General features: G+C 34.8%; 1 protein-coding gene, 2 long non-coding RNA genes, 2 other non-coding genes and 2 pseudogenes across 5 annotated transcripts; 1 reads left to right on the forward strand and 6 right to left on the reverse strand.

Moving 5' to 3' along the window:
* Nucleotides 1-351: 351 nt before the first annotated feature.
* LOC146912644 (small nucleolar RNA R71) lies at nt 352-458 on the reverse strand. The gene has a single exon (XR_015017180.1). It is a non-coding gene; the product is annotated as a small nucleolar RNA R71 (small nucleolar RNA).
* A 6,506-nt stretch (nt 459-6,964) lies between these two features.
* On the reverse strand, nt 6,965-7,450 carry LOC146912645 (uncharacterized). Its single transcript, XM_085720760.1, has one exon. It carries the CDS (start codon nt 7,448-7,450, stop codon nt 6,965-6,967), a length of 486 nt encoding a protein of 161 aa, XP_085576886.1.
* Nucleotides 7,451-7,889: 439 nt separating this feature from the next.
* On the reverse strand, nt 7,890-16,633 carry LOC146912646 (UDP-glucose 6-dehydrogenase 1-like; annotated as a pseudogene).
* TRNAS-GCU (transfer RNA serine (anticodon GCU)) lies at nt 15,568-15,649 on the reverse strand. Its single transcript has one exon. It is a non-coding gene; the product is annotated as a tRNA-Ser (tRNA).
* A 15,169-nt stretch (nt 16,634-31,802) lies between the features above and the next one.
* Nucleotides 31,803-32,508, reverse strand: LOC146912648 (UDP-glucose 6-dehydrogenase 1-like; annotated as a pseudogene).
* Nucleotides 32,509-38,833: 6,325 nt separating this feature from the next.
* On the reverse strand, nt 38,834-39,409 carry LOC146912649 (uncharacterized). Its single transcript, XR_015016817.1, has 2 exons — nt 39,285-39,409; nt 38,834-39,090 (listed from the first exon to the last, which is right to left on the reverse strand). It is a non-coding gene; the product is annotated as an uncharacterized LOC146912649 (long non-coding RNA).
* Nucleotides 39,410-68,290: 28,881 nt separating this feature from the next.
* On the forward strand, nt 68,291-70,972 carry LOC146912650 (uncharacterized). Its single transcript, XR_015016796.1, has 3 exons — nt 68,291-68,362; nt 68,512-68,615; nt 70,682-70,972. It is a non-coding gene; the product is annotated as an uncharacterized LOC146912650 (long non-coding RNA).
* Nucleotides 70,973-72,089: the final 1,117 nt, after the last annotated feature.

Here is a 72,089-nt window from a genome sequence, read left to right on the forward strand (position 1 = left end):
GACTACGGGTTAGCCACTCATCGCGGTCAACTGACCCACACTTTTCAACCAGCTAACCCCGTAGCGTTCGACATCAAGACAACTGTCCTCAATGGTTTGAGGGACAAGCAATTCGATGGGACTGAAGCTATGAGTCCTCATGAACACTTGAGCCGTTTTGCTGAAACCTGTGAGTTTTGTGTGCAACCAGCCACCGTGACTGAAGCACAAAAGAAGCTAAGGCTGTTTCCTTTCACCTTGACGGGAAGAGCAAAAGATTGGTTGCTAACAATTCCAAACGGGACTGTCCAAACATGGGAAGAGTTAGAGCTGAAGTTCTTGGAGAAATACTTCCCTATGTCTAAGTATTGGGACAAGAAGATGGAGATCTCTAACTTCAAGCAAGGAGAAGGTGAATCATTGTATGATGCTTGGGAGCGATTCAATTTGCTTCTCAAGAGATGCCCTAATCATGAGTTCACCGAGAAGCAATACCTCCAAATCTTCACTGAGGGGGTAACACCAAACACTCGAATGTTCTTAGATGCTTCCGCGGGAGGTAGTCTCAAAAGTAAAACTGATCATGAAGTTCAAGCTCTAATTGAAAACATGGCTGGCAATGAGTATCGTGATCAAGCTAAAAAGAAAGAAAGAGGAGTGTTTGGGGTGAGTGAACAAACTGCTATCCTTGCTAACCAAGCAGCTATGAACAAACAAATTGAAGCTCTAACTAAGGAGTTTCAAGGCTTCACTTTGGCTCATAAGCAACAACAAGTGGCTGCAATCAAATGTGACTTATGTGGTGAAGAACATCCAAACGGTGAATGTGTTCCGGAAGGATCAAGTGAAGAAGCTAACTTCATGGGAGGATATCAAAGGCAGAATCAATACTACAATTCAGGCATTAATAAGCATCCAAATCTAAGCTACTCAAACAACAATGCTTTGAACTCTCAGATGCTAACTCCTCCTCAACAACAACAAAGGAAGCCATCCGCTCTTGAGGAAACTATGATGAACTTCATGAAGATGACTCAAGGCAACTTTGAAGAGATGAAGAAGAGTCAAGAAGCTGAAAGAAAGAACAATGAAGCTTCTAGGAAGATGCTTGAAACTCAACTGGGGCAATTAGCTAAGCAGTTGGCTGAACAAAACAAAGGCGGATTCTCAGGTAACACTAAAGATAACACTAAGAATGAGTCTTGTAATGCTATTGAACTGAGGAGCAAAAAGGTTTTGACACCTTTAGTTCCAAAAGCTCCAAAGAAGGTTGATGAAGTAGTTGAGGTGGAGGAGAATGATGTAGTTGAAAAGAATGATGATGGTGTAGTTGAAAAAGAAAATGATCATGGAGAAGTTGAAAACGAAAGGAAGAAAAAAATAGAGGGAGAAAAAAGTGAGAGATTAATTGATGAAGATTCAATCTTGAGGAAGTCGAAGAGTCAAATTTTGAAAGATGGAGACAAACCACAGGTTATTCCATCATATGTGAAGCTTCCATACCCTCACCTTTCGAAGAAGAAAGAAAAGGATGAAGGCCAATTCAAGAAGTTCATGCAACTTTTCTCACAACTTCAGGTAAATATTCCTTTCGGTGAAGCTCTTGATCAAATGCCGTTGTATGCTAAGTTCATGAAAGACTTGTTAACCAAAAGAAGGAAGCCTAAGGATGATGAGAACATAGCACTTTCTGAGAATTGTAGTGCTATTCTTCAAAAGAAGCTGCCACCTAAGCTGAAGGATCCTGGTGCTTTTACTATCCCTTGTTCAATTGGACCGGTAGACATTGGAAGAGCTTTATGTGACTTGGGAGCAAGTATAAATCTGATGCCTCTTTCAATGATGAAGAAGCTTAAGTGTGGGGAACCAAAACCAACAAGAATGACCATTACTTTAGCTGATCGGTCAATCTCTTATCCTTTCGGTATACTTGAAGATGTGCTAGTCAAGGTTAATGACTTGGTGTTCCCAGCAGACTTTGTGGTCCTAGACATGGCTGAAGATGAAGACATGCCACTCATTCTAGGAAGACCTTTCCTTGCAACTGGTCGTGCTTTGATTGATGTTGAACGTGGAGAGCTAATGTTGAGGTTCCATAAGGAGCAGGTAGTCTTCAATATCTTTGAGGCAATGAAGCACCAAGATGAGAATCCCAAATGTTACCGGATTGACGTTGTGGAAGAAACAGTCGAAGATAAAACCCTTGAATCTCTACTTATTCAATCTAAGGAGGTGGAAAGTGTGGAATCTATAGACAGACAAGAAGTGATTGAAGATGTTGGAAAGATAGAGGGTGTTAAGCAACTGGAAGTAAGCAAAGAACAGATGCACCAACAATCATCAGGAGACATCCGTGACAACAAGTATGGGGGATTGGCAATTGGTAAAAATGAAATAAAGACTACTACCACTGGTCCAGGTGGTCAATTGGCTTATAGAAGGATTCCCTGTGGGATGCGTAATGGGCCGGCTGCTTTTCGATGGTGTATGCATTCAACTCTCTCTGATACTTTAGAAAGAATTAGGAGGTACTGTGACGAAGGGTTGACAAGAAACAAGCCTGTTGATGAAGCTGTGGACCTAAGGAAGTCTGGTGCACAAGGAACTTTCAAGGGTAAGGAACAAAAGCTGAAACGGTACCGTGAAGGAGGACTCCCAAACAATGAAGAGGGAGCCACATCAACTGATCCTTAGGGATAGTCATCAGTCAAGCTAGTGACGGTAAAGAAGCGCTGAGTGGGAGGCAACCCACTATTTATTTTTCAGGTATGATTTTATTGCTTTCAAAAATAAAAACACAAAAATATTTTTCTTTTTTTTTTAATACAAGGCAGGAAAGTTTAAAAATTTGTTCAAAATATACCTCTTGCCAAGAAAATCATGCAAGGTACTGATGTCTTGCATGATTCTCTCCTCAAAAATTTTCAGAACTTAAAGGAACCCAGGCGTTTTTCAAGAAAACAAAATTTTTGGCCTGAGAAAGCAAAACACACTCCTTGTTTGCTCAAAATCGCGCCGCTCTGTGTAATTAGGCGTGCTGCGATTTTGAGAAACAGAATGGCAGCTTCCCTGATTGAATAAAATCGCGCCGCGCCTATCCTTTGGCCGCAGCGCGATTTTGAGTGATATCTGCCCAGATTTTTTTTAAAAATTTGACCGTTACTCAACCACTACCTCCCAACCGTTGCAAAACTAGCCGTTACTAGCCGTTACAACGCAAAATCGCGCTGCGCCTTGCATTTTGGCGTGCCGCGATTTTGCCCAAACAGACCTATAAATTCTTCACTGTTCATCATCATTTTCATTCCATTCTTCATACCAAAACTTCCCTAAACTTCCCTTCACGAATTCTCTTCATCTTCATCTCAATATTCACTTCCTAACCATCATCAAACCACAAATTCATCATCCATTCATCAACCTAAACCTCCACAATTCACCAATTTTCCAAAACTCCACAAATTTTCCATTCACCATCTTCCTTTCACTCACAAATGGCCTCAAACCAAAGAAACACCCGCTCCAAGAAAGCCACCAACCCCAAGCCATCCACAAGCAAATCCAAACGTCCTCGTGCCGCATCCGAACCACCCGAAAACGCCATCCATTTCATCAATGACCTAGCCCAAGAGTTCCATCAATCTATGAAGAGTTTTGAAGTCATAGGGGAGAGGAAGTTTGATTTCACAAAACTAGTGAAATATCCTTTCTTTGAGTCTGAATTAAGAAGGAGGGGGTGGACGAGATTGAATGAGATGATCGACGAGGCAAACAACAAAACGGTGATCGTCGAATTCTTTGCAAATGCAAGGGTGTCCGATACACCCTTTCAATCTTTTGTTCGAGGAAAGTACATTGATTTCAGCCCGGATGCTCTCAACGCATGGCTGAATATTCAAGCACCGGAGGAGTGTTGGGTAGAAAAATTGAGGAGGGAGAGATTTGCGATTACGGAGGATATCTTTGATGAGATCATCACCACCATGTGTAGGCCTGGGTCGACTTGGAAAAAGTCCCGGATGCTTACTTATGCGGAGATGCTGCCGGTACCCAAGGCGTGGGTATCATATGTGGTCCAGACTCTTGAGAGTGCATCTTGCACTTCTGAAATTCCTCTCAAGAGGGTGCTTGCTGCCTATGCCATCATCAAGGGGCACCCCATAGATATTGGCCGCCTCTTGGCCAATAGTCTTCATGATCTAGCAACCGGGAACACCACACAATTGGGACATGGAAGCTTAATTAATTGGTTGTGTGAGCAACAGTTGGTGCCGGCTTATGATAGTGATCTCAACACAAGCAATATGAAGCCGATCACCGACTCGGTCATGGATGGGTTTGTGAAGAAATATGAAGGCTATATGAAGGAGAGAGAGAGGGAGGCAGCAAGGCAACAACATGGGTCCGATTCGTGGGTCTTATGAGAGGTTTGGAGGCTCCCGTGAGCACATGGAGCAATATTTTACACATCAAGAAGAGTATGGGCTGCGCATGAGGAGGGAAATCACTGATGATTTCAATACCACCGAGCAAGATCAAGGGGATGGCATCTTTGAAGGATTGAGGACACCGGGGGCTGAACACTCGGATGATGATCAAGATATGGGCTGATCTACTGATGGATTAGCATTTCCTGCTTTGTATTTTATTTTTGCTTATTTTTCTTTTGATGTATTTTCTTTATTTTCTTTTTATGTCGAAGTCCATTGAACTTATTTCCCTATTGTAATTGCTCCTGCACTTGTTTAATTAATGAATTTGTTTTGTTTCATGTGACCTATTCCAGTTTAGTAACAGTTGTTTGATGAAACGGTATTCCAAAAGTTCTAAAGGAGGGGTGACTTGATTCAAAGGCGAAGTGTACGGCGTTGCTAGGTAGTCACACACTCCCAGAAATCTCAGCCATAAGGTTCATTGCCAAATCTTGTTTTTCAATTTACTTATATTTAGATTAGTTTTCCATGCAACTACATTTCTAGAACTTGCATTGTTTCTCTATTATTGATTGGTCTTTGTCAATTACACACTGAGGCAAAAGTGCTTGGTCCTGTGAGCCTTTTTGAAGCCTACCCTGATATTGATTGAATTTATCCTTTCTTAACCAATTGTGAGCCGGTAGGATTAGAACTTTTTGTTCGGTGACAAACTACATTACAAGCCTAGAGACTTTTAGGACTTGTCCCTTAATGAATTTCTGAGTTAAGGCATTGTAGAATGTTGCTAAAGATTAAGTTTGGGGTTGCTATTGGAATTTGCAACCAACTAAGTTTGGGGTGGGGGTACTAGAGAATAAGAAAAAAAAAATGAAAGAAATATGAAATTGTCATGCAATATATACACAAAAATGGTGTATCAAAAAAAAAAAAGAAATTGAATGATGAAAAAGGGACAAAACATCTAAAATCCGAGTAACTTCAAACTCGAGTGTCCCTAAATGTTAAAAATGTTCTCTAGTACCTTTGCATTGATTGTATTTCCAAAAGGGTGAATGAATGATGGATTGAAATTTTGTGCTTTAACTTCTGTAGGAATGCCTAACTCAAATTTTGTGTAGCCTACTTATCCAAATATATCCCACCTTTCACCTAAGCCCCGTTATAACCCTAAAGACCTCAAAAGTGTGTAATGATATTGACTTTGATTGATGTTTAGAAACTTTTCAAGCGTATGGTAATATGTAGACTTGCATGTCGACTGGTAGAACCCTGTTTTAATTTGATGCGAGGAGTTGTGAATTGGTGGATGCGAACAAGTCAAACTAGCTCATCTTTAGCTAGAAGGAGAATGAACTTTTGGGTACTATCGTTTTGTCAGGTAACTGTTATTTTACTGTCGTTTGTCACTGTTGCAAGCAAATTCCTTGAGGACAAGGAATGGTTTAAGTTTGGGGTTGTGATGACATTCTGTCATTACGTAATATTAGGGACTTATTGTGACATTTTGATAGAGTTCTCATGCAATTTATACTGTTCTGGAGTGCAAAAAGCTTAAAATTTGAAGTCTGTTCGAAGGAAATCGCGCCACGCCAATTTCAAGCCGTGCTGCGATTTTTGAAGCAAAATTACATCCTCCCTGTTTGAGGGAAATCGCGGCACGCCAATTAACAAGGCGCGGCGCGATTTTGATGGGTCAGGCCCATGACTTCTATAAATACTGCACTCAATCTGAAGAACAGGGGTTACGATTTTGGAGAGCAAAGTGCGATTTTGAGACATCAGAGACGGCTAGAAGGGCGATTTCTTCATCCTTTTACCAATTCATGTATGTTTTAATTATTTCATTGATTATGCTATTTGTAAACTCGATTATGAGTAGCTAAATCTCTCAGAGATTAGGTCAGAGATGAATCTATGTAACCCTAATTGATACATGTTGCTGTGAAACTCTATTACTTATTAATGATATTCTAGTTTTCATTCAATTCAATTGTTCTTAATGCTTTTTATATCCTGATCAAATATAAACATGATTTTGTGAGAACGAATGACTACTGACCATAGCTTTCGACTTAGACCTAATTGAATTGTTCTAATAAACATGGTTAGTCTAGGAATGGATAATCGTTTGTTAGTGATATTAGGTTAACGTGCTTAAACCTTTGATGATTATTAGACCACCTAAGGAATTAGGGGCTGTAGTTTAAAAAGAGGGTCCTAACTCAAGGGATTGATTAGGGCTAATTTGTTAACTATCGTGAAACTAGAGAATCATTAGTAATAATAGGTGCAGTAACCAATTAGGGGAAACATAGAGGATTCAACAGACCTGATCTCATCTCTCTCTCCATATTTTCTTAATCAACTTTATTTCTGTTTTTTTTGATTTAATTAAAATCAAACCAAATCTACTGCCTAGTGGCAAAACAAAATAAATTTTATACATCCTAATTATATAACAAAATTGAATTGTTGAAGTTAAAAACAGTCCTCGTGGGATCGATATTTTTACTACTTCGATAGTATTTGGTGCACTTGCCATAATTCTATCACAGTTCTTCCAAAAGTGCACGCATGTCAGTGAAGTACTCAGAAACCGTTTTGCTTCCTTGTTTGAGGTTGTTAATGGAAGAACGAAGAGTGGAAATTCTGATTCTATCAGCTTTGGAAAATCTTTCTTTCAGATCTTCCCAAACTTCAGATGCATAATCATAGAAAACAATAGTTTGAGCAATAGATTCAGAAACTGAATTGATAATCCATGAGTGTGTGAGATGATTGCAACGATCCCACGCTGCTCTGTTCAAGTCCATAGCATCTGGTTGAGGAAGAACGCCATTGATGAAGGCGAGTTTGTTCTTCGCTCCCAACGCACGCTTCATTGAACGACTCCAAGCCAAGTAATTGGAGCCGTTAAGCTTGGGAATGATTGTAACCGAATTTGGACCTTCGCTTGGATGAACATAGAAAACCGAGTCAACATCTTGTTGATTCGGTGCAGCTTGAATGATAATAGGTGCTTGACGAGGAGGCATAGTGCAATGTGAAGAATCAAGATGAAAACAATGCGTAAAACACAAAAATTGAAGAAATTGAAGAAGAATTCACCAATTGAAGCAAAGAAGAACAAAGAAGCGATAAGAAAAAGCTTCAGTGAGCAACAATGGCGAAAAACAGAGAAGAATCAAAGGTTGAAGATGAAGATTGAAGCGGAAGCAACCGTAACAGAAAACGGTTAGGATCGAAACTTCTCTCTCAAGAGAGAGAAATCTGATACCATATTATGAGAGAGAGAAAAGTGAATGAATCTCTTATTTTTCATTGATTGAATGAGATCAATACAAAGTTATTTATACATGATATGGATTGTATGCTAAGTAATGTAAGCTAGCAACTAGAGTATTACAACTTCAAGTGATAACTTGCTGCGCAAGTTATCTCTGATAGCATGAAGGAATGTGAACTGTAATACTTCTAACAATCTGCATCTTCTATTGCCTCAAAATCATCCCAAACCACACTCACATGAATTCTTCTCATTTGAAAGAATAGTTGGCTGCAATGAATAGGATGGATGCAATCAAATTTAAGCATGTCAATAGCCGGCGTCTCCCTTGTATCACAGGTATCATTCTTGAATGCAAATCCTAAACGAGCTACCTTTTCATTATCAACTGCGATGAACATTGATGCAACAACACAGTTCACAAACAGACTCTTCTAAGAATCATTGATCTTGATAACTTGTTTCAAATATTCAGCAACTTCAGGTAAATCATTACACTCCCAAATGGAAACCAGGTTCAATATATCTTTCTAGAAACAAGAACCGCTGTGGAGAATCTTGATCAAATGCAGATGATGCTGAATCGCGACAACGTTGTAGTTTCAATAACCTCAAAAACCGGTATATCACGGCTATCACGATCACAAACATTTATCTAAAACCCTCCAATAACTTGCTCAACTTCTTCTAAAATCTTAAAACAATTACAACAACAAAAAAACCATAATAACCCAGATATGTAATTTGCTAAAAATAAAAAAAATTGAAACTCAACTGATATATCTTTTAAAAAACCTCATTCCCAAAAATTATTATGATTAGTAGTAGTAAGTAATAATTGTTAACTTCATTCTATGAAGTACTTTACGTTTAAAATAAAAAAAATTTGTTAACCACATGTGGGCTTTGTTAAAGCAATAGCTTAGCTAGTCCCACATCGGAGGTTTTAGAAACTCAGAGAGGCAAACTACCATTATAAATAAAGCCTACAACGTTCACCAAGGTGTTGAAATGTGAAGTGCATTCTCATTCTCATTCATGTAACAAAATATTACTCTGTATGGGATGTCAACTTTATGGAAGAAAAAAAAAAGTTGAGTGTAATTCTTTTTTATAAAGAGAATGGCAATTCAATAAACCTTTTTTGATTCCATGGGTTGCCATTTCATACTGTGTATTTATTTTTAAAAAAGTAAAAAGTAATTGAAATTTTTAATATTTTTTTAAGGGAAACCTTTTAATTTTTAAAAGCTTAAAATAATAAAAATTAGTTTGGGTTTTTACTGAATCATAAAATAAGATATGCACACGTGCTTTGTTTTGCTGGAGCACTCTCGTGATAATCTCCACCTTGTTTTATTTTAGTTATGATTTTGACGAAGTCAAAAATAATTTATGTTGTTTCTGAATAAAATCCTCCTAATGTAATTATAATTGATTAAATTAATTACGTTTGATTTTTTCTTCAGAAAAACAAATTAATTCTAATTTTTTAGACTATTTTGTTATTTGTGATTTTTTTTTTCATACAATAATAGCTACTCTATTTGGAATATTAAATAATCAATGGTTGTAGTTGAAAAGTAAAAAATTTATTTAATCTCTTTTTTAAAATCAATGGTCATTTTAAAATTTGATGGAGTAAAAAATTTATTTAATCTCTTTTTTAAAATCAATGGTCATTTTAAAATTTGATGGAGTACTAAGTAATATTGAATCATTTTTTTTAAAAAAGACTAAATATATGTATCTATGGTGTCTATTTTGGTGTTGGTGGTTATTTTGGTAAGTTTAGAGATTAGACCTTTAACGGACTTTAGAATCTTAATTATGTGTCAAAGTTCATATGTGTTTTTTTCTGTTACATTTTCTTCATATGTGTGTTTCCCAAACATTCACCAATTTGAGATAGAAGCATGTTAATAATTTTTTAGACAAAGTCTCACACATTGTCTGAAACTCATTTAAACTTATGCGTTCTAGATTTGAATTTAAGTAAAGGTGTTCAACCTAGTAATATCGTATTGTCAGTTGAGATATGTAAGCCACTTGAATAAAACATAGCCAAAAAACTTTTGCGTGGTCCTTTTGTCTGGATTGTTCCAGATTTGTGTGTTTTGAACCTAGATCTACATGACCCTGTCCTAGCCTCCGCATTAGCAGTCGCGTGTGGTGTTTTTGGTCGGTTCCATGGTGGTGGTGAGTGGTGTTTCCATGGTGGTGCTGGAGTGGTGGTGAGGATGTGGTTATGTAAGGGGTTTTGAACGGTGATAAGGTGGGGACGTCTGGTTCTATGGTGGTGACAGGGTGGTTTTTCCGTGGTGATGAGCGGTGTTGGTGTGGTGGTGAGGAGGTGGTGACGTACGAGATTTGGGTGCTTGTTGTGAGAGAAAGTGTCGCTCGACAGCATTGCATGAGCGTGAAAGACGACTGTTGGTGGTGGTTTTGGTAGGTAGTATTGGTGCACGGGTGGTGGGTTATTGACGGTGTTTGGTTTGTCGTGGTTGTAGTGGTGAGGTTTGGATGGGTGTCGTGGGGAAATTCTGGACTTGGATCAAGCGTCAAATCTCACGAGGGGACGAGAATTGTTGGCAGGCGTTTGTTTAGGTGGTGTTTATTTTAATGATGTTTTTGTGGGTGGTAGTGTGCTCTTGGAGTGGTGTGGTCTTGTTACAGCTTCAGTTGGGAGCTATTTAGGATCTGAGAAGGGCTGTTAAGATCTGCCGTTTCGCTCCACCATTGGTTCTCGTTTACTCCGGCGTCAAATGTCTTCTCCTTGTCACTAACGGCTGCTCCTTTTCCTGATATGGGTTGTGTTCCTGCTTCAAACCGGCGTCGCTGCCCGTGTTTTGTTGTTGGGTTTTGCCTTCCTCTAGATTTATGTTTGTGTTGCTGCTTGTTTCTTGTTGAAGCTGTTTGGCGGCGTAGTGATGTAGTGGCGGTGGTGGTGGTGATGTGTGGTGGTGATGGAGGTTTTAAGTTGTGGTGGTGGGGGTGTTTGTTGGGGTGATTTCCTTTGGAGGCAGCCTCTGGTACACGGGTCCACGTTCATCGTCACTAGCTCTTGTTGGTGCTTTTGGGTTGTTTAAGATGTTTAGGGAGTTTTTGGAGGGTGCGTGCCCTTTGAGTTGAGCCTCTTCCTTTTGATGTTCGTCGTTTGCACCACCGCTAATCATGTCGTTTGTCTTGCTTATTGTGTGTTGGTTTCCGGTGGGCCGGTTACTTTTGCTTCGAGACCGGGAGTCGGTGACTAACTGCAATCCTATTTGAGTTGATATGGTGTTCTCTGATATATCGGGGGCGAGGGGTGCTCTGCTGTTTTGGGTCTAAAGTCTGGTGGGCCGATCATTTTTGATTCGAGATCGGGAGTCAGCTCTTTGGCTCAAGTTGGTTTTTGGGCTACTGTTTTTGTGCTCTTTCGGTGGATCGGAGGTCGAGAGGTTGTGGAAGCTGCATGTGCATTCGGTTAGGAGCTTTTCGATTGTGGCTCAGCTTGGGTGATGAAGTTTGGTTGTTTTTTAAGGGGTGTTTCTTTGGGGGGTGAGTAGTGACGATGGGTGGTGATGGATGTTGTGTTTTAAGTGTTTGTTTCTGTTAAGGTGTCCGTCTTAGGTGGTGATGTGTTTTGGTGGGTTATTCTCAGGGGCTTGTATGGTGGTTATGGTGTACCGTCTATATGCGGCACCATTTGTATCTTATTTCGTCCATACCTTGCGTCTTGCGGGGATGACGTTTAATAATATTTGCTGATTCAAAAAAAAAAAAGCCACTTGAATAAACAATGACAATCGACGACATTCCTTCCGTAAAAAATAAATGATTACTTTCTCATATTATATCGTAATGAAGATTCTTAAACTCATCCCATTGAGTTAAAATACAAACACCATTTACATTTTTGTTACTCTCACATTCTTCTCATTCAAAGGACTAGTTGGCGACAAACAAGTGAATAAGATGATCCAAACCAAATTTATTCAACCACAACTCCCTTTGTATTTGATCCTAGACCTGAGGATCAAATATATGCAAACACGCTTTATCAGCCAGTAGCCCTCTACAAGCGTCAGTAACTACCGGCGTCTCACTTGTATTATCGGTATCTTTCTTAATTGCAAATCCTAACATAGCTATCGTTTTGGTTACGACTGTGCTAAACATTGACTCAACCACCCGACTGATGCCTATTGCATTGCGTGTCATAACTTTCTCTATAGTCTCAGCTTAGAGAAATAATTTCAACGCGGCTACAATCATGATCAAGAAACTTACTAGTTTAGAGTTTAAAAAAATGATCAAAAACTGTTTGATATTTGCACAATTATATCTCGATACAACAACCATTGAAATGTTGACGGTAAAAATGCGTGAAATTGTGACGAAATAACTTCTGATAACATAAGATCCAATGAATTCCATGGTGTTTCAACACAGAACACACAACAACATTGAACCAAAGATAAAAAAGTGAACAACTTAATACACAAGAAACAGAAAATAGTTGTAGATCTACAAACTTTTACATAAATCAAAATTAAACTCATTAATCAACAAGAACTAACTACACTCAATCAATAACATATTAATGGATGGTTCAATTATTCAAAACCCACAATGATTCAACTGATAGCATGAGTCCATAATGAAAAAGGTTCAAAATTTTATAGAATATTGAATAAAATACATAATGTGAGGAAATGGAGTGTCAGTTAATGTGAGAAAGAAATTAATAAAATACGTAGATTTTACTTTGCAATTAAGTAAAATGTTTGGTGTCACTTTTTTTTATGACTAAAGTTCTTAAAATGTGCTTTCTCAACAATTGCCAGTCCCACATCGGAAGGTTTTGAAGCTTATAGAGGTCAACTATTTTATAAATAAGCGCACACAAATGTTATTAGATAGTAACGATTGGTCAAAGTTGCTGGAGTATTTTCTGGTTTATATTGTCCACCTTAGTTTTATTTTAGTTTTTTTTTTTGACAAAAGTCAAAAATAATTTATGCTTTTTTTGATGAACTTGAAATATATTTTAAATTAATTAATATATCTCGAGTTCATTAAGAATGCTTAAATAAGAATAGTTTAATTCTTTTTTTTGTAAAGAAAATAGTTCAATTCTAACCTTTTAGTTTAGTTTTTTTATTTTTTGACAAAAGTCAAATATAATTTATGTTTTTCTGAATGACTCAGAATGAAATTTAAATTAATTTAAAATATTTTGTGTTCATGAGAAAAACTTGAATACAAATAGTATAATTTTAACTTTTTAGTTTAGTTTTTTTGTTAATTGTGATTTATTCATATTTTATTAGGTATTCTCTCTGGAATAAAAAATAATCAAATGTGGTAATCGATCGAAAAGTCAATATATATGGTAAAAAATTTAGTCCACATATATCATTTTTTCAATTATTTCTTCTTTCTTATAGTAGTATTTTGGAATTCAATTTTGATTCTTATATCTTTTTCCAATGAAATGTTGACTATATGAATGCTTGCTTGAGATTGTGACTGCAAAATCGAACATTCACTCGAGCAACAAAACAAAGGGATGAGATGTTTTATATGTCTAATAATAAAGAGAAGCAAAACAAAGGTTATATCAATTTGATTACCAAAATGGAAAAACTTTCTTTGTGCAAGGGTTGTTTGGTGGAAAGATCTGTTTGTTTGTATTTCAACCTCAAGAGGGAAAAATTAAGGCATGATTGGAAACATGAGTGAATTTACAATTAAGTAAAAGGCGACCCTAACTTGTATCAATAAGATTGGAGATTAGACACTAGACATATGTGAATAAAAACAAAAATAGTGCAGGTCTTTCTTTTTTCATGTAGAAATTTCCCAAACAATCCACCAATCTCTGATTGTAACATGTTAATGTAAAGAAAATAAAAAATAGTAGTAAATCATGATCCTGTAAATTCATAACAGCCAATCAGTATTGAAATAGAAGTAGATCTTCTTAAGGTACTTATTTTGAAATAGAGTTTAGTGTGAGGGAATGTTCTGCAAAATAAGGTTCTTAATTTGACTCTTCATGAACTAACTTCCTCTGCAAATTAACAGTGTTTTTCTTTTAAGTGATCCATTCAAATTTTGGTTTAGATAACAGAAACGAGGCTTCTCTTTTGCACTTGCAGAAAAAAAGTTAAGACTTATTTTCGCCTTTATAATTAGTTAGTATTATAGTGCATGTATGGATTTGCAATAGTGTAACAGAATCGTAGCGAGTCACCGTAATTTTGAAAAGCTTCATTTCGGAACTTCAGAAAAATTATGGTGTTATTGAGGATTTTCTCACATCATTATTCCATACATGCAACTATTTGACAACCTGTGTTATCTAGTTAAATAATTTACATCATTACTTCTTCATATTAGACAAGATGAATTAACCACAAAAATGTTGTATCGAGTATATTGAGGGGAAAGTCTGAAGTATCTGTTGTATATGCCTTCAAATCAAAATCTTTGTCCCTTTTTAGGTCGAAGTTTCTTTGGATTTCAATTTTCATCTATGGAAGAAATACGCCGTGTTTGGGCTTTTGGCGCTATCAATCTCAAACCTGGAGTGTAGAGATTCGGTAGCTGGACAAAAGATTTCAATCCCAACAACCAAGAGCTAACTCCTGCTCAGATTTGGATTAGGTTCCTTAATTTCCCTCAAAAGTATTTGAGATCAAAAAAACCTTGTTTAAGATAGCTTCTAGCATAGGAATCCCTTTGGCTATTGATGATTTGGTCATTATGCTCGAATCTTGATGGATATAGATCTCTCTGAAAAGATGATTTGCCCAAACTGACATTCTTATTATTTGAAGGACTAGTTGACTGCAAATGCATAGGATGGTCCCAATCATAATGATTCATCCTAAAAAACTTCAATAGACTGCTTCAGTGCTTCTCTCTTGTATCACGGCATCTTTCTTGAATTGAAATCCCAAAACAGCTTACTTTTTCTTAGCAACCGTGATAATCATCGATGCAATAACATGGTTTACGAACTGACTCTTCCGATAGTTGTTAATCTTGATAACTTGTTTCAAGTATTCAGCAACTTTTGGTAAACCATTACACTCACAAATGTAAACCAGATTCAATATGTCTTTCTGAAAGCAAGAATCACCAAAACCAACACTCTCATTCAAGAACTTCTGTCCTATTCCTTTGTCAGCACCAACAGCATAGTAAACTTAGTTAAAATTTGTGTCTGTAGCTTCACAAACTGCTGACATTGCATTGACAGATGAAATTCTCTGAGCTAAGAAAACATTAGCAGCTAACTTATAAATTTTGATTAACCAAAGATTTTTCCCTCAAGAATCCACTGAGAATAACTTTTTTCAAAGTTTCAATCGCTTTTTCTCCTTCCGGGGCTTCTCTACCTCCAATGAGAACTCAGTAAGGATTGAAAAGGTCATGAATTGCAGTTCCATCAGCAAGGAATTCAGGATTTGACGGAATTTGAACCCTTTTCTCTATAGCTTCACCATTTTTGACAGGGAAAGTTGAATTCTCTACAACAATATATCCGAGCCGCGCCCTCCTAGTATGTTAAATCTTCTGCGTTTTCATCCCCAACACCATGAGTTTCAGTTTGATAGACAATTTTTTCAACATCGGTGCTGAAGAAAAGGTTTTTTCCGCGACATTGTAGATGGGAAGTTGATCCCTGTTCCACGCTGCAATGCGCGATTTCAAGATATTAACGACGGCCCTGTCACGAATTTGCTCTGTTATGATGGTCCTGTGTAGATTTCCACTCCTCCCACATTATAGTAGTAATTTATTTTTTATATCTTTGGTGAACAAAAATGATTTAAAAACGTCACCTGTTGGTGAACAAAAATGATTTAAAAACGTCACCTGAGAGATTCGAACTCTCGCGGGGAAACCTTTTGTACTTAGCAGACACACGCCTTAACCACTCGGCCAAAGCGACAATGTTGTTTACGTTTGTTTATTTCTATATTTTACAATTTCAATGACTTCTCCTAAAATGCCCTATAATTACTTTTGAATAATCCATTAATTTATTTCTATGTTCATATATGTCTCGAACCAATCAGCTTTGATCTTTGGCAACTGTTTCATTATATATCGTGGAGGGTAACATAGGTACTTATGGTAAAAATAGTGATAATTTAAGTGACTCTTGTACTGAATCAAGTGAAAGAAAAACATAGTGCCTCTCCTCCATTTTTCTCATAATTTACACTCATTTATAACAACTGTGAAAGAAAAAAACTAATAAAATTGAATTAAAACAATGAACACTAACACATTCTCATTCTTCTCGTTTAACGGACTAGTTGTCTGCAAGTGAATAGGATGATCTCAATCAAATCTATTCATCCACAAATCCCTTTGTATTTGATCCTATGCCGGAGGATCGAATATACTCAAATGCGATTTATCACCCAGTTGCCCTTTACACACTTCAATAATATAAGCCGTCTCCCTTGTATTTCTTGAATGCAAATCCTAAAATAGCGATCGTTTCGGTCGCAACCGTGTTAAACATCAATGCAACCACCCGGTTTACAGTGAAAAGGTCTTGAATTGTGAAGGTCTTCAATTGCTGTTCCTTCAGTAAGGAATTTAGGATTTGATAGAATCTAAAACTTAATACATGTTTAATCGTGTGTCATAATTTTCTCTCTAGTCTCGGTAGTTTTGACAGTAACAGTTGACTCTCGACAACAATTTTACCGGACTTAAGAGAAATCAGCGATCATCCGAGCCACGCTCTCCGAATAAGCAAACATGCGGCCTTGCCAACTCTTAGACCACGAGTTTTTGTTGGTGAGTTGATGGATATAAACACAATATCAGCTTCATTGACATGTTTTTGAACATGATCACTGCTGAAGAAAAGGTTTTTGCCACAACATTGCTTAACTACTTCATCAAGATGAGCAGACATTGTGATCAAGTTATGTTTTATGCCACAACAGACATATCTTTAACCCAAGGATCTAGTGGCTTACCAATTGAATAAACACCATCTGCATCTTTTGTTGCCTCATGAACATCCCAAACCACACTCACATTCTTCTCATTTGAAGGACTCTAGTTGACTCCAAATGCATAGGATGATCCCAATTAATCAACAGCAATTATGAGATATCGACGACATCACTTGAATGGATGGACATCTTAATGCAATGACTGCCATTGTTGGACCCCCTACATATCCAGCACCAACTCAGCGAATCTTCACTATTTCTTCTTTCCTAACATATCCACAGTGGTGTTACAATGTATCAGTAAATACAATTATGCAACGAAAGTTAATTTGATCCTTATTATTGTGAAGAATTGTGATCATAAAGCTAATTTGATAGTTTTGGTCACAGTGAAGAATTGCCATGTAAGCCTTCTACATTGTTGTTTCTCATAATCTGCCTTGTGTATCTATGTATGACAATCTAGTTCCTTGCAACAGAAAGTAGTATAGAAACCAAGTTCAATATGTCTTCTTCGAAGCAAGAATCGCCAAAACCAGCACTTGCATTGAAGAAATTTGGTCTGATTCTTGGTTAACAATTGCATTGACAGATGAAATTCTTTGAGCTAAGAAAGCATTAGCTGCTAACTTGGAATGTTCAGCTGAACAAATCGTGGTCGCAAACCTTTATTTAGAACTTCACTCTATTAGGATCTACGTTATGTTCAAAAAAACAAACTGCTATGTATGGATACTTATAAGTTATAACTCATACCGTATCGGCTAGTTTATTGGCCTTACCCAACAAACCATCATTGTTAATTTCATTTTCTATTTGTCACAAAAAAAAAAAACTTTGTCCATCAGTTGTATTTACTTTACGTTAGAAAAACAATATGTTTTGACCAAAAAAAAAAAAGAAAAAAATATGTTACACGCATTTGACAAACATACAAAGAGCAGTCACTTGTCCCACATCGAACATTTCAGCAGCTTATAGAGGTATAGTGCCCTTATAAATTAAGCGTAGAACATTACATCTGATGTATCGTTTCTCACACTCATTTATCATTAAAGGAAAGATTACTCGGTATTGGGTTGTTCAGATTGTCCTTTAAAAATGGCTACATCCATTTATTTAAAGGAATCAAACATTCCAATACTGTGTAGTTTTTTTAAATGTATAGTTGAAATCAAGCCATTTTTTAGAAAATGGTCTTGAATAGTTTTAATAATTTTTTTTTTGGTACTTCTAAAGAAAATACTAAAGAAAACTAGTTTAATACTCCTTTTGTTTCAAAATATATATTGTAGTCAACAATTTATAAATGTCAATGCATAATTTTGAGCACTAATATTATTAAATATCTAAAGTAAAAAATTATAATAATGTTAGTATCTGTATTTGTGTTAGTTAAAAAGTATGATTAAACTAAGTTATGTAAATAATGCACATTGCAAAAACGCGACATGTATTTTGAAACGGAGGGAATATCAACTTTGTAAACTACACCCTCCGATTATTTGTAAATCACTTTGAAGATTAATTAGCGAAATTGGTAATCGATTTTTTCTTAACAAGCAAATATGAATAATCATCACGAGAATAAAATGAGCGTAGTGAAGATTAACATGTTTTAGATGTGTGGTAAAATTAGGCAAGATAGAATTAGAAATGATAATACTACCTTCGTCCCTAAATATACAAGACCCTTTTGAGAAGAAAAAAAATTGTCTCTTTTTATTAAACCCCTTTGGTATTTTCAAATACATTAATTAATTTTTTACCAACACACCCCTTTGATATCTTTTTTACCAACACACCCCCTTTGGTATTTTCAATCAAAATTCAAACTTTCTTCTCAAAAGGGGTGTGTTGGTAAAAAATTAATTAATGTATTTGAAAATACCAAAGGGGTTTAATAAAAAGAGACAATTTTTTTTCTTCTCAAAAGGGTCCTGTATATTTAGGGACGAAGGTAGTATATTGTTATTGTAAAAACAATAACAATTACAAACAAATTTATTACCACTTTCAATTATTTCAGACAATTACAAACAAGTTAAAAACAATAACAATTACAAACAAATTTATTACCACTTTCAATTGTAAAAATAATGGATGTGTCTTCACCTAAGTAAGATAGGAAAGACTGGAGTCACTACAAATGAAGTAATCGGGTTGCTTAAATGGTGATATCGAATACGTTCAAGAACTGTTGTCGGTTAGAAAAAAGTATGTACTATGATAAGAAAAAAAAATACATGTAAGAGTCGAAAGGTTCCTTCTTGTGACTCAAAGTAATGATCGAATCATCTAGTGTGATAACCGGTATTCAAAGAAGACGTGCCATACATGAGAAGGTAACAACATTTGAGCGTTACCCGAATATGATGTTCTGAAGATTTAAGTTTAGTGTTCTTGGGACAAAGGAACGAGATATTGTCTTGTGGGTCAAGGATCCTACATGATTTATGTTATGCAGTAATATGTGTCTCAGAGATATACATATAAGTTAAGAAGGAATAAGAAAGAATCCACTTTTGAAGTTTATGAATTTTATCACGAAAGGAGATACAATTCTTAAATTATGCACGATGAGATTCATACCCTCGTATGTCATACTTGTTAAGGGATAACGATACTTGCTAGAATAATGTCAAACCATGATTTTATAACCTATAACGTTAAGATGGGTAGTAAGGGACTTGGAAACGAAGTTTGTTTTAAAAAAAAATGGTATCGTTATATTCTGAAACCAATGACACACGTCGTAAGCGAGTAAGCTCACTGAAGACGTACGGGCTTCAGGACCAACTGGCGAGCTTGGGACGAGTTGTAAACCTTTTTTTCAAAAATATAGTGACTTGTCTTGTGGTTCTGCAGTACCGTTATGGGTTTGGTTCGCAATGTTCTTTTAAAAAGTCATGCATCTATTCGTTCCAAGGATCCGAATACCAATGTTTAGAAGATTTCTTAAAGCAAAATGTTAGAACAAGTATCGTTATTATCTAACAAGATGCGACACTTGAGAGTATGTAAGACATCATGGAAGTTAAGGTTTGATGAAGTGAACAACAATGTTCGCTTAAAGATCATATGGAATGTATGGATTTTTGCTATGAATGTTCAAATGCAAGCGGTTTAAGAAGGAAATTTCAAGAGTATGCGAACTAAAAGACTGGTTAATGGATGTCAGGTGTATCGACGTGTTTGATTTTCGCTTCTCTTGGACAAGTTGTATGAACTACCCATGAATTCGGGTGCAATGAGATTGTAATGAGATCAGAAGATTTCTTAAGACTCTGAAAAGAGATGGAAGATTCGTAGAATCGTCAAGATAAGTAATGTAAGTAAGAGGCATGAGTCTCAAGGTACAATAAGGAAGATTATGTATGAACTATGTGTATGCATGATAAGATGTCTTAGATGTAATCGAGCATTGCAGGGCAAACCTGGAATCCGGTAGGACCCCGGTTAAAAGGCAAATCCTGAGTGTTCCAGTTAATGATAAGTTACTTATATGAGTGGTTTAAGTTAAACGGATAAGATATGGATTCGAAGTGACAAATCCGACACGCAACAAAGATAAGTTATGACCATGATGTTTTAAGTTAAGCCTAGACTTTGAGAGAATCAATTCCAACACTACGAGGATTACTTCAAGATGCTATTCTTTGAACTTGGTACATGTTAAGTGATCTCTAAATTTCGAGGATGAAATTTTTTTTAAGGGGGGTAGAGTGTAACATCCCGCTCTTCAGCAATAAGAATTTTACCCATCGGACGTATCAGAGGTTAAGTGATAAAGAATGCTAAGTACGACGGAAGATATTATTATGTAATATTAGTCAAGCATGAGTTAAGTATCAGTGTCAGGCTAAAAACGATTAAGGCGAAGGGCGAAGTGGTAAAAAATCGCAAGTGGCTATTTAAGGCCACAAGGGCCATTTTTCTTCATTTTCCATAACTCTTTCTCTCTCTAGGTTTTGCAGATGAGAATTCTCTCCTCCCTCTCTCTAGAAATCGCCCCATCTCTCCCTCTCTAAGCCATCAAAGTCTTCCAAATTCATTCAATTGGTGATTAAGCATGGATTATAGAAGCTTCATGAGCAAGAAACATCAAGAGGAAGATGATTTAGTGTGATTGAGGAACTTGGAACTAGGGTTTGGACTTGAACAAGTGGTGAGAAGCTTGAAGATATTGCAAGAAATTTGTTAAGGTGAGTTCTATAGATAGTTTTCCCATTGGGTTGTGTTAATTCATGTTAGAATTTATGAATTTAAGTTATGGAGGGTTTAGAAACCTAATGCCCCTTTTGCCAAATCTTGTTGATTACATGTTAAAATTGCCATGGAATATGTTTATTATTGTTTCTATATGTTACTGGATGTTCTGGTGCATTGCAGGATCAATTTGGACGAGTTTTGGGTCAAAAACAGACCAGAAGAAACTTGCTATTAGCGAAATTCTTCAGAAGCCTGCCCAAAAAATTTCGCTAATAGCGAAACTGTCTGTCCTTGCCAACATGCTTTTGGCTTGTTGGCCCATTTTAGGGCCGGTGGTGCATTCCGAAGCTTTTCTTTCATCGTTTTACAACTTTATAACGCCAAAACAACATCCAGGCAATGCACATAACATCAAGTGATTCATGAAAGGAAAATCATGGTAATCTTAACATGTATGGCAAGGTTGGCATAAGAGAGTTTAAGCCGATTACTCGGGTAGAAATGAACTAAGAAGGGGAATGAATGTAGAGCCTCAACATAGCTAGTCGAGAACTAGAATGCTATGCATGTGTCCTATGTATGATAAGACGCGGAGTGTTTAGTGTATTCTCTTCGCACACGAACTAGAACGACCATGCAAGCATGTTAAGCCGTGAATAGATAAGTTAATCCCTTCACTATGGATGAGTATGATTATGTAGGTAGTTTACCTCTAAACGGGTAGATCACGGACCCGTGGTAAACGATCAAGTATGTATAGGTTTAACCTTTTACGTATGTATGATTAAGACTATGATATATGTGTAGTTTACGACAAATATGATCGCTTAAGGATTCGTGGCAAACGAGTATGTAAGACGTAGGTGTCGTGAGAACGGGATTGTTTTATCTTGGTTTTCGGGTGTCAAACATTGATTACGTTTGAACCTTTTTAACCTTTGATATCTCATTTTTTCTTGGGAAGGGAAAAAATAAGCAAAACCCTTGAGAATCGAGGTCCGGGAGTTGTTTTCGCTACGGGAAGGTGTTAGGCACCCATAACGACTATAGTAACCTATAGGAACCGTCTTTAATTTCTACGCGCGCGCTTTATTTTTAAATGCTATTTGAAAGATGATATTAAGCCTAAGAGTTTTCTAAGTGAAGAATTGGAGGGAGAAGAATGTGTTTGAATTTTTATTTTATTTGAATTGAAGGAATTTTGTTCCTTGCCTACGTACCCGTTTAAGGGATCAAATCCACCGTAGTTCTCTTCCAAAATGTTTTTGTTTTTGTTGGTTGATTTTAAGTTTGAAAATTGGAGTTTGAAGAATAAGAGAGAGGCCTCAAGGGCATGAGATTGTAAAAAGGTGGGGTTTGATTAGTTATTTTGAGAAAGGAAGTCAAAGTTTGATTAAAGTTCATTAAGGTTTTTATTTAAGAAAATCAAGGGAAAATTCAATGGGATTTTGATCCCAAGGTTTCTTTGGAAAATCATTTGAATGATGTTATTCAAGTGTTTTTTGGAAAATTGATTTTTCTAAGTGTAAATCCTAGGCATTCATCTAAACATACAATCCTAAACATACATCTAAACATGCATATTCTAACCATACATCTAAAGTGGGGTGTGTGCATGTGTCGGTGCTCGTGTCGGTGTACATCATTAGAGTCCATTGTCCTTTACATCATTGGCCTAGATACATTCTATAGTCTTGCAAGAAATTTAAAGGCATAAAGTAAAATATTACAAAATTCCTAAGTCTTTACATTCTAAATTTTGCATGAATTTTAAAGTGTAGGAAGATAAAAACCAAGAATGTGAGATGGAGATTGAAATGCTTATGGAATGTATGAAAGATGAAATGAAAGGGTTAGTATCACAAGATGCAATAGGATAAAGAAATAAGGCAAGAAAGTGTTAAACAAAAGTGGTAAAATCAACAAGAATAAAGTGTTAAAATATACTAAAAGTTTACCATAACTTCTCAATATGCACATGACTTATAATTCTCTTATTATGAGCAATGTTCAAAGATTTCATTGTATTATGAGTGTGAGAACTATAGGGCATATTCAAGTCAAGGATTATGGCACATTTTAGGTCCATTTTAGCACTTTATTTTCACTCACACACATTTACATGACTTGTAACACGAGAAACTAATTTCACATATCCATATGCAGCAAGAAACACACACAAACAGTAGCTAAAACTTCATAAAATCAAGTGGTATAGGTCACAAACATTTACCAAGAAATTGGAACTAGAATCAAGCACATTTTCACAAAATTGTTAATACAAAACATCACAAAATAGCAAGAAAATCACCACATTATTTTTTATTAATTTTAATAGGCAAAAATCATCACAAAAATACTACAAAATTATCACGAAATGTTTATGAAATTTTTGGAAGCTTTAAGAATTTTAGACACAAAAAAACATGTGAAATTTCACAAGTTTTAACAAAACTAATGAACAATTAACTAGAAAATGCCACCTATTTTTTAATCAAGATTCAACACATAACAACATCACAAAAAATATCAAGAAAATGATCAGGAACGCATTGAAATTTTTTTTAGGAATTTTTAAAGGACTTTTAGGCTTAAAATGTGCAAGAAAATCACTAATTCTAATCAAGAATAGTAAAAAAGCTACATATATTTTCCTCAGGCTTTAGCACAAAAGGATATCACAAAAATGTTAAGAAAAATATCAAGAACACATAGAAAATTTTGGGGAATTTTTACAAGATTTTTAAGCAAGCCAGGGGTGTAACTAACAATTAATAGTGTAAAAAATAGCAAAAATGGGAAACAAAACGAAAGAAGGCTGCAAGCTGAGGCCCAAACCCAAATCTATATGGATCCTGGATCATCCAAACACGTCAGGGACGTTGGATTGATCCAGGATCTTGAACCCTAGATCAGACGGTGATGGCCTATGGTTCAGGGACGAACCAGACTGGCTCAACTGAACCGGTCTGGTTCACTCCCCTATTTAAGCAAAGGGAGGCCGGTTCACCTCACTTCTCCCATTCACTTCTCTCTCTTCCCTTCTTCTAGTGAGAGAAGCTCTCACTTCTCTCCTTCGCCGGCGTTCTTCCCTTCGCCGTTTTCTGGAAAACAACGGCTGAGGAAGATGAAGATTCATCGGAATCTTCATCACCACCGCCGTGAATTCCAGATTCCGGCAACGCCTCAAACCAAACGGTTTGTATGGATCTAAACCCTAATCTACTTGTTTTTCCCCACATATTACGAATATGAACTCAATTCTTAAAAATAAACGGTGAATCTTCGTAGATCTATGTTTTAGGGTTCGATTTAAAACTCTTTTGGATCTTTTCAAAGTTTTTTCGCAGGAAACTGCTTCTATGTCACCGATCTATTCTGATTCACCGTTTATTTGTGTTAACAGACCTTCGTTGAGCTTTTTGCGATGAAAAACGAGGGAGTTTTTTTGATGAATACCTGATTTTAATCGGAGATTTTGAACAACGAGATCCTTGCAAGCTTCTGGTGAGTTTGGACCGAAAATAAATCGGTATTCTCTCTTCTCCTTCTTCACTGGTTCGAAACTGACTTTGATTCCTCTTCTTTTCTTCTCAAACCTTCGTCTTGTGATCGCCTAAGGGTTTGAATTGCAAGAGGAAGAAAAACTGTTCGATGATGAGGTTTTTCGCAGAAAAATCACTGAGAACCGATGCAAAAATTTCCAAAAGAAACTTGACGAATTGAACGGTTTTGATTTACTCTTTCATGATATTCATGCTGAATTTGTGTAATTGCTGATGAATCTAGTAAGAATCAGTGATGAATCTGTGGATTTGTGATGAATTTGATGCGGTTAGGGTTTGTGTTCTTGAGTTTTTCTGGAGAATTGGGAAAAACGGTTACGGTTTTGATCTTGGAGGAGAAGAGAGAGAATTGTGAATGGCGTTTTTGGTGATGTGTCAATGGATGAATGGTACCCCCTGTGTAATTGGTGATGTGGCTGCTTTTATAGGCTGCCATGTGTGCTTGGTGGCCAATGGCTCGTTGACATGTGTCCCTGGACTTGCTTGGGTTCGAAATTGGACTATCTCTGGACTTGAGGGCCTCTTGCAATTTTGAAACTTTAAGGACTGACCTGCAAAAATTATTAAGGACTATTCTGCAAATAAAACAAAGACTTAAGAAAAATAAAATTTCGAAATGGACCACAACAAAAAGACTTAAAAAAAAAATTTGGAATTAGCAAAAGGACTTGAATGCAATTTTTGGAAGTTTGAGGACTTAAAAAAAATTAACAAATAAAATTGGACTAAAAAAAATTGATAAATTTGACTAAACGTAAAGTGAAACGATTAAAAATGACAAAACGGACTAAAATGAACCAATTACTTAAATGAGGTACTTTAAAGTAACCTCTCTCTGCCAAAATTTCGTGTGAAATGACCAAAATGCCCCTGGGGACTAAAACGACTCAAAATGACTCAGCTGCAATTTTAAAATGGATTTTTAACAGGGAATTGAAGCAAGAGCTTATACAAGCCAAATTAAAAGACTCAGAGACAATTTTAAGAGATTAGACAGAGCTTTAACACTTGAAAAGACTAAAATGCCCCCTAGGGGCTAAACTGACTCAAAATGACTTCAAATGCAATTTTTGAAATGGGTTTTGACATAGAATTGAAATGAAGACTTATTCAAACTATTTGAGAGGGCTCAAACAAATTTTTAAAAGACTGAAAGAAAATTTACCATAGGAAATGACTAAAATACCCTTCTATGTGAGTTTTGCAAGTAATGTTGCGATAAAATGCAAAGAAAGATGTAATTGATCAGAGACATATCAAATGACTTGAAATACAAGAAAAGAAGAATTGAGTTAGTATTTTTAGGTCCAAAATTAGGGTATAACAGGGATAAGCTCCGCAAGGGTTTTGACATAGAAATGGGTTTTGACATAGAATTGAAATGAAGACTTATTCAAACTATTTGAAAGGACTCAAACAAATTTTTAAAAGACTGAAAGAAAATTTACCATAGGAAATGACTAAAATACCCTTCTATGTGAGTTTTGCAAGTAATGTTGCGATAAAATGCAAAGAAAGATGTAATTGATCAGAGACATATCAAATGACTTGAAATACAAGAAAAGAAGAATTGAGTTAGTATTTTTAGGTCCAAAATTAGGGTATAACAGGGATAAGCTCCGCAAGGGGGCCCCGCATGTTACTGAGGGAGTCCGATGTGCCTTAGCTAGGTTTTCATCGGTTATGTATGGGATTGCACTCGGGGTTACTCCACCCGAGGCTCTCCATAAAATGAAGGCTTAATAGCAGTTTTAGCCCTCTAACTTTCCCAAAGTTGCGATTTTGTCCCCCTAAGAAAAACAACTACAAAACCACCCCCTAAGTTTTGCAACTGTAGCAGTTTTGCCCCCCAAGGCCAATTTTTGGTAAAAAAAAAATAACATGTGGCACCTCACTTAGGGTGCCACGTCAGCGTAGACCGAGTCAAAATTGGCCTTGGGGGACAAAACTGCCACAAGTGCAAAACTTAGGGGGCGATTTTGTAGTTTTTTTCTTAGGGGGCCAAAATCGCAACTTTGGGAGAGTTAGGGGGCTAAAACTGCTATTAAGCCTAAAATGAACTTAGATAATATGTTTGTACAACGCTAACATCTATGTATGAATGATTATGTTTATGTATGATTTATGATATGATGTTAGACATGTATAAATTTATGAGTTAGAGCAAGTTACAAATGTTATACCGATGACGATCTTAGATTCCCCTAATCGTCCGGTTTAGGATTGTGTCATGAATATGTTATGTTTAGGCCTCGATGCATTTAGCGTATCTTGGCATAGCGGTCTTAGGATCCCCTTAACCGCCATGGCACGTATGATGTTAGTAAAGACCTATGACAAGTAAGATGAACCTATGACAGATCTAGTATGCACGACCATCTAGGAAAGCATGACCACACACGTATCATCAACCGCCAGGTTGTATTGTAGACACGTGGTGACCGTAGGTTTCCCCCGAGGTTACCTATAGCCTAGGGTTAGGTGGAACTCACTGAGACATTATGTCTCATCCCAATCCTTATTTGTTTCAGATAAACAGGTTGGATTGCAAGCTTGTAGCCGAATGGATATAACAGCAAGTGCTCGTTCGTACCCGCTGCAGGATGATATGGATTTCAAGGATGTATTTATTATGTTTTAGACGAGATGTATTGTGTAGATATAGTACGAACGCATATTGTTGTATAAGATATTCTTTTAATGTATTAGAGTTGTAAATTTTTAATGTATCCAGTACTAAAGATAACGAACATGCTAAACTTTCTAGATACGTTTAGTATGGACGTTACAAATAAGCTCATATAACACAACTACTGTTGGATAGTAAGTAACTGGCCTGGAGCACTTTCTACAGTTATAATCTCCACATTAGTTTTATTTTATTTTAGTTATATTTTTAACAAAAGTCAAAAATAATTTATGTTTTTGGGAAAAGTCTGCAAATTAAATTTAAATTAATTTAAATTTAAATTTAAATTAATTAATTAGATTTGTGGGGTGCGTTTGATTTGCTAAAAAACGAAGGACAGGACATAACAACTTCAGTTGTTCAGTGTTTGATTTATAAAACTGTTTCAGGTACAGGACAAACTGGAGGCAAGGGACAGGACAAAAACTGATATTTTTGTCCCTCACCAAACCACATCACAACTTTTTGTCCCACGTACAAGTTGTCTAAAATACCAAAATAGCATTTTGTCCCCCAAAAATCATATAAAACAAAAAAAATTATTCAGTACTATTAAAATTTGTCATGTACTGTTCTGCCTTGTGTTGTGCTGTTCTGTCTTGTACTGTTCTGTCTAGTACTTACTGTTTTGCAAACCAAACACAGTTTTACTAATTTTTAAGATTAGTCTTCCTCAAATGTAATTTAAATTAGTAATTAATTAATTTAGATTAGTTATTTTTTAAGATTAGTTATTTTGTTTATTGATTTTTTAATACATTAATAGGTACTCTATTTAAAATAAAAAATAATAAGTGGTTGTAGTTGAAAACTAAAATATTATTTAGTCTACATTAATTTTTCAAGCTTTCATTGTAATATTATTTTGATTGGTTAATCCCTGTTACAAAAAAAAAATCATTGTCACTTATCTTAAGATGAAATTTAATTAAATTAAAAGTATGAATTATGAAACAAAAAAATTTATATGTTGAATTTTCTTTTTCTTCTTTGGCTTCAACCCTCCTGTCTTTCTCTCAACCCCCATCTTCAATATCAACATCATCTTACGTTAGAACTTCATCTTTCATCAGAGCTTCATCTTCAGTCATAACCTCTTCAATACAAAAAGATGTCAAAAGTGACTCTCGACACTATACATTTGTAGTACCAAATGAATCATTAATGTTATCTTTGGATTGATGGTTAAAAAACATTCACCAATATATTTTTTTAACCATATCATTGGTGCAAAGTATCCACCAATATTTGATAATAACATGTTAATTAAATAACAAAATATTAATGAAAGAGTCTCTCGTGGTGAATTAAGAACAGCCAAACTATAGTGCATCCGAATTTCCCATAATTTACACTCATTTATATCAACCACTTATTTCAAGTAAAATTGTGAAAGAAAAAGAAAATATGAATAAAATTGAATCAAACTTGAAGCCTCAATTTTTTTTACTTAAGAAAATGAAGTAATGTTTTAGGCCACATCCGACATAACTTTAAGACATGAATCAAAGTGGCTTACCAATTGAATAAACAATGAAACCAATCTCAGGTAGTTTGTTTTTGTTTTGCCCTAAAGTTCTTAGCCAACCACGTCTTTGTTGAAGTTGCGTAAAGTATTATTCCTATTCTAGTACAAGCTTTTATATGTAGTCATTATAAATTCAAATGTTCACTTTTATACAGAAAGAATTTTAGTGTACTTTACCACGAACATCATTCAAACGCTACTATGTTCTTCTACTGAAGTGTCATGGAAAGGAAAGGAAAGGAAAGAGCACCTTCGACAAATGAGATATGTTTTGCATTGTAGATCCCGTCGAAACCAACGCTTGCATTGAAGACCTTTGGTCTGATTCTTGCGTCAGTACCAACAGCGTACGAAACTTGGTTAACATTTCCTCCAGTAGCTCCGTGAAGTGCCGACATTGCATTGCCAGATGAAATTCTTTGAGCTAAGAAAGTATTATCAGTTAACTTAGAAAATACTGCTGACCGAAATTTTGTTGTCAAGATTTTTTTCTCTATAGCTTCAGCAGTTTTGACAGAAACAGTTGATTTATCTACGACAATATTATCGGACTTGGGAATATCGGCCATTATCCGAGCCGCGCTCATGTAAGCTTTCTACATTGTTGTTTCTCATATTCTGCATGTATGACAATATTCTAGTTCCTTGCAACAGAAAGTAGTATTTATTCCCTCAAAAAAAAAAAAAGTAGTATTTATCATAAAATTGAAAAGTAAAATGTCAATTAAATACAAAAAAAGATAGTCTTTATGAGAAAAAAAAGTATCTTGTCATTAAACATAACAACGAATCAATCTTTAAGCCTCAACTTTTGAATTCAAAATAAATGAAGTACTGTTTTAAGGCATAGTAGGCATATCTTATGCCATGGATAAAGTGGCTTACCCATTGAATAAACCATTATTATACTCACAAATGTAAACCAAGTTCAATATATCTTCTTCGAAGCAAGAACCACCAAAACCGACACTTGGATTGAAGAAATTCGATCCGATTCTTCTATCAGTACCAACAGCCTAGGAAACCTTTGAGCTAAGAAAGCATTAGTTGCTAACTTCAAATGTTCATCTGAACAAAGATTTCAGCAACACAGATAGTGGTAGCAAACCTTTATTTAGAACTTCATTCTATTAGGATTTACGTTATGTTCAAAAAAACAAACTGCTATGTATGGATACTTATAAGTTATAACTCATACCGTATCGGCTAGTTTATTGGCCTTACCAAACAAACCATAATTGTTAATTTTATTTTCTATTTGTCACAATTGTCTATCAGTTGTATTTACTTTACGTTAGAAAAACAATATGTTTTGACCCAAAAAAAATAAAAAATATATATTACACGCATTTGACAAACATACAAAGAGCAGTCACCTGTCCCACATCGGACATTTCAGCAGCTTACAGAGGTATAGTGCCTTATAAATTAAGTGTAGAGCATGTCATCTCATTTATCATTTTTTTTATCATTTCTCATTCTTATGTTATGAGAGGAAAGATTACTTGGTATTGGATTGTATTTGGTAATCCTTTAAAAATGGCTACATCCATTTATTTAAAGGAATCAAACATTCCAATACTGCGTAGTTTTTTTAAATGTATAGTTGAAATCAAACAATTTCTTAGAAAATGGTCTTAAATAGTTTTAATAAATTGTTTTTGGTATTTTCAAAGAAAATACTAAAAAACTAGTTTAATACTCCCTTTGTTTAAAAATATATATCATAGTTAACCACTTTATACATGTTAAAGTAAGTCATGTGAATAGTGTATATTGCAAAAATATGACATGTATTTTGAAACGAAGGGAGTATCAACTTTGTAAACTACACTTTTCGATTATTTGTAAATCACTTTGAAGATTAATTAGCAAAATTGGTAAACTATTTTTTCTTAACAAGCAAATATGAATAATCAACACGAGAATAAAATAGCGTAGTGAAGATTAACATGTTTTAGATGTGTGGTAAAACTAGGTAAGATAGAATTAGAAATGACAATACTACCTTTGTCCCTAAATATACAGGATCCTTTTGAATTTTGTTTTTATCTCTTTTTATGAACTCCTTTGGTATTTTCAAATACATTAATTAATTTTTTACCAACACACCCCTATTTATTTTATATTTTTTCTTATATCAACATTAAATATTATGTTGAAAACATACATTAACCCTCTCAAAGCATAAAATTGTAAAAACAATAGCAATTAGAAACAAATTTATTACCACTTTCAATTTTCTTAATTCCTGTTATTTTTTCAAAAGAGCCCTATAATTAGGGACATAGGTAGTATTATAGAGTTGGGGTAACACATATAGTAAAAAAGATGGTGAAAAATATACTTAGGTAGTTTATGCTTGCACACAAGAAACATTTTTCTTATGTTTGAAATTTCTTATAATTTTAGATACATATTAACTTTGGATATATCACATAAAATCTTAAATTTCTTGTGTACATTATCTATGCGTATAAAAAATTGTGTTTTCTTTACTATGTTATACTCTTAAACTTGGTCTCTCTAAATTAATTTTCTGACTTCATCCATGTGTTTCATGTTTTCTTTCTTAATTATTCAAAAATCTTTTTTAGTCTCGTCATACTCAAGCAAACCTCGAGGAACTCATCTTTCATATATCTCTTAAATTTCTTATAATTTTGGATACATATTAACTTTGGATACATCATATAATTTTTAAATTTCTTGTATATATTATGCATATAATTTTTTTTTTACTAAGTTATACTTTTAAACTCGATCCTTCCTAAGCTAATTGATCCTTGTTTGATGAGAATTGGTACGTTTATATGTAGAAAAATAGGTAGAAAATCTGCCTATTTAAATTGGTGTTTTAAATGAGTTTTTTGTATGTTTAATGCAGAAAATTTCAGTTGAAAATGTGGCTGTTTTTGACACGATGTTTATTTGTCAAGTTCATGACACTGATTAATTCCTGTATTTGAAATTCCGACATGTATCCAGGTTCAATGTATCTTTTTGGAAGCCAGATTTGAACTTTGGTTCAATTTTTATGTCGGTACCAACAGCGCAGGAAACTTGGTTAACATTTGCGCCGGTAGCTTCACAAAGTGCTGACATTGCATTCACAGTTGAAATTCTCTAAGCTATGAAAGTTCTGCTGACCAAATATTTGTTGTCAATATTCTTGCTTGAGGAATCCATTGAGAATATACTTTTTCAATGTTTGAAACGCTTTTTCGCCCTCCGGGGTTTCTCTGCCTCAATGAGAACTGAGTCCGGATTGAAAAGGTCTTGAGTTGTAGTTCCTTCAGCAAGGAATCGTGATATGACAGAATATGAAATTTGATAACCTTTGCATTGTGTCATAATTTTCTCTATAGCTTCAGCAGTTTTGACAGGAACAGTTGGTTTCTCAACCACAATTTTGTCGGAATTAGAGACATCGGCCCAATACGTTAAATCGGCTGTTTTGCCAGCATATAGACTGCGAGTTTTCGTTAGTGTATTGACAGATACAAACACTATGTCAGCCTAGTAGTCATGTTTTTCAACATAGGTGCTGAAGAAAAGGTTCTTGTGGCGACATTGCTTTACTACATCATGAAGACTTGGCTCATAGATAGGAATCTTGTCGGTGTTCTGAGCTGCTATGTGCAATTTCGAGATATCGATGACTGTTTCTTCAATGGATGGACACTTCAAAACAATGAGTGCTATTGTTGGACCCCCTACATATACAGCACCAATGCAGCAAATTTTCATTATTTTTTTCTTTTCTTTTCTAAGCTGTAACATCAATTTTTTTATTTGCTAATATTTTGTTATTTTTATTAGTAGTAATAATTGTTAACTTCATTAGTCACAAAGAAAGAACTTCACTCTAACAAACAAACAGATATGCACATCTGCTTTGTCAAAGTGATAGGTTGTCCCATATGACGTTTGAGAAGTTTGAGAGATAAACTGCCATTATAAATAGTTTACCTCATTCATAGTTATAGTGATACTGTATGGAAAGACTTTAGGCATTGTCTTGTCGCTTTTTTTCTTCAAAAGGTGGGTCAATGTAAATATTTTGCTCTTTTTGAAGAATGAAGGATAAGACAATATCTATTATAGTCTTTTTTATATGTAAGTTTAAATAATTGAAAACAATTTATTCTTTGGAAGATACCTCAACCATACTACGCTTGAATGCATTTTTAGATTTTCTATTTTTTTTTTAAATTAAGTTTTTGCCCATTATTCTTTGTAAATCATCGAATTTGATTTGATTTGGTTGGGCAGTGAATATCCAACATGAGAATAATATGAGTGTAGTTGTGATTATAATGTTGTTTTTGATGTGTGGTAAAATTAGATGAGAAATGATTAGAAATGATAATATTAAAAAAAGATAAGGGAACAGCTATAGTAAAAAAGGTGACCAAAAATGGGCTTAGATTTTGTGGTAAAGAGAGTAGATCAAATGAATGATAGTCATATCACCAAAGGTAGGGGAAGATTTAGAAAAACAATAAGATAAACTATTATGAAAGATTTAAAAATTAATGAGTGCTATTGTTGGACCCCCTACATCTACAGCACCAATGCAGCAAATTTTCATTATTTTTTTTCTTTTCTTTTCTAAGCTGTAACATCAATTTTTTTATTTGCTAATATTTTGTTATTTTTATTAGTAATAATAATTGTTAACTTCATTAATCACAAAGAAAGAACTTCACTATAAAAAACAAACAGATATGCACATCTGCTTTGTCAAAGTAATAGGTTGTCCCACATCGGACGTTTGAGAATCTTTAAGAGATAAACTGTCATTATAAATAAAGCCTACAACACATTGTCATGAAATTGTATATATAGTTTACCTCATTCTGGTGATGGAAAGACATTAGGCATTGTCTCGTTTTTCTGTTTTTTCTTTAAAAAGTGGGTCAATGTAAATATTTTGCTCGATATTTTTAAAGAAAGAAAGAAAGATAAGACAATATCTGTTAGTCTTTTTTATATGTAAGTTTGAATATTTGAAAACAATTAATTCTTTGTAAGATACTTCAAGCATACTACGCTTGAATGCATTTTTAGATTTTCTAATTTTTTTTTAAATTGAGTTTTTCCCCATTATTCTTTGTAAATCAACGAATTTAATTTGATTTGGTTGGGCGGTGAATATCCAACATGAGAATAAAATGAGTGTCGCTGTGATTATAATGTTGTTTTCGATGTGTGGTAAAATTAAATGAGAAATGATTATAAATGACAATATTAAAAAAAGATAAGGGAACACCTACAGTAAAAAAGGTGACGAAAAATGGGCTTAGCGTGCGTTTGGTTTCACGTTTGCAACACACAAGCACGTTTGCACGCTTCCCAATGTATTTTGTCGTGATTTCCAGAAGCTCCAAATACTAGCTTCTACGCTAACATGGTTTTTTGCCGTGATTTTCAGCAAACTACGTTTTGCAAACACAGTACCAAACATGCACTTAGGGGTTTATGCATGTAGAGAAAAAATCATTAGATTTTGTGGTAAAGAGAATAGATCAAATTAATGATAGTCAAATCGTCAAAAGTAGGGGAAGATTTAGAAAAACTACAAGATAAACTATTATGAAAGATTTAAAAATTAATGAGTTGGATCGAAATATAGTCTATCATAGAACATTATTGCATAATTAGACCCATTTAACCGATCGAAATAATAATCACATATGACTCTTATTTTCAAGTTGGTTTTTGTTTTTTCCTAAAGTTCTCAGCCAATCACGTCATTGTTGATGTTACGTAAAGTATTATTCCTATTCTAGTACAATCTTCTACGCGGTCATTATAAATTCAATGTTAGCTTTTTATATAGAAAGAATTTTAGTGTACATGAACATCATTCAAACGCTACTATTTTCTTCTATGGAAGTATCGTAGAAAGGAGAGGAAAGAGTACCTTCGACAAATGAAACATGTTTTACATTGTTAGTAAGTCACACATTCAATGTTAACTTTCATTCTCTATTAATCACAAAAAAGAATTTCACTCTAAAAACAAACTGCCATACACATGTCCTTTGTGAATATGTAGAGAAATAGCTAGTCCCACATCGGGCGTTTGAGAAGCAAATTGGTGTAAACGACCATTATAAATAAATAAAGCATACAACACGATGTTAACAAACACAAAAGCGGTATGCATTTTGAAATAGAAAAATGTCATATGGTATTGCGACATCCATGTCCTCTTATAAAGTTATTCAGACTTTCTAAGGGGGAATGAAGGTCACAATTCCATGGTTTTTTTCTTTAAATAGTTGAAAGAAATTTGTTTTTGTTGTTTAAAAGTGTTATAGTAAGGATAAGGATCAATTACATCAATTTGACCTATTTGTCTCTAGTTGAAAGAACTATAGGTATTACCTTTTAAGGTCATGCTAACTTGCGCTCTAAGGACACATGTTGGAAATGTTATTATAAATTTTGTGTGTTCAATAAATTAAAAGTTAAAAAATTAAATTCATATGCATTGATTATAACACAGTATTTATGTAATTTCCCGTGACTATGTGTTGACTATATTCATCGATCAATCTTAAAAAAGGGAAAACTAGTTTTATATTATCTTTAAGCTAATTTTGCTGGTATGCAGTGACCTCTGATTTAAAATTTCCATGAATTAAAATAGTAATCAAAATCTATTTGATTTTTGCACAACCATTGAAATCTTGACAGAAAAAATGCGTGAAATTGTGACTAAACAACTTCTTAGCATATAAGATCCATTGAATTCCACTGGTCTTCAAAACAGAACACACAACAACATTGAACCAAAGATCAAAAAAGGAACAACTTAGTATACAAGAAAGAGAAAATAACTAAGATCTACAAACTTTTACACAAATCAAATTCAAACTCATTAATCAAGAAGCACTAACTACACTCAATCAATGACATATTAAAGGATGATTCAACTATTCAAACCCCACAATGATTCAGCTCATAACATGAGACCGTAATGAAAAAGGTTCAAAATTTTATACAATATTGAATAAAGTACTCTGTCCGTTTCAAAATACATGTCCAAGTCAACCACTTTACATATGCCAATGCACAATTTTAGCCGTTAATATCTTTAATTATCTAAAGTAAAAAATTATAAAAATTTAATATTTTGAAAATATTTGTCGAGATAAATCAAACAATATCTTACATGCTAATATTTGTATTTATACATTAGTTAAAAAATATGGTCAAAGTAAGTCAAGTGAATAGTGCACATTCCAAAAATTGGACATGTATTTTGAAACGGAGGGAGTACATAATATGAGAAAATGGAGTGTCTAGTATTCGGCATGCGAAAAATACTTTGCTAAATTTATTCATTCACAAATCCCTTTGTATTTGATCCTTTGTAACCTGGGAGGAAGAACCTCTAAAACCAATGCTTGCATTCAAGAACTTAGTCTGATTCATGTGTCGGTGCTTACATTGCATTGATAGATGAAGTTCTTTAAGCTAAGAAAGTATTGGCAGCCAACTTAGAAAATTTTGCTGACCAAAGATTTATTGTCAAGAAAGATGCTTTTTTAAAATGTTTGAATTGAACAGCCATTTCACCTTCCGTGATTTACCTGGCACCAATGAGAACTCAGTCTGGATTGAAAAGGTCTTGAATCGCAGTTCCATCAGCAAGGAACAGTTCATCCGAGCCGCGCTCTCCCAATAAGTCAAATTTGCAGCGTTTCAAGCTTCAAGACTGTCGACGTGTTGACGGATACAAACGCTATTGAACTTCGTAAACATGTTTTTCAACATCAGTGCTGAAGAAAAAGCACTTGCCGCAACGTTGCTTTACCACATCATCAAGACCGGGCTCATAGATAGGAAGTTGATTGTTGTGCCATGCTGCAATGCGCGATTTCAAGATATCATCACCAGCTACTTCAATGGATGGACATATTAATGCAATGACTGCCATTGCTGGACCACCAATATATCCAGCTCCAAAAAAAATAATTTTTTGTTAACTTCATTCTCTGTTGATTTATGACCAAAAAAAAATTACTTCATTCTATTGAGTATTTACTTTACGTTTAAAAAACAGTGATATGCACACACATAGAGAAGGGTAACAAAGGGAAAGATCATATATATAGAGTGAGATGCTTATTTGTGTACTAAAGAGAAGGGTAACTTGTCCCACATCGGAAGTTTGAGAAGCTTAGAAAGATGACTATCATTATAAATAAAGCTTACAACACACATTTCATATGTATCTGATACATGAAAGTTTACATGCTATTTTGTGAGGAAACCATCCCTTTTAAAAAGTTGATTCATTTTTTTCTTTTTAAAGTGATGGTGTTTCTTTTCAAATATTGTGTGGTTCTTTAAAAAAAAAAGTAATTCAATTCTTAAAACTTAAAAGATTTTACCTTCTTGACTTAGAAATCAAGGAAAGATCAAAGAAAGTGAGTAAGTTTCTTGAAGACATTGTAAACAAAGGTTATAAATGGACAAACTTTCTTTGTGGAGGTGATGTTTGGTGGAAAGCTGCTTTCGTTTTTGGAGGAAGGCTTCCTCCATAGTCACAATAACTAAGTATTTTTGCACATTATTTGGATACACACATAAAAATACATATCAATCAATAATTATTAAAAAGGAAATGTTAACTGGTATCTCTATGACACTAGTTAAGAAAACAAATATAGTATATATTGCATTGAAAATTGTTTAAATCACTCTACCATAGTGTTATTTGATTGAGTTAATTTTTGACAAGAGTCAAAGATAATTTATGTTTTCCTTGGAGAATTTCCCAAATGTAATTTAAACTAGTTTAATTCTAACTAGTTTAATTCTAATTTGGGGGTTTCCAAAGGAAAACATAATTAAAACTAGTTTAATTCTGATTTTGTAGATTAGTTTTTTCCCCATTTGTGATTTTTTCATACAATAATTGAAACTTTATTTGGAATAAAAAATTTGCAGTTGAAAAGTAAGAAATTTATTTATTATACTTACAATTATTTTTGAGTTAAATATGTATTCGGTTACTATAAATATTCTAACTTTTTGTTTTAGTTCCTCTAAAATTTTCTTTCAACTTTTAGTTCCCATAAATTTTTCAATTACTAATTTTAGTATCTAATTTTTAGTCAACTTTGTATTTTTAATGAAATTGTGCATAAATGTGTAGATATTGTTAAAATCATTCCCAAAAAAATTAGAATTTTTTAACAAAACATAAATTAAATATGAATTCGTAACCGCAAAAAATATAAAAATTCTAATATCTTTTAAGTGAGTTTCTTATAATACTATAAATTTTTATGCAAAATTTTATAAAAAATTATAAATTTTACATGAGTTTGCTTTAAAGGGACCAAAAGTGAAGATGAAAAACTTTTGAAGGACTAAAAGTTGAAGAAAAAGATTAGAGGGACTAAAATGAAAAGTTGACCATATTTATAAGGATAAAAAATATCTTTAACACTTAATTTTCAAGGGTAAGTAAGTGTTTGCCTTCGTTGTAATATTCACGAATTTTGATTGGGTTACTCATGTAACAAAAAAAACATCATTGTCCCTAGTCTAAGATGAAATTTAATTAAATTAAAAGTTTAAAAGATGAAATTTTCTTTTTCTTTGGCTTCAACCCTCCTTCTCTCTCTCTCTAAACCTCCACCTTTAATATCAACATCAACTTGCATTAGAACTTCATCTTCCATTAGAGTTTCATCTTCGGTCATCACCCCTTCAATACATAAAAACCCAAAACAGGTAGATGACAAAAGTGACTTTTTGGCACCATGCTTTTGCGGTACAAAATGAATCATTAATGTTATCTTTGGATTGATAGAGTGTTATGGTGTGGTAAATAATTTTTTTTTTTTGAAACGGCATAATATTATTAACCGACGAGCCCGTGCGAGGAGCACTAACAAGCTCGGGTGGAGAAAAAAAATACAAAAGGGGAAATCGGTTGTCATTCAATCACCAGGCTCAAACAAAAACCCCTATAAAAACCACCAAAAAGCAAAAGAAACAGCCCAAAAATTTTAGTATTGTTTTTATCTACTATATTTGAGCATAATGGTAAATAATTGACCCAAAATGGAATGGAGTGTTAAATAATTAGATTCTATTGTTTGGATTTGTAAAAAATAAATATAGTGAAATATAGTACAATAAAACTCATTCCATCCTATACCATTCAATCCTTCAATTTTCCATTCAGTCCAAAGTTCAAGTTACTTACTCTCAAAGAAAAAGTTACAAGTTATTCACTATAAGCTCAAAAGTCGATCTATCCAAAAGAAGAGTTTTAGTGTGTAAATTGACATGGGAATGTGATGAATATTATCCAAATAAGCCAAGTATTTCTTTGACCAATTACTTCATTATTTGAGATAGCTTCTAGCATAGAAACCCCTTTGGCTATTGATGAAAACAACAAGAACATAAGATTTGTCCATTATGCTCAAATATAGTAGATAAAAACAATACTAATGCAGACATAAGTAAGAGTGCCTCCAAATTTCTCATAAGTTACACTCATTTGAACCTCAAATTTTGACTCAATGAAAAGGAAGTAATGTTTTAACTTTTAAGCCATGAATGAAGTTGCTTACCAATCTCAGGTAGCTTATCACAATCAGCAATTGCAGTCGCAAAATCCTCAATTACAGGCAGCTGACCAATTGAATGAACAATGAAACTAATGTTATAAGCTTCAACTGAATGCTGGTTTTCTCATATATATCTTCTGAAAAACACGGTGATACAGCCACAATTGCAGTCGCAAAATTCTAAACTATCTTAATGTTGCCATCCAGATCGCGCCATAGGCCTTTATTTAAAGGACTATACTTAGACAAAGTGTGTATAATACTGTTCTTACTTTTCCTCTCACATAAAGAAAGTTTTTCACTTCCATCCAAAATTGTTGGTGACAGTTAAACTAGCACAGTACCTAAGTTTTATACTCTTTTAAATGCATGATATGATAGGGATGCAGTTTCCATCAGGCAAGAGCTTTATATTTGGGATTCAGTAGCAGCATCAGCTCGAAAAGTGAACGGCCTTCATTACCGCCTCCTTCCATATTTCTACACACTAATGTACAAATCAAATACAATAGGGACACCAATTGCGCGACAGCTTTTCTTTCCATTCCCCGAAATCAGTTAAAATACAAATACCATCTGCATCTTTTGTTTTCAATATTCAGAAACTTCTGGTCAAACATGACACTCACAAATGTAAACCAGGTTCAATATATCCTTTTGGAAGCAAGAACCACCAAAAATGACACTTGCATTCTAGAACATCAGTGCTGAAGTAAAAGGTTCAGCAGTTTTGACAAGAAGAGTTGATTTCTCTACAACAATTTTGTCGGACTTGAGACATCGGTGATCATTCGAGCCACACTATCCCAATACGTCAAATCTCCGTCTTTGCCAAATCCGAGACCACTAGTTTTCGACGTTGTGTTGACTGATATAAACACAGTGTCAGCTTCATAGACATGTTTTTCAACATTGGTGCCGAAGAAGAGGTTTTTGATGCGACATTGCTTCACTAAACCATCAAGACCTGGTTGATAGATAGGAATTTGATGGTTGAACCAATGCTGCAATGCGCGATTTTGTGATATCAACGACCGTTACATCGGTTGATGGAAATTTTAATATGGCTGCCATTGTTGAACCTGCAACATATCCAGCGCTAATGCAACAAATCTTCACCGTTTTTTCTTTTCTAACCTATCCAGGTGTTTAAACAGTGGTCACTTTGAAGTTTTAGTCCGGAAAATTGTGGATAAAAATATATTTTAACAATCATAGTTTGTTTTTTTACTCACACATAATCTGCTAACAAATTATGACTTAAAAAAATGAAGTAATGTTTTAAGGCATAGCAGGCATATCTTTATGCCATGAATCAAGTGACTTTCCCATTGAATAAACCATTATACTCACAAATGTAAACCAAGTTCAGTATATCTTCCTTGATACTGCGTTTGAGGTTTGGCAAGATCTTAAGGAACGATTTTCCAAAGTTGATCGTATTCGAATTGCAAATTTACGTTCCTCCATTAACAATCTCAAGCAAGGTTCAAAATCTGTTTTGGAGTATTTCACTGAGTTGAAAGCTTTGTGGGAAGAACTTCATTCTCATCGTCCTCTTCCCAGTTGTACTTGTCCTGTTTAGTGCAGATGTGCTGCAATGAGAGTTAACAAAGAGTACAGAGTTGAAGATCAAATCATCCAGTTTCTCACTGGCCTCAATGATCAGTTTTCAGTTGTGAAAACTCAAGTACTCTTACTTGATCCTTTGCCTTCTATGAACAAGGTTTTCTCTTTGGTTATTCAAGAAGAGAGCAACAATGTGTCTGCTCCTTCTCTTCCTTCTCTTGAAGAAGGTTCTATTCTCATTGGAGGCAGAGTAACCTGACTAACTTCAGAAGGCTTAAAAGTGATTCAAACCAACAAATAAATTAAATACACACTCATGAAATTTGAAAAGTTTATGAAATGATTTAGCCAAAAATGTGATGGTGTGAACCTTTTCTAGCCCATTTTTAAGCATACTCATCATCCATCGCATCATCACTCAACTTCAAAGGTAATCTCATACTTAGAAGGTACAACTAACTCATGATGGGAGCTATTAATTTACATTCCATACTTAATATCTCAAGAGAAGGATCTTTGATTTTGAATTCAACACTCATGACTGAACAATAGAACTCAATTAAATGACTTTGGAACCAAAAATATTTACTTTATGTACTCTTTCCACTTTCTCACATTTGCAACGCACAACCTACATATCCAACACCAATGGTATTGAAGTGTATCACTAAGTAATTTTTTTGAAGCAAGAATCACGAAAACCAACACTTGCATTGAAGAAATTTGGTCTGATTCTTATATCAGTACCAACAGCCTAGAAAACTTGGTTAAGAATTGCATTGACAGATGAAATTCTTTGAGCTAAGAAAGCCATTAGTTGCTAACTTGGAAATGTTCAGCTGAACAAAGATTTCAGCAACACCAAAAGCTGTTATATAGTGGTCGCAAACCTTTATCTAGAACTTCAATCTATTTGTATTTACGCTACATTCAAAAAACAAAGTGACATGCACATGTGCTTTGTGAAACATATATAGAGCTATAGGTTGTCCCACATCGTATGTTTCAGAAGCTTAGAGAGTAGATCGCCATTATAAATAATAAAGCGTGCAAGAAAATGTAAAGACATACAAAATTGTGATTATGTTCTTTTTAACCTCCAAAAAGTGGGTTCATTTTTAATAACGTTTTTTTGATCTTTGTTAAAAGTGGTTTCAGTTTTGTAGATATAAAAGAACTTAATATCTGTTAGTTTTTTTTTTTCCCTCAAAAAAAAAAATCTATTAGGATTTTTTTACATAATAATAATAACTGAAAGGTAATTATTTCGGGAAAACGCACGAAATAATTTATTTGAGGAAAAATCTTAATAACTTTTTAAGACTTTTTTCTAAAAAAAAAAAATAACTTTAAGACTTAAATGCTTTCAAAAAAATAAGACTTAAATGAAGTTTTGACTCGATCTTAGAAAATGTACTATAAGGTTAAAAATCCAATAAAATGGTGGTCGAAACTTCATTTTAGGCAAATTTTAGGTTAAAAATCCAATAAATGGTGGTCGAAACTTCATTTTAGGCAAATTTTAACTAGTTACTGTGGTTTTTATTTTTGACAATAATTAATTTTTTTTTTAAAATTAATAACTAGTTTAATATTAACGTTTAAACTAGATTTATTGATATTCAATTTCGTGTGAATTATTCACAAATTTGCATGAATCAACCCCATAAAAGAATATGAATCGAAACTGATGGTAGGTCATCCATGAACTATGTGACTATGTTGGCCATTTATTGACCAATCTTAAAAAACTCTTAGCATATCTTTTACTTAGAGCCCGTTTGTTATACTTTTTTTAAGAAAAAATCACTATTTTGTCAAAAAAAAGAAATAAATCACTATTTTTTAAAAAATAATCACTTTTAAGAGTATTTTATCTGTTTGTTACAGCTTTTTAAAAAAATCAGAATCAAAAAAAATTTAAAAACAGCTATCTGTTTTAAGTTAACAATAGAGTAACACCTATATTTTGTCCCACTCAACCCTTTGCTCTTTTTGTTTTCACCATAAAACCTTCCATGTTCATTTGCACTTGCAGGTTCATTGTCAGGGAGAATATGAACCTAGCAATATTTTGGGGAACATGATCCTGGAAGCCTTTACTCTTTACTCTTTTGCCATCAATAAATCTGAACCTTCAATTTTTTGTAAAGGATCCAAGGGTATATTTTTTATGGTTCACTGGTGAGGGACTTAACTGCTCCCTCACCTTAGAATCCACCCATTAATAGGTACTTTATTTGGAATAAAAAATAATCAACGGCTGTGGTTGAAAAGTAAAAAATTTATTTAATCTATTTATATTAATCGTAAGGTTAAATATATTTTTGATCCCTATAAATATATCAACTTATTATTTTAGTTCCTCTAAAAAAATTCTTCGTTAGTCTTATAAAATTTTCAATCATCACATTTCGTCTCTATATTTAAGTCAACTTTTGTATTTTTAATGAAATGTGTGGAATATTGTAAAAATCGCTCCAAATAACAAAACATAAATTAAATATGAATTTTTAACCACCGAAAATCTAAAAATTCATATTTAATTAATTTTTTGTTAAAAAATTCTAATTTTTTTTGGAGAGATTATTTTAATAGTATATAATTTTCTGCAAAATTTTGGTAAAAAATATGAAATATACATGAGCTTAATTGAAATGAGGGATCAAAAGTGAAGATAAAAACTTTTTAGGGACTAAAGATCGAAGAAAATTTTTAGAGGGACTAAAACGAAAAGTTAGTAGATTTATATGGATCAAAAACACATTTAACCCTTAATTTTACATACATTAATTTTACATGTACAAGTTAAAACTCATTTATTTTCCCTCAAAAAAAGAAGTTAAAACTCATTTATTTGTAGCACGTAGGATCGGACAATCCTACGATCCGGCACTCGTTTTTGACTACCTTGGTTATGAGTGTTCAGTTAAAATCAAAGGTCCTTCTCTTGAGATATTAAGTATGGAATGTAATTAATAGTTCCCATCATGAGTTAGAGTTAATTACCTTCTAAGGATGAGATTACCTTTGAGGTCTAAATGGGTGATGATGTATAAGGATTTCATGGATTTGCAGAGGTAAACAAACTTATCATTCACTGAAATCCATTTTATCTGACTAAAGGAGATGCTATGATGTGGAAAAACAAAGGAACAGTGAAGAAACAAGGTATTTACTATGTAGGGTATAGATATCCTGAGTGTGTATTTAATTTATTTGAGGTTACCAATCTAATTATTTTACCTCTTTTGAGAATCAAATGAAATAGGATATCTTGCACTAGTTTTTATATGATTCTGATTCTTATAAATTTTTGTATTCATTATAAAGTATTGAATATATGACTGAGTTTGCGATGCAATTCTTTGTTATTGACTTATTTCAACTAGTAGTAGAAATTGTTAACTTCAATCTCTATGCACATATGTTGAACAATTGGTAGGCACAACTAATGTGGTATAGTAACTGGAGCATTCTTTGGTGTATTAATCTTCCACCTTAGTTAGTTTTATATTAATATTTTTTGATGATAGTCAAAAATAATTTAAGTTTTTGTAATATCTCAAGACGTAATTTAAATTATATAATAATTAAATATGTCTTGAGATTCATTTCAGAAAAACATAAATAAAACTAGTTTAATTCTTTTTTTAAGATTAGTTATTAGTTATTTTGTTATTTATGATTTTGGAAGGTTGGAAGAAATTGGAAAGATTAAACACTAAGTTATTTAACTTTGATATAGTGTTATGTGAATTGATAAAATAGAATGTGGGGGTCCCACATAAAATAGAACACACACTTTAGTGGTGTTTAAATTACGGTATTTAATTTTAGAATAATGGTAAAGTTCCCGAAAAAAGGCACAGCGACAACTTCACAATTGAATTGGCTAGTTGTAACAAAAAAAAAAAATAGCACCACAACCTCCTGTATTCCACCAATAGCGGACTGTACACCAATGCACATTAAACACATGCATTCTTGAATTTTCAAGAAAAAACTTGTCGCACTATATAGCAGTGCTGTTAATTTTAAATATCCGATAATGATGAAAATAATAGTAATTATTATTTTTTATTCATGGATATCACTTCTATAATTTTAGCTTATTTTGGCTGTGATTTTAGCTTATTTTGGCTGTGATAAGATTGAGAATCCAACTGAATTTCTCATCTTTCTTTCGTTAATGGATTTTGTAAGAATCAAACCAATTAATCAACAACTAACCAATTAATCAAACAAATTGTGGCTAGTTTCACTGAGAAAAATACTTGACTTTTTTAATTTGAACTTTGTAAGAATTTAGAGAAAGAGATCGTTTCCTCTTTAGATCCTGAGCTAGTGGCCATGTCATAGAGGGTGAACAACTTGTTGTTCTATATGATTAGATAGTTACCAAGTTAGAGAAGGTGAATAACGCGTTTGAAAAACTTTTCGGAGATTTAGTAAGAAATAATTTTAACAAATTGACTATTTGAAATTTGCTTGAACAATCACAATCAATGAATCAACAAAATAGCAAATATATGTGGGATAAGATTTTATCTTAGAATTGAGAGATTCACGATACAAATCTTTTTACACAATCAATTATCAACAATCCTTGAACAAGGTACAAAACAATACACAATTTCAAACCAAACCTATGAACAAGAATAATATGCTATCAAATCAAAAATACAATGCAAGTGTAATTGAAGAATTGAATAGACTTTGCAATCAATTGATCCAAGCAAGTTGTATGAAACCTAACTCAATGAATTAGGTCAATTTTCAATGAAAAACTACTTAGATCAATACTAGCAATTAACGTATCAATTACAAGCAATATTGAAAAGTAAAAAGGATAGGGAAAGAGAAAGAACACCGGTGTTTATAGTAGTTCACCATTTTTCGTCCTCGTTTAGGGCTACGTCTACTCTACTTGATGAAGTACGCCTTCACCAAGGTCATCCACTATGTAACAAATGTTGATTACAATGTTTACAAGAGTTCCTTCAAATTCAAACCCTAATTCTTCAACTCCTATGTAAACTACTCCCCCAAACTTCAAATACCCCTTGAATTTGGTTCTTCTTGAATCTTCAGTTCCTTGAATTACTCGTGCATTCCTTCGAACTCTTCACTCGAGTCTTCAATGCTACGTCCGGCAAACGAACCCCCTTCGACTTCAAGAACGGTTAGAAAGACCCCAAGTCCTTTGGAGGTGGAATGAGATTATTCACTTCCTTTGAAGCCTTGATTAAGCCCAATCAATCTTCTTAAGAGAACCAACTTACAATCCCTACTAGCACCCTAGAAAATCTACACACGCAAAGAACAAAGTGATTCTAAGAAAAAGTGTTTAATCTTGAAGAATGTATGAACAATGAGTTTTTGAGACCTAGAGAGAATAGATGCAAATGATTCAATGATTTGAAGTTGAGAAGGAAGAGTGTTTATATGGTAAAGGGTGAAAAGACAAAATTTTCGTATCAAAATAACAATTTGAATCGATTCATTTACTCATTGAATCGATTCAGACATTAGGAAGGTTAAATCCAAAAGAAGGAAATTGTATGAAGATTGATGCAAGTCAACATATGTATGAAACGATTCAAACTGCCCAGATGGATGTTTGAACCGATTCAAGATAACAGTGAATTGATTCAGAGAGAGTCAGAGAGTTTGATGATGCGACTCAAGAAGGAGTGATATGATTCAAACATGAATCGATTCATACATAGTGTGAATCAATTCATACCAAGTCAGAAACTTTTTTGAGACGATTCAAATAAGAATGAGTCGATTAATGCAGACACATGACACAAATGAAAGGGTACCAACATGAACAGTCACAGGTTGCCTCACTAAGGTGCTTTAACATAGTCTAATCAAAATGAAAAGCTAGATAAGCAAGACCTAAACTAAAACAATGAAAGATACAAAATCAAACATCATCAAACTATAGCTAAATGCTTCACAACTCTGTGTTACATCAACTAGAATTTTAGATTCACATTCAAATGTCACATTCTGCAACCCTCAGCTAAGGACCTAAATCATGAACCACTAATTCGGGATGCATCTAAACTGATAGAACTATAATAAATCACCATCGGAACTGCGGTCGTCCATGGATAAAACAGCCTTAAGCCCTTAACTACTAATGTTCTTGGATCGACGAGAACTCGCGTTAACATTGCATATTTTCAATGATCAGGCCTCTGCCAATGCATGCTGCTGCCGCTACAGAATTTGCTAATAACAATAAAAAAAACTCAGATGATATTTCTTTTAAAAAACCACATTCCCATAAATTATTATGATTAGTAGTGGTAAGTACCCTCACTCTTTGTTTTTCCTTCTTTTAATATATGATTGGGGTTTTGCAGCAGGAGACCCCTCTGCACCCCTTCTTTTGCTTTAAAAAAAAAAATGTTAAAAACAAACTGATATGCACAATTGACAAACATACAAAGAGCGACCGCTTGTCCCACATCGGACGTGTAAGAAGCTTACAGAGGTATACTACCTTATAAATTAAGGCTTCAATAATGAAAGGAGTTAATTTTATTCTCGTTCCTCATGTGAGAAAAGATTACTTGGTATTGGAGTATTAATTTTCCCTCTAAAAAGATTACTTAGTATTGGTCTTTTATCTTTTCCCTCTGAATAATGCTACATCCATTTATCAAAGGGAAAAATACACATTCCAATATTGTGTAGTTTTTTTTTTTTTTAATTATAGTTGAAATAAACTACTTTTTGGAAAATGGCCTTAAATGTTTAGTTTTTTTTTTTAAAAAAAAAATTATAGTTGAAATCAAACTATTTTTTTTTTTGAAAATGGCCTTAAATAGTTATAATAACTTGTTTTTGGTTTTTTTTTTAAGAAAATAAAAAAACTAGTTTACTATTAATTTTGTAAACTAAAATCATTGTGTGAATATTGGTCTCAAAATCTAGTAAGAGTTGAAAAGAGTGTGTTAAAATGAGTATTACTGATATTATTTTTTGTGTAAATCAATTAGCAAAGAAACTTAGGTGAAGTTTGATGTGTGTTAAACAGTAAAGTATTGGAGAAGACGAAACAATAGTATTGGATACTTTTTGGTCTTATATGATTTTTGGTGGACAAAAAGCTATTTTGGTTTTTTAGACAACTTGTATCAAGATCAAAAAATTGTGCTATGATTTAATGATAGTTGATATTATGAGACAAAATACTGCCTCACCCTTTTCGCCAACAATGGCTCAGCTTCTAACAATTATGGAGCCATTGTGTTGGAGAAGCCATTGGAGCATTTGAGGAACCTCACAACCTTTGCAGTTATTTCTCGTGTTTAAATTATCAAATGTTGCTTTTTATATGATCATAGAAATATAAAAGTTATGTTTTGTATTTCATAAAGGATTGTGGATCTAAAATATATGATATTATTGTTTAACTATGTTTAAACTTTGTCGTGGTTAAGACTTTTGGAATCGTTAATAGTTTATTTTGGCTCCAGCTTGATGAACTTTGAAACCTAATCTCCTAAATTGCATGATTAAGAATTAGTGTCATACACATTGTTTGTTTATTTTGGCCATCTGTAGCATTAACAACATAAGACTGACATTATTGCTCACATTTTTTAAGTCCTTTGTGCATCAACTTCTGTATGTGTTTATCAATCACTAAGTGCAATCCATGTATCATGAGTTATGATGGCTAGTTTCTTTCATGTTACTACAGTTATCATGTTCTCTCTTGTGTGATTGCAACAGACTAAGTGCAATCCATGTATCATGAGTTATGATGGATAGAAACTTTCTGTTGCAAGGAAGAGTGTACCAGAACAAGAACAGTGTATCCCTACATTTTTTTTTTTGTCCGGGATAAATTACTCTATTAAAAAATGTGTACCATTAATTAACTCTCTTAAGAATATACATTATGTGTCAAAGTACAAGTTAGTTTAGGCCCTTTTTTTCTACTTCATATAGTTAATTTCTGAAACATTCATTATTCTGTGTTAGTAACATGTCAATAAAATTCAAAACTGTATCAAAAGATATAGTACCTCTTACGTTCCCATAGTTTAAACTCACTTATGACTACTACGGGAAGTCTAATACAAACATAGTACCTCTAAAGTTGAGAATTCTAAAGTCTGATTACATGACACGATTCACAACTATTGGACTTGACAGATATAGATACAAACTAGAATATCCATGGTCATCAAACTTACAAAAGGATAGTTACAGTTAAAGATATGATCTGAGTGTGTTGACTAAGTTGTCTATGTTTTGATGCGCTTTTGTCCAACTTTGCCTTATTAGGTAAATCATGGGGATACATTTTTTCTTACAAAATATGACCTATGTAGGAATTGATGATTTCCTAGTCTCCTTTTTTTAGTTTTATTAGAAAATCTATATCTTGAACATATACTTAATCACACTCAGAATTCCCTCCAGAAAGTTACTGAATCCTGATCCTAATTAATTTCCTAGTTTTGTCAAACATATGTAGAACAATTGGTAGTCCCACATCGGAAGCTTTTGAAGCTTATAGAGGTAAACTATATTATAAATAAAGCGCGCACTACTATTGATTTAGGAACCAGTCTGGAGCACTCTCTGGAGTGATACTCTCCAGCTTAGTATGTAAGTTATTTTTTGACGATAGTCAAAAATATAATTTTTGTTTTGTTCTTCAATATCATTAAATGTAATTAATTTAAATTTAAATTATAAATTATATTTGATGATTTTGAAAATAAAACACAAATTAATTAATTAGTAATTAATTTTGTTTGGATTTTTTTTTTGAGAAAAACATATATTAAACTAGTAAAATGGATAATGCCATTTGGTGGGTTGATGAGAGATAAATCCTAAATTGCAAAAACCCTAAATTATAACGTAATTGCCTTGTTGAAATAAATCAACAGTCCCCGGCAAGTGCACCAAATACTATCGAAGTAGTAAAAATATCGATCCCACGAGGACTGTTTTTAACTTCAATAATTCAATTGCGTTATAAAAATAACTTCAATAATTCAATTGCGTTATAAAAATAGGATGTATAAAATTTGTTTTGTTTCGCCACTAGCACTACAAAAAAACGCGTTAATTCTGGCGGTTTTTTACCGACGGTCCCTATTAACCGCCACTATAATCAGTGTATTGCGGCAGTTTTTTTGACCGCCGCTTTTTACAGTATATTACGGTGGTTTCGACTGCCGGTATTTACAAAATATTGTGGCACAATTTACCTAGTATATTGTAGCATTTTAGACTGCCGCTATTAACTTTTTTAATTTTGGCATCCACATCATTTGGCGCACTAACTTCCCTCTTTTTTTCCATTATTTTTTAGAAAATCCCTCCATCTTTTTCTTTTTTCTTTTTCTTCTTAACATAAAATATTTTATAACAAAACTTCAATATTTTTCCAAACCTTCTCCTAGCGTGAATAACATAACAAAAAAACTTCTCAAAGCTTCCAAACCATATCACTACCAAAACCTAATCTTTTCACCATTCCTAATCAAACACCCAAACCATTTTCGATTCCTTCCTTCAATCTTCAATTCCTGAATCTGCAAACCATCTTTTTCAACTTCGATTCCTTACTTCAATCTTCGATTCCCTCAAACCTCTATATTGATAATCTTCAACCGATTTCAGAATCGATTTCAGCAAACTCCCAAATCGATTCCCTCAAAATCGATTCCCTCAAACCCTCAAACACCTAAACCCATGTTGGAACAAAATGTGTTTAACAATAAACCTTAAAGAGTTTTGATGATAACAAGGTATTAAAAATTGTAAATTGGATTAGCTAATATTTGTTCAAGTGTACAGGACCATAAGTATAAAGTTACATCATCATTGGTTCTGAATGAGCAAATAAAGAGCTATGGAAACAACAAAAATTTGAAGCTTGGACGCTCCTGAAGGCAACTTGCTCCTGAAGAAAAAGCGCTCCTGAAGTCAAGTTGCTCCTGAAGAAAAAGCGCTCCTGAAGTCAAGCTGCTCCTGAAGAAATAGCGCTCCTGAAGTAAGCTGCTCCTGAAGAATAGTGCTCCTGAAGACAAGAGGTCCAGAAGTCACATCATCAGAAGCTGCATCATCAGAAGCTGCAGAAGTCATCTCATCAGAAGCTGCATCATCAGAAGCTGCCTCATCAGAAGTCATTTCACCAGAAGCTGAATATCAACTGGATTTGCAAAGAATCAAGAATTGAAGAATCATCAATGCAAAAGCTGTCTATTGGATTCGAAAACACAAACAAAGGATTAGTGGAGCTTGCAACGGTCATTTCAAAGGTGTTTGAAGGTGTGTGTTTGCAATTTGGACGAAAGCGTTGACATTGTACTTTGTACGAATTGTACAACCACGTTCTCCACTACTCTGTTTTGTGTCTGCACTTCAAGACAAGAAAACAGCTCCAGAATACGGTCTCGCCTGCATAGATGTTCCTTTGGATAAGGAATGGATTTCAAATTTGTTCTTCATAGGACAACAACCAAATCAGGCAAAAGATCATTGGTGAAAGATCAAGCTTCAACAACGACTCTTTGGTGTGCTGGCAATTTCACAACGTCTCTTTCACACCACTATATAAAGGAGTGAAGACCTAGAGATTTGGTAATGCAAGAACGCTGAACGAAAGACTCACAAGATTTTCACAAGTACCAAACCTCTGCTGAAATTGTTCTGCATTCACTTAGAATTTCTGTGTCTCAAAGTCATATCTTAGAAATTCTTAAGTCCATTGAGTCTGTATCTGATTTGTATTGCGAGCACCTCTGATTGTATATCAAGTGTTCAACCTTAAACAATTTTCTGTGTAATTTTGTTTAGTTAGGAAGTCTCTTGCAGTTGTGCTTGAGCAGGAAGTCTCTTGATTGTGTTCTTGAGCAAAGGAAGTCTCTTGCTTGTGTGCTTGAGCATTGGAAGTCTCTTGCTTGTGTGCTTGAGCATTGGAAGTCTCTTGCTTGTGTGCTTGAGCATTTGTAATCAGATATTACTCATAGTGAAATCTCCTTGGAAGTGCAAGGGGGACTGGACTACTTCCGGATTGTGGAAGGAACCAGTATAATTGCTTTGTGTCGTTCTTCTTCTCTCTCTCTCTGTTTTATTCCGCTGCATTTAGATTTTGATTATCACTTCAGAAGCTGTCTCACTTAGCTTCTGATCAGTGTGTTCAGTCTTTAGGAGAAAAGAAGAATTTTTCTAAAACACAATTCAACCCCCCTTCTTGTGTTTTTCTCACCTTCAATTGGAATCTAGAGCCTTGGTCTGTTGTGTATCACTTAACCGTGCAACAGTCAAAGATCTGAGAAAAACATGACTACTCCTCCTCCTGATGGTGATACTAGCTATAAAAATGTCTCACATGATTATAGCGATAGTAAGAAAACCAGTGTTGGAAAAGTTCCAAAGTTCAATGGAGATGCTGAAGAGTTCTCTTGGTGGAAGACCAATTTTTACAGTTACATCATGAGCCTAGATGAAGAATTGTGGGATATTCTGGAAGACGGCGTTGGTGATTTAGTCCTTGATGAAGAAGGAGCTGCTGTGGATAGAAAGAAACATACTCCAGAACTGAGGAAACTTTACAAGAAGCATCATATTATCAGAGGAGCTCTTGTCACTGCCATACCCAAAGCAGAATACATGAAGATGAGTGACAAATCCACTGCTAAAGCTATGTTTGCTTCTCTCTGTTCAAATTATGAAGGGAGCAAGAAGGTCAAAGAAGCAAAGGCTCTCCTGCTTGTACATCAGTATGAGTTATTCAAAATGAAGGATGATGAAACTATTGAGGAGATGTACTCAAGGTTTCAAACCTTAGTTTCTGGTCTACAGATTCTAAAGAAGAGCTATGTTGCTTCTGATCATGTAAGCAAGATTCTCAGAAGCTTACCTGCCAGATGGAGACCGAAGGTGACTGCCATTGAGGAAGCTAAAGATTTAAACACTTTAAGTGTCGAAGATCTTGTTAGTTCTCTCAAAGTTCATGAGTTAAGTCTTAATGAACATGAGTCTACTAAGAAGAGTAAATCAATAGCTCTTCCATCCAAAGGCAAGTCATCAAAAGCTCTCAAAGTGGTTGAATCTGAAGAGGAAGAACAGTCAAGTTCAGATTCTGAACCAGATGCTGCAGAAATGGCCATGCTCTCAAACAGACTTCAATATCTGGCCAAGAAGAACAGAAAGTTTCTCTCCAGAAGGGGTAACTCCAGAAGCTCAAGGAAAGAAGATCAGAAGGGATGCTTCAACTGTAAGAAGCCAGGTCACTTCATTGCTGAATGCCCTGATCTTCAAAGAGAAAAGTCAAAGGACAAGTCAAAGAGGTCTACACTCAAACCAAGCAAATTCAAGAAGCAGATTAAGCAGAGTTTAATGGCAACCTGGGATGATTTGGGTAGTGAATCTGGATCTGATAAAGAGGAAGCTGATGAAGATGCAAAGGTAGCTGTTGGGTTGGTAGCAACAGCAACTTCAGAAGCTGGGTCAGATTCAGACTCAGAAGATGAAAACGAGGTATATTCCAAAATTCCCAGAGATGAACTTGTTGAGTCACTTAAAGAACTTCTTACACATTTTGAAGTAAGAACCAATGAGTTGAAGGATTTAAAAGAAAAATATGCTGATTTGGTACAACAGCAAAAATCAACTTTATTGGATCTGAAAGCTTCTGAACAAGGACTTAGGGGCTTTGACTTCATGTGTAAAACATATGAAGATCAGCTCAGGTTCTTATGTCAGAAGCTACAAGAAAAGTGTAATGAAAAACCTTTAAGTAACCATGAAATTGCTCTTGAAGATTTTATTATATCTGGCATTGACAGAAGCAGAGTGGCTTCTATGATTTATAGCATTTACAAGAACAATGGCAGAGGAATTGGCTTTCCAGAAGTGAAACTGGAGAAAACCAATCTAAAGTCTTGTTGTGAATGCATCAAGGAAGGTCTGAAAACATTCTTTGTACCAGAAGGGGCTGAGTTGGAAACTGTTGTTCAATCAGAACCTGAAGCTTCTAGTTCTAAGGCTAAGATTACTTCAAAGCCAAGGAACTCTAAGTCAAAGGCTATGATCAAATCTGATTCCAAAACTTCAAAGGTTAGGATCCTGAAAAGATCAGAACCTATTCCTCAGAGTCTGGTGAAACCAAAATCTGGGGTTCTGAAGTCTAAGTTTCAGAAGAAGACAGTTACTACTTCTGAAGTACCAAAACCTAAGGTGATGGTTAATCAGAAGCAATCCAACTCACAGCACAAGGTACAAGAAGTGAAGAGTAAAGCCTTATGTACTAACCTTCCAGGACCCATAGAGCAATGGGTACCTAAATCTAAAAATGTCAATGATGCAGGTATGTCTAAGAGCAGTGCCAAAGCAAAGATCATGGTACCTAGACAGTGGTTGCTCAAGACACATGACAGGAGACAAGTCCATGTTCCTCAGCCTAACAATGAAAGAGGGAGGAAATGTGAAATTTGGAGGCAACCAGTCAGGCAAGATCATAGGTACAGGAACTATTGGTAACTCCTCTACCTCGATTAATAATGTATGGTTGGTAGATGGTCTTGAACATAACCTTTTGAGCATTAGTCAATTTTGTGATAATGGTTATGATGTGTTTTTTGAAAAACCCAACTGTACAGTAATCAACAAGGAAGACAAATCCATTGTGTTCAAAGGAAAGAGAGTTGACAATGTCTATAAAATCAATTTTTCTGAACTGGCTGATCAGAAGGTGATTTGCCTACTATCAGTGAATGATAAGAAATGGATGTGGCACAGAAGGTTGGGACATGCTAACTGGAGGTTAATCTCTAAGCTTAGTAAGTTACAACTGGTGAAAGGGCTACCAGACATTGACTATCATTCAGATGCACTCTGTGGTGCATGTCAGAGAGGGAAAATTGTGAAATCATCTTTTAAAACAAAAGATTTTGTTTCAACCTCAAGACCTTTAGAATTACTCCATATTGATTTATTTGGACCAGTAAGTACTGCATCCTTATATGGAAGTAGATATGGATTAGTCATTGTTGATGATTACAGCAGATGGACTTGGGTGAAATTCATAAAGAGTAAAGATGTTGCGTGTGATGTATTCAGTAGCTTCTGCACTCAAATTCAATCTGAAAAAGAATCAAAAATTTTGAAAGTCAGAAGTGATCATGGTGGAGAATTTGAAAATGAGCCATTTGAAGCTTTTTGTGAAAAACATGGAATTTTCCATGAATTCTCTTCTCCTAGAACACCACAACAAAATGGAGTTGTAGAGAGAAAGAATAGAACTTTACAAGAAATGGCCAGAACCATGATTCATGAAAACAATTTACCAAAACATTTTTGGGCAGAAGCAGTGAATACAGCATGCTATGTTCAAAACAGGATCTATATTAGACCTATTTTGGAGAAAACAGCATATGAACTCTTTAAAGGAAGAAAACTGATGACATTCTGTCATTACCTAATATTAGGGACTTATTGTGACATTTTGATAGAGTTCTTATGCAATTTCTACTGTTCTGGAGTGCAAAAAAGCTTAAATGTTGAAGTCTGTTCGAAGGAAATCGCGCCACGCCAATTTCAAGCCGTGCTGCGATTTTTGAAGCAAAAATACACACTTCCTGTAAAGAGGAAATCGCGGCACGCCAATTAACAAGGCGCGGCGCGATTTTGATGGGTCAGGCCCATGACTTCTATAAATACTGCACTCAATCTGAAGAACAAGGGTTACGATTTTGGAGAGCAAAGTGCGATTTTGAGACATCGGAGACGGCTAGAAGGGCGATTTCTTCATCCTTTTACCAATTCATGTATGTTTTAATTATTTCATTGATTATGCTATTTGTAAACTCGATTATGAGTAGCTAAATCTCTTAGAGATTAGATCCGAGATGAATCTTTGTAACCCTAATTGACACATGTTGCTGTGAAACTCTATTTTGTTTATGAATTCAATTCTAGTTTATTCAATTCAATTGTTCTTAATGCTTTTTATATCTTGATCACATATAACTTGATTTCGTGAGAATGAATGACCACTGACCATGGCTTTCAACTTAGACCTAATTGAATTGTTCTAATAAACAGGGTTAGTCTAGGAATAGATAATCGTTTGTTAGTGATAATAGGTTAACGTTCGGTAAAACCTTCAAGAATTAATAGACCACCTAAGGAATTAGGGGCTGTAGTTTAAGAAGAGAGTCCTAACTCAAGGGATTGATTAGGGCTAATTTGTTAATCATCGTAAACTAGAAGAGGGTTCATAACAAATAGGTGCAGTAGACCAATTAGGGGAACTTAGAGGATTCGAAGGATCTGATCTCATCTTTCTCTCTTATTTTCTAACCAAATTTTTATTTTATGTTTATTTACTTTTTACGCAAATCAAATCTTCTGCCTAGTGGCAAACTAAAAGTAAACTTTACACATCCTAATTATATAACGAAATTGAATTATTGAAGTTAAAAACAGTCCTCGTGGGATCGATATTTTTACTACTTCGATAGTATTTGGTGCACTTGCCAAACCTCTATCAAGTTTTTGGCGCCGTTGCCGGGGACTGTTGAGTCATTTCAATTTTTCAATTTTGTTTTTATTTAGGATTTTTTGTCATTTATATTCTTGTATATATATTTATAAAAAAAGAAAAAAAAAATATTATGCTCTTTGTTTTCTTCTCATTGTACTGTGCTACTGAAAAGTTTATCCAAGTTTTGCAGCTATGATAGACAGGGTACTCCTCTATGACACAGAAGAGATTGCTAAGTTGCAGTATGAAAAATATATGCTATCTTTTAAGATTAAAATTTTGGACAACAAAATCTCGAGTTGTGGTCATTATGAGGCGAATCAACCAGGTAGTGATGGTGAAGGGAAGAAAGAGGTGATCAACATCGATTACAATACTCAACTTCAGAATATTTTAGATGATTTCTTGGTGTCAAATCAAGTTTCATTTGAGAAGTTTGATGTTCAGTGTGGTGATCTTGTTGAGAAAGCACACGAGTCTCAAAGGAAGCTAGTTCAGATGGAGACTGAATGTCACAAGGTTGTTGTGGAAGAAAATCCCAAAGTAAGGAGTGTTGACATTTTCCCGAAGTCTGAACCAACGGAGGTTGTGGAAATCACTCGTGTGCAGATGGATGCACGTCCTTCTTTACGGTGGGAGAGCTTAAACTCTAAAGGTTTAACAGTGAGAGCATGGGAGCATCTACTTCTTTGCTACAAATTCATGGAATTCCTACCAAACAAGAGGAAGAAGAAGGATGATATATTCTTTCTGACATATTTGCCACCCTAACAGTGGTTGAAGCGTCAAGCTCAATGACGTAAAAGAAAGCGCTTGGTGGGAGGCAACCCACTATTTATTTTTCAGGTATGATTTTATTGCTTTCAAATACAAAAACACAAAAATATTTTTCTTTTCTTTTTTTTAATATGAAGCAGGAAAGTTTTAAAAAAAAATTGTTCAAGTATACCTCCTGCCAAGAAAATCATGCAAGGTACTGATGTCTTGCGTGATTCTATCCTCAAAAGTTTTTCTGAAATCAAAGGAACTCAGGCATTTTTCAAGAAAACAAAAATTTTGGCCTGAGGAAGCAAAACATGCTCCCTGTTTGACCAAAATCGCGCCGCGCCTGTATATGGCCGCAGCGCGATTTTCACAAGCAAAGAACCAAACTCCCTGTTTTGAGGAAATCGCGGCACGCCTGATATTAGCCGCGGCGCGATTTTCCTCCTCAGCCTATAAAAACCTCATTGTTCATCATCATTTTCATTCCATTCTTCCTACTTTTCTTTGCCAAAAATTTCCCTAGACTTCCCATTTACGAATTTTTCCCATCTTCATCTACTTTACCACTTCCTAAACATCATCAAATCACAATCCAATCACAAATTCATCAATCCAAACCATTATCATTCACAATCCTTCACAATTTTCCCAAACTTCACAAAACTTCCCTTTCACCATCTTCCTTAACCACAAATGGCCTCAAATCCACGAAACACCCGCTCAAAGAAAGCCACCAACCCCAAGCCATCCACAAACAAAGCCAAATACCCTTGTGCTGCATCCGAACCACCCGAAAATGACATTCATTTCATCAATGACCAAGCCCAAGAGTTCCACAAAGCCATGAAGAGTTTTGAAGTTGTGGGGGAGAGGAAGTTTGATTTCACAAAGCTTGTTAAGTATCCGTTCTTTGAGGTTGAATTACAAAGGAGAGGGTGGTCGAAGTTGAATGAGATGATCGTTGAAGCGAACAACAAAACCGTGATCGTCAAATTCTTTGCAAATGCACGGGTTTCCGATCCACCCTTTCAATCTTTTGTTCGAGGTAAGACCATTGATTTCAGCCCTGAAGCTCTTAATGAATGGCTGAATGTTCAAGCACCGGAGGAGTGTTGGGTTGAAAAAATTGAGGAGGGAAAGATTTGGCATTACGGAGGATACCTTTGATGAGATCATCACCACCATGTGTAGGCCTGGGTCGACTTGGAAAAAGTCTCGGATGCTTACCTATGCTGAGATGTTACCATGATGATGTGAACATGGGCTGATCTACTGATGGATTAGCATTTTCTGCTTTGTATTTTATTTTTCAGTCATTTTTTTCTTTTGATGTATTTTCCTTATTTTCTTTTTAATGTCGAAGTCCATTGAACTTATTTCCCTATTGTAATTGCTCCTGCACTTGTTTATTATTAATGAATTTGTTTTGTTTCATGTGACCTATTCCAGTTTAGTAACAGTTGTTTGATGAAACGGTATTCCAAAAGTTCTAAAGGAGGGGTGACTTGATTCAAAGGCGAAGTGTACGGCGTTGCTAGGTAGTCACATACTCCCAGAAATCTCAGCCATAAGGTTCATTGCCAAATCTTGTTTTTCAATTTACTTATATTTAGATTAGTTTTCCATGCAACTACATTTCTAGAACTTGCATTGTTTCTCTATTATTGATTGGTCTTTGTCAATTACACACTGAGGCAAAAGTGCTTGGTCCTGTGAGCCTTTTTGAAGCCTACCCTGTTTTAATTTGTTAAATTTATCCTTTCTTAACCAATTGTGAGCCGGTAGGATTAGAACTTTTTGTTCGGTGACAAACTACATTACAAGCCTAGAGACTTTAGGACTTGTCCCTTAATGAATTTCTGAGTTAAGGCATTGTAGAATGTTGCTAAAGATTAAGTTTGGGGTTGCTATTGGAATTTGCAACCAACTAAGTTTGGGGTGGGGGTACTAGAGAATTAGAGAACAAAAATGAAATTGACATGCAAAATACACACAAAAATGGTGTATCAAAAAAAAAAAAAAGAAATTGAATGATGAAAAAGGGACAAAACATCTAAAATCCGAGTAACTTCAAACTCGAGTGTCCCTAAATGTTAAAAATGTTCTCTAGTACCTTTGCAGTGATTGTATTTCCACAAGGTGAATGAATGAAGGAATGAATTTTGTGCTTTAACTTCCGTAGGAATGCCTAACTCAAATTTTTTTTTGTAGCCTACTTATCCAAATATATCCCACCTTTCACCTAAGCCCCGTTATAACCCTAAAGACCTCAAAAGTGTGTAATGATATTGACTTTGATTGGTATTTAGAAACTTTTCAAGCGTATGGTAATATGTAGACCTGCATGTCGACTGGTAGAACCCTGTTTCAATTTGATGCGAGGAGTTGTGAATTGGTGGATGCGAACAAGTCAAACTAGCTCATCTTTAGCTAGAAGGAGAATGAACTTTTGGGTACTATCGTTTTGTCAGGTAACTGTTATTTTACTGTCGTTTGTCACTGTTGCAAGCAAATTCCTTGAGGACAAGGAATGGTTTAAGTTTGGGGTTGTGATGACATTCTGTCATTACGTAATATTAGGGACTTATTGTGACATTTTGATAGAGTTCTTATGCAATTTCTACTGTTCTGGAGTGCAAAAAAGCTTAAATGTTGAAGTCTGTTCGAAGGAAATCGCGCCACGCCAATTTCAAGCCGTGCTGCGATTTTTGAAGCAAAAATACACACTTCCTGTAAAGAGGAAATCGCGGCACGCCAATTAACAAGGCGCGGCGCGATTTTGATGGGTCAGGCCCATGACTTCTATAAATACTGCACTCAATCTGAAGAACAAGGGTTACGATTTTGGAGAGCAAAGTGCGATTTTGAGACATCGGAGACGGCTAGAAGGGCGATTTCTTCATCCTTTTACCAATTCATGTATGTTTTAATTATTTCATTGATTATGCTATTTGTAAACTCGATTATGAGTAGCTAAATCTCTTAGAGATTAGATCCGAGATGAATCTTTGTAACCCTAATTGACACATGTTGCTGTGAAACTCTATTTTGTTTATGAATTCAATTCTAGTTTATTCAATTCAATTGTTCTTAATGCTTTTTATATCTTGATCACATATAACTTGATTTCGTGAGAATGAATGACCACTGACCATGGCTTTCAACTTAGACCTAATTGAATTGTTCTAATAAACAGGGTTAGTCTAGGAATAGATAATCGTTTGTTAGTGATAATAGGTTAACGTTCGGTAAAACCTTCAAGAATTAATAGACCACCTAAGGAATTAGGGGCTGTAGTTTAAGAAGAGAGTCCTAACTCAAGGGATTGATTAGGGCTAATTTGTTAATCATCGTAAACTAGAAGAGGGTTCATAACAAATAGGTGCAGTAGACCAATTAGGGGAACTTAGAGGATTCGAAGGATCTGATCTCATCTTTCTCTCTTATTTTCTAACCAAATTTTTATTTTATGTTTATTTACTTTTTACGCAAATCAAATCTTCTGCCTAGTGGCAAACTAAAAGTAAACTTTACACATCCTAATTATATAACGAAATTGAATTATTGAAGTTAAAAACAGTCCTCGTGGGATCGATATTTTTACTACTTCGATAGTATTTGGTGCACTTGTCAAACCTCTATCAAAAACCCAATATCTCTTACTTTCATCAATTTGGATGTACTTGTTACATTCTGAACAACAAGCTCTACCTAAAGAAATTTGATGCCAAGGCCCAAAGAGGAATCTTTTTAGGTTACTCTGAAAGGTCAAAGGCATACAGAGTGTATAATTCAGAAACACTCTGTGTTGAAGAATCTATGCACGTTAAATTTGATGACAAGGAGCTTGAAGATAAAACTTCAAAGCAGGGTGAAAGTTTTGCAGAGATACAGGTTCCTGAAGCTACTCCAGAACCTGATCAGATAGCTGAGTCTGAAGATAGTCCAGAAGCTGAACCCACATCAGAAGCGCAAGATGAAACTGCTTCTGATGAAGCACAAGATGGCTCACATCAAGAAGATCCTCCCAGAAACACATTCAAACACAAGTCTTCACATCCTGAGGAGCTAATCATTGGAAACAAAGATAGTCCAAGAAGAACAAGATCACATTTCAGACAAGAAGAGTCAATGATTGGACTAATCTCAATGATTGAACCTACAACAGTTGATGAAGCACTTTCAGATGATGGATGGATCCTAGCTATGCAAGAAGAGTTGAATCAATTTCAAAGAAATGATGTGTGGGATCTGGTACCCAAACCTCAGCACAAGAACATTATTGGAACAAAATGGGTATTCAGAAACAAGCTGAATGAGCAAGGTGAAGTAACAAGAAACAAAGCCAGACTTGTTGCACAAGGGTATAGTCAACAAGAAGGCATTGATTACACTGAAACGTTTGCTCCAGTTGCAAGATTGGAAGCAATCAGGTTACTTCTTTCCTATGCAGTTAATCATGGCATAATATTATATCAAATGGATGTCAAGAGTGCATTTCTAAATGATGTCATAGAAGAAGAAGTGTATGTCAAGCAACCTCCTGGATTTGAGGATATTAAATATCCTGATCATGTTTTTAAACTGAAGAAATCACTATATGGCTTGAAACAAGCTCCCAGAGCTTGGTATGATAGACTAAGTAATTTCTTAATCAAAAATGATTTTAAAAGAGGACAGGTTGATACTACACTCTTCAGAAGGACCCTTGAGAAAGATATTCTTGTTGTGCAAATATATGTTGATGATATAATATTTGGTTCTACTAATGCATCTCTTTGCAAGGAATTTTCTGAGTTAATGCAGGATGAATTTGAAATGAGCATGATGGGAGAGCTGAAGTTCTTCCTGGGCATTCAAATCAATCAATGCAAAGATGGAGTCTATGTTCATCAATCAAAGTACACAAAGGAGCTTCTGAAGAAGTTCAAACTTGAAGATTGTAAAGTGATGAACACTCCAATGCACCCTACATGCACCTTAAGCAAAGAAGATGAAGGAGCTAAAGTAGATCAGAAGCTGTATAGAGGTATGATTGGTTCTTTGTTATACCTCACTGCATCTAGGCCAGATATTTTATTCAGTGTATGCTTGTGTGCAAGATTCCAATCAGATCCTAGAGAATCTCATATGACTGCTGTCAAGAGAATCTTCAGGTATTTGAAAGGAACGACCAATCTTGTACTCCTTTATAGGAAATCCTTAGATTATAAGCTAATTGGATTCTGTGATGCTGATTATGCTGGTGATAGGATTGAAAGAAAGTCAACCAGTGGCAATTGTCAATTTCTGGGTGATAATCTTATATCCTGGGCTAGCAAAAGACAAACAACTATTGCTATGTCTACAGCAGAAGCAGAATACATTTCAGCTGCAAGTTGTTGTACACAACTACTTTGGATGAAACATCAGTTGGAAGATTATCAGATAACTGCTAACAGTATTCCCATTTATTGTGATAATACTGCTGCTATTTGTTTGTCTAAAAATCCAATTTTGCATTCAAGAGCGAAGCACATTGAAATCAAACACCATTTTATCAGAGATTATGTTCAAAAAGGAATTTTAGATATACAATTCATTGATACTGAAAATCAATGGGCTGATATATTTACTAAGCCTTTAACTGTTGAAAGATTTGATTTTATAAAGAAAAATTTGAACATGCACTTTGTATCTGATTAAATGCTTGCTTGCTCCTGAATAGGATTTTAGGTTCTGAAGTTAGTTCAGAAGCGGTAGTCCATCAGAAGCTCTTTATTGAGGTTCTGAGGAAAACTCGCTTCTGATGATGACGTCAGCATCTGAAGTCCAGAAGCTGGATTTGTTGCTTCTGAATAGTTGAATTAGTGGAAACGTTGGAAGTTACCTTTTAAAAAGTAACTTCTGGCCCACTAACTTGGTAGTTACTCTGTGAACTTCTTACGTGGCCTGTATGTGTTGGTGTATAACTAAAAGGGCAATGATGATTTAAAAGCTTTGAAAGTACTTTTCACGCGCCCCCAATTTTGTCATTAATGTTATGTTTGTTTGTCTCTTTTGAATTGCAATCGTTTTACTTTTAACACTTTGTCAATTCACACACTACTCACTCACAACAAACACATTTGCTCTCAAACCTCTTGCGAAGTAAGCGCATTCTCTCAACCTTAGAACCCTAAAATCTTCATCTTCTTCAAATCTTCGTCAATCATCAAATGGCATCATCAAGCTCAAAAGTTTCAGAACCTACATCAAACAAGCAAAGCGTATCAGAATCTGGGTCCATCTACAAAGAGAAGACGATGGATATTCCATGGAAATCCTTAATCGTCCAAGTAGAATCACCAGTGGACTTCACTTCACTCAAGAAGTACGAAGTGGACATGGAAGGCTACGTAGAAACTCAGAAACTGTCTGGCTACTTCAACATGCTAAATGGGCCAACATATGTGAACTTGGTCAAAGATTTCTGGTTAAGGGCTGAAATTGTCAATAGAAAGTCTGTGAAGGCAGCAGATAAACCAGCTGGGTCGAAGAAAGGAAAGAAGGAGATTGAGTTGAATCCCACTTCCTTCAGTAGCCTTGAGATAAGGTCTGAAGTGATGGGTATTCCCGTAATCATCACAGAGGAGATTGTTGCTAAAGCTTGTAGAATGGATGCAGAAGGGAGGTTTCAAGAAATTGTTAAGAAGGATGATGTCCTGCTGCAAAACTACTACAACACTCTTCTGGGTGGTAACAAAGATGCTAAGCCTTCTGAAATGGAGATTCACAATAGAATGTTGGTGAAATTCAGCAACGATTGCTTCTTTCAAAGAGCAGGTGGGTCTGATCAACCCAACAACCAACAGAAGCTAGCAATCTACTTCATGACCAATCTGGAAAAGATAAACTTTCCAAGATATGTATTGGATCATCTCTGCTGGGCTATTAATGAAAGCACAGTCAAAGGAAGGAAACAAGTGCCCTATGGAAGATTGCTCTCTGAGATCTTTTATCAAGGGAAGGTGCTGGATTTGTTGAGAAGAACAAGGGATGCTTCTGATAAATGCTTCGAAGTTTCTACTGCAGAGAAGACTATCAGTAGCAAGACTTTGCATTCAATGCACTTTTTCAAGACAGCTCCTAAAGATGAGAAATGGTTGGAGTTGACCACAGAAGAATCTGAGATTATCAGGGACTTTCCTTCCATAGTTAAGGAAAGTAATCCTGAACACTTAGCTAGATTAGTAGCTGAGTACGTCTTGGAGGAAGATGCGAGGTCTCAGGAGGAAGCTGCTCTTGCTAAAGGGAAAGGCAAGAAGGCCAAAGCAGTTGCTGTGTCAGAAGCTGCTGTTTCTGATGCACCTAAAGGAAAAAGGGCCAGAACTAGTTCTGAATCTGATGCTGCTCCTACTAAAGGAAAGAAGGCCAGAACTAGTACTGAGTCAGAAGCTGCTAAACCTGTTTCTATCAAGGAAAAAGGAAAGATGCAGAAGGTTGGTGCTGCCTCTATTCCTCAGAAAAGAAGAAAAGGTAAGGCAGATTTGGTAATCACCCAAGAGCAGCTGGAGGAAGCTCTTGAAGAAATGGAGAAAGAAGAGGCTGATCCCAAGCTGAAGAAGAAGAAGGCTCCCCTTCAACTTGTGAGTCCTATGGTTGAGATGACTCCAATAAGGAAAAGGATGGCAGATGAACGTGCTTCTGATCTTATATCAGACAGAAAGGAACAAAAAGCACAATACATTCATCAAAGAGATGAAAAGCTCAAGGCCTTGGGATTGGAAGATTGTGATAGGTTCTACAAAGATAAATTGGCTGAAGTAAGAGCCATTGCTGGTAAGCCTACTGAAGACAATGAGGAAGACGATATGATGCTCATTTTTGAAAATGCTCCAGAAGAGGGAACTTCAGAAGTAGTTCCTCAAGCTGCTGATCCACAAAAGATCACTTCTGAAGCTGGCCCTGCAGATCAGGTAATTCAGATTCCAGTCACCTCTCTCCCCATTTCACCCTCTTCACCATCAGCACCTGAACCAATAGAAGACACTTCTGTCTTAGACAATCTTGCTCTCCACTACTCAGGTGAGTTACCCATAGACAAATCTACCTCAGAAAAGGCCTCTGAAGCAACTCCAGAAGCAGCTGCTTCTGAAAATGTTGTTTCAGAAAACCCCCATCAACAAACACCTGAACCACATAAACCCACAACACCCCCACAATCACCAACAGCCATCACTGACCCCCAACTCAACACTCAAACAACAACTTCACCACAACAACCACCATCTGAAACTGAATTTCAACCTTTACCTGAACACTCTCCTGAACCAACTCCCATGGATGTTGACATCTCTCTAGTCAATGTTCAAGCCTCAACCTCCACCACACACATTGATTCTGACCAGCCCTCATCTTCTAACACACAAACACACCTTACCATTCCAGTTCCTAACCCTATTCAAGACTTAGAAATCAGTGATTCTGATCTTGAAATCCTTGAACATCCACCCACAAACATCCTGGAATCTGGATATATCAATTCTGAGCTTCTGACAATCTTGAGTCAGATGCACAATCTGGTGGATCAAAGAAGGACGATTGATCTCACAGGTGCATATGAAGACTCCTGGGTATCTCTTCAGAACCGGGCAGCTGAGGTTATTGAAGAAATCAAGGCTAAATGCATCAGAGTCAAGCAAGCTTCAGTCAGAAGGCTAATGGAAAACCTGAATCAGAGTCTTAGAGTAAGAAGTTCTACACTGCTCTTGGCAAACCAGCCTTTCTTCTTTGAAACGGATTACTTGACCAGAGAAGCCAGGTTGTGTAAGCTTCTGAAGAAACAGATGGCACAGCAGCAGCAAGAAGCTAGAGAAAGGGAACAAGCTCTTCTTCAGAGGCAACAACAACTTGAAGAATTGTTGAAGAAGAAGATTGAAGAAATGGAAGAGATGAAGAAACAACAACAAACCAACCCTTAGTTGCACACCCTTGTGTTCTTTCTTTGTTTGTTGTTTGTTTTATTTTCTTAGTCCTTGCTTCTGAAATCATCTTGTCTTATTTCTTTTGCTTCTGAATGCTTACTGATTCTGACTGTTTAGCTGCTTCTGACAATTGAATATACATGATTTTTGCTCTGACTTATTTAGTTCATTTTCTTTTATACTCTCTCCTGTTTGAGTTTTTTTTCTCATATCTTTTTGTCTTTTATGCTTAAATTTATTCTTTTTTTTGATAATGACAAAAGGGGGAGTATATGTGACAAGTATTTAAAGGCTCTGAGCCCCATTAATGGCATTTGAAATTTTTGAAAAACTTCTATCTTTTTACCTTATTGGTATAAGCTATGAATGAACGAAGGAGTATCAAAATTCAAGTAAAGTTAATTGAACCATTCTTCTTATCTATAAGTAAATTCTTTCAATGATTCAATTTTGCTTTTAAGCTCTGATAATAATTATTGCGCAAAATGAATTTAATTAACCTGGATAGAACTTAGGGGGAGCTTACAAACCTCACCTTAAAGACTATCAGACTCAGGGGGAGTTGAGCTTACAAACCTCAGAACCCCAAAGTCAACTTGTTAATTAGATTAACAACAATTGATCAATTTTAAATACTTTTGTTTGTCATCATCAAAAAGGGGGAGATTGTTGGAACAAAATGTGTTTAACAATAAACCTTAAAGAGTTTTGATGATAACAAGGTATTAAAAATTGTAAATTGGATTAGCTAATATTTTTTCAAGTGTACAGGACCATAAGTATAAAGTTACATCATCATTGGTTCTGAATGAGCAAATAAAGAGCTATGGAAACAACAAAAATTTGAAGCTTGGACGCTCCTGAAGGCAACTTGCTCCTGAAGAAAAAGCGCTCCTGAAGTCAAGTTGCTCCTGAAGAAAAAGCGCTCCTGAAGTCAAGCTGCTCCTGAAGAAATAGCGCTCCTGAAGTAAGCTGCTCCTGAAGAATAGTGCTCCTGAAGACAAGAGGTCCAGAAGTCACATCATCAGAAGCTGCATCATCAGAAGCTGCAGAAGTCATCTCATCAGAAGCTGCATCATCAGAAGCTGCCTCATCAGAAGTCATTTCACCAGAAGCTGAATATCAACTGGATTTGCAAAGAATCAAGAATTGAAGAATCATCAATGCAAAAGCTGTCTATTGGATTCGAAAACACAAACAAAGGATTAGTGGAGCTTGCAACGGTCATTTCAAAGGTGTTTGAAGGTGTGTGTTTGCAATTTGGACGAAAGCGTTGACATTGTACTTTGTACGAATTGTACAACCACGTTCTCCACTACTCTGTTTTGTGTCTGCACTTCAAGACAAGAAAACAGCTCCAGAATACGGTCTCGCCTGCATAGATGTTCCTTTGGATAAGGAATGGATTTCAAATTTGTTCTTCATAGGACAACAACCAAATCAGGCAAAAGATCATTGGTGAAAGATCAAGCTTCAACAACGACTCTTTGGTGTGCTGGCAATTTCACAACGTCTCTTTCACACCTCTATATAAAGGAGTGAAGACCTAGAGATTTGGTAATGCAAGAACGCTGAACGAAAGACTCACAAGATTTTCACAAGTACCAAACCTCTGCTGAAATTGTTCTGCATTCACTTAGAATTTCTGTGTCTCAAAGTCATATCTTAGAAACTCTTAAGTCCATTGAGTCTGTATCTGATTTGTATTGCGAGCACCTCTGATTGTATATCAAGTGTTCAACCTTAAACAATTTTCTGTGTAATTTTGTTTAGTTAGGAAGTCTCTTGCAGTTGTGCTTGAGCAGGAAGTCTCTTGATTGTGTTCTTGAGCAAAGGAAGTCTCTTGCTTGTGTGCTTGAGCATTGGAAGTCTCTTGCTTGTGTGCTTGAGCATTGGAAGTCTCTTGCTTGTGTGCTTGAGCATTTGTAATCAGATATTACTCATAGTGAAATCTCCTTGGAAGTGCAAGGGGGACTGGACTACTTCCGGATTGTGGAAGGAACCAGTATAATTGCTTTGTGTCGTTCTTCTTCTCTCTCTCTCTGTTTTATTCCGCTGCATTTAGATTCTGATTATCACTTCAGAAGCTGTCTCACTTAGCTTCTGATCAGTGTGTTCAGTCTTTAGGAGAAAAGAAGAATTTTTCTAAAACACAATTCAACCCCCCTTCTTGTGTTTTTCTCACCTTCAACCCAAACCCATCACATTCCATCTTTGTATTATTTCATCTGTGGTCCCTATCGAACTCTTCTCTCAACAAGGTGAGTATGAAGCTTGCTTAATCTGAAATACCCAAACCCTCATCTTTGTATTATTCTTGATTTTAGTTGGTTAATATGATTGAAGATTTACTGCTGTTGTGAATTTGTTTTCGTTTTTGTTTTTTTTTTTGTTTTTGTTTTGCTGGTAGAAAAACTGAGGTTTGTGAAAAGAAACAAGCGGATCTACTGTTATTTGAGGAGGTTTGCTGCCAAATCAGGAGGATCTAGAGCTGCGACCCATCACTGTTAATTGGTGAGGATACGAGTTATTTGAATTTCTTGTTTTGTTTGAGTTTTGTTTCTTAAAAACCAAATCAGGAATAATGAAATTTTTTTAATACAAGTTTTAATAATATGATGGATTTATTCCTTAAAAAAAATGATGGATTTACGTTGAACTACTGTTATGTGAGAAGGTTTGCTGCTAATTGCTAGTACACAAAACATAGATAGCAATTAGTTTAATAAATTAATTATTTGAAGTTTCAAAGCTCTCAGTATTATTAAACAAAGATGACATGATTCTAGAACCTGTACTTGTGTTTCATGGAATTGGATTTCATGGATTTGGATATCATTGTATCTTATTTCTGAGAGTAGAGAGACTTCATATTGTTGAAAATTCAACCAAACATTACAGTATTCCATCTCTCTGTCATTCTGTTCATAAAAATTCAACCAAACATATTAGAGTTAAAAATAGTACCATTAATGTTGATCAATAATACTAGTATAACAGGTTTAAGTAAGATCATTTTTGGATTTCAATAATACTAGTATACACACATATTTAAATCCCTTAAAGAGTGATCCGAATGCACTCGTTAGCATGAATTTCACCACCTAATAGTATATGTCAACATTAAGCATAGATACACTATTCTACCACCTCTTCAATGTTACATTATCATATATCTACTCCTCTGTTACTCAATTTTGACTAATATACAATTAAGTTAAATTATACATTTCCATAATCATTCAGAACCTTAATCATTTAGCACCTAATTAACAGAAACCCTTCTCTCTCTATTCACCCCTTTATTGAGTTGTAATTCAAATGATAGACTTAGAAATGATTGGTTAGTTACTAAGTTTAAACAAACTCAGGAAGTTACGGTGAAAGTAACTAACCACTAGAGTTAGTTCAGAAAGCATACGACTTTTTGATGAACCACAAACATTAACACAGATACTTGACATGACGCAGACACGTTGACACCACTAGTATAAAGACATTTTAACTTCTAGGTAAACGGGTGACTCTAGAGTTAGGCAACAGTTCGCAACTCGAGCATGTTCTTATCATGTTCATCAATGTCAGCCTCCTAAACACGATCATAAATATCAGCAAATCCATTGTTACCTATGAACCAAAGACATCAACACAGACACCTAACATGACAGAGACACGTTGACACCACTAGTTTAAAGATATAGAACACTAATACTGCTAGATACATTTATTTATAAAAAATATCATAACTGAGAACCAAAATATATACTTGTGCATCTAAATTGAGCAATTTATTTCATTTTAAAACATTCTTAAACAAGATACAATAATATTTAACTTTTTATTTGTTCATCTACTACAAGACTGAAAATGTTGTATCAAACATAATGTCTTTGACCCCTAATTGATCGACATTGTTCTGACACATTGTTTATCCTTGTAGATGTGTTTTAAGATATATCGACATTGTACTGACTTCAAAGCTCTATTCTTGTTGAATAAACAAAGTTTACACACAAATCTTTTTTTCTCTCCTAAGGTTTCCACAAGCTCTTAGTTTCTTGCTGTTTTTTTTCAACCTTTTGTGAGAGTTAGTTTTTTCAATCGCTTTATGATCTAATCTTGAAGCTGATTGCCTTTTTAAATTGTGATGAGAGTATAGAGGATCATGCAAACATTTTAATTCTTGATATGGGAGATGCATGATGTTTGTAAGCCAGGTCTATAGTTTCAAGCATATTCTGCCCAACAGTGTGGGACATGTGATCCACCACATTGTCATATTTGTCCATTGCCCTCTATTTTTTCATGGTGCTCATAACAGTATGATTCCTAGAGGTTTTTTGGAAAGGATCTTTAGGTTAACAACTCATGATGGTCAACATGAGTTTGGAAATTTTACTGACAGAAGTTAGGAAAATAAAATGCATTAATCTTTATATTCATCAATTATGAAAAATTGATTTTGGATAATACTGTCTTTCAAGCTTTTACTTTGATTATAACTTTTACTTTGCTTAGGTTGCTGAATTGGCAATAATATCTTGCTTAATATGAGTTAACAATTATAATATTTTTTGCAGGCATCAAAAGTAGGAAGTGAATCTCCAACACCTAATGACATAACTAGATCATCAGATGAAAGCAATGCACGTGGAGCATGAGAGTCCTAATTTTAGTGACATCAGTTGTGTAGTCATTTTTATGTTTTGAAACTTGTTATTTTGAGAATAGCTAAAGATGGTGGCAATGGTTTGTGTAACTTTATGTTTGGAGACTTGTTTATATTTGAGACTTGTTTATTTTGAGAATGGATATTTGTATCAAACTCCACTTGAGTTGAATTATAAATATATCAATGACAATGTTTAAAATTTGTTTGTCCTTTAATTTTGTTCAAAAAATAGAAATGTACAATTATATATTCCTATGAAATAATAATATTAATTAAAATAATTTCAATTTTTTGAGCATTGTGGCATTTTATATGTCAATTGTGGCAGCTCAATGATTAAATATCAGAAGTAAATTCTTGCAGTTGGACATGCCACTAGTGCACAGGTCTCAGGAGTACATTCTGGCGGTTAAAACCGCCGGTACTTTCTGCATCTTACGGCAGTCAAAAATGCCAGAAACACCTATTGGCTTTGTCACAATTATGTAAATAATGGCGTTTGAAACTGCCGCTATATACAATTAAATAACCGCCACTTTAAACCAAGTATAAAGCGGCGGACAACATGGCGGCTACGTAAAAACTGCCGCTTTAAACATTGTGGCATACAAAATGTCGGCAGTTTTTAAAACGCCAGAATTGTACATAGTGGCGGCTAAAACTGCCGGAACATACATTTTTTAGCCGCCGGAAAACACGCGTTTTTTTGTAGTGTAGGCAGTAGATTTGGTTTGATTTTAATTAAATCAAGTAACAGAAAATAAAGATTTGATTAAGAAAATATGAGAAAGATGAGATCAGATCCGTCGAATCCTCTAAGTTCCCCTAATTGGTCTACTGCACCTATTTGTTATGAATCCTCTTCTAATTTACGATGATTAACAAAATAGCCCTAATCAATCCCTTGAGTTAGGACCCTCTTCTTAAACTACAGCCCCTAATTCCTTAGGTGGTCTAATAATCATCAAAGGTTTAAGCACGTTAACCTAATATCACTAACAAACGATTATCCATTCCTAGACTAACCATGTTTATTAGAACAATTCAATTAGGTCTAAGTCGAAAGCTATGGTCAGTAGTCATTCGTTCTCACAAAATCATGTTTATATTTGATCAGGATATAAAAAGCATTAAGAACAATTGAATTGAATGAAAACTAGAATATCATTAATAAGTAATAGAGTTTCACAGCAACATGTATCAATTAGGGTTACATAGATTCATCTCTGACCTAATCTCTGAGAGATTTAGCTACTCATAATCGAGTTTACATATAGCATAATCAATGAAATAATTAAAACATACATGAATTGGTA

The sequence above is a fragment of the Medicago sativa genome, chromosome 6, assembly GCF_051527215.1.
Source record: "Medicago sativa cultivar Bolivia chromosome 6, Bolivia_mono, whole genome shotgun sequence".
Taxonomy (NCBI): Eukaryota; Viridiplantae; Streptophyta; class Magnoliopsida; order Fabales; family Fabaceae; genus Medicago; species Medicago sativa.

Bases quoted from the DNA above. Each gene is read 5' to 3' on its own strand.
- LOC146912645 (XM_085720760.1), bottom strand. From the start codon at position 7,450: ATGCCTCCTCGTCAAGCACCTATTATCATTCAAGCTGCACCGAATCAA.